Source organism: Bidens hawaiensis, unplaced genomic scaffold, assembly GCF_021521415.1.
Source record: "Bidens hawaiensis isolate Kalapana, Puna unplaced genomic scaffold, B.hawaiensis_p1.1 tig00419429_1, whole genome shotgun sequence".
Taxonomy (NCBI): domain Eukaryota; kingdom Viridiplantae; phylum Streptophyta; class Magnoliopsida; order Asterales; family Asteraceae; genus Bidens; species Bidens hawaiensis.
The window spans coordinates 3671-75112 of record NW_027504857.1 but is presented as its reverse complement, the minus strand read 5'-3'; the positions used below and the strand labels follow the sequence as shown (position 1 = coordinate 75112).

The 71442-nt window shown below is 36.3% G+C and overlaps 6 protein-coding genes, 1 long non-coding RNA gene, 1 other non-coding gene and 2 pseudogenes across 8 annotated transcripts; 5 read left to right on the top strand and 5 right to left on the bottom strand.

The window, feature by feature from the left end:
- Positions 1-16276: 16276 nt before the first annotated feature.
- LOC143608747 (putative indole-3-pyruvate monooxygenase YUCCA8) lies at positions 16277-17832 on the top strand. The gene is made up of 3 exons (XM_077083698.1): positions 16277-16985; positions 17100-17471; positions 17608-17832. Exons 1-3 carry the CDS (start codon positions 16323-16325, stop codon positions 17830-17832), a joined length of 1260 nt encoding a protein of 419 aa, XP_076939813.1. The 5' UTR covers positions 16277-16322.
- Positions 17833-32253: 14421 nt separating this feature from the next.
- Positions 32254-33651, top strand: LOC143608749 (putative indole-3-pyruvate monooxygenase YUCCA8). Its single transcript, XM_077083700.1, has 2 exons — positions 32254-32901; positions 32997-33651. The coding sequence occupies exons 1-2, from the start codon at positions 32257-32259 to the stop codon at positions 33591-33593; spliced, it is 1242 nt and encodes a 413-aa protein (XP_076939815.1). The 5' UTR covers positions 32254-32256; the 3' UTR covers positions 33594-33651.
- Positions 33652-34818: 1167 nt separating this feature from the next.
- On the top strand, positions 34819-36599 carry LOC143608751 (G-type lectin S-receptor-like serine/threonine-protein kinase RKS1 pseudogene; annotated as a pseudogene).
- Positions 36600-36640: 41 nt separating this feature from the next.
- On the top strand, positions 36641-39710 carry LOC143608755 (G-type lectin S-receptor-like serine/threonine-protein kinase RKS1). Its single transcript, XM_077083706.1, has 6 exons — positions 36641-36692; positions 36853-36969; positions 37807-37982; positions 38082-38136; positions 38724-38854; positions 39432-39710. The coding sequence occupies exons 1-6, from the start codon at positions 36641-36643 to the stop codon at positions 39708-39710; spliced, it is 810 nt and encodes a 269-aa protein (XP_076939821.1).
- Positions 39711-40442: 732 nt separating this feature from the next.
- On the bottom strand, positions 40443-41359 carry LOC143608748 (photosystem I reaction center subunit IV, chloroplastic-like). The gene is made up of 3 exons (XM_077083699.1): positions 40962-41359; positions 40721-40786; positions 40443-40636 (listed from the first exon to the last, which is right to left on the bottom strand). Exons 1-3 carry the CDS (start codon positions 41196-41198, stop codon positions 40535-40537), a joined length of 405 nt encoding a protein of 134 aa, XP_076939814.1. The 5' UTR covers positions 41199-41359; the 3' UTR covers positions 40443-40534.
- A 523-nt stretch (positions 41360-41882) lies between these two features.
- On the bottom strand, positions 41883-43229 carry LOC143608778 (uncharacterized; annotated as a pseudogene).
- A 4751-nt stretch (positions 43230-47980) lies between these two features.
- LOC143608754 (replication protein A 70 kDa DNA-binding subunit E-like) lies at positions 47981-54994 on the bottom strand. The gene is made up of 13 exons (XM_077083705.1): positions 54939-54994; positions 54568-54642; positions 52760-52925; positions 52392-52659; positions 50261-50360; positions 50056-50186; positions 49872-49958; positions 49666-49802; positions 49390-49598; positions 49194-49284; positions 48897-49073; positions 48373-48429; positions 47981-48226 (listed from the first exon to the last, which is right to left on the bottom strand). The coding sequence occupies exons 1-13, from the start codon at positions 54992-54994 to the stop codon at positions 47981-47983; spliced, it is 1800 nt and encodes a 599-aa protein (XP_076939820.1).
- Positions 54995-59121: 4127 nt separating this feature from the next.
- Positions 59122-59594, top strand: LOC143608777 (uncharacterized). Its single transcript, XR_013149322.1, has 3 exons — positions 59122-59234; positions 59326-59412; positions 59492-59594. It is a non-coding gene; the product is annotated as an uncharacterized LOC143608777 (long non-coding RNA).
- A 1724-nt stretch (positions 59595-61318) lies between these two features.
- On the bottom strand, positions 61319-61399 carry TRNAL-AAG (transfer RNA leucine (anticodon AAG)). The gene has a single exon. It is a non-coding gene; the product is annotated as a tRNA-Leu (tRNA).
- A 746-nt stretch (positions 61400-62145) lies between these two features.
- Positions 62146-64003, bottom strand: LOC143608750 (uncharacterized). Its single transcript, XM_077083701.1, has 7 exons — positions 63892-64003; positions 63766-63797; positions 63474-63623; positions 63321-63394; positions 63110-63228; positions 62944-63027; positions 62146-62533 (listed from the first exon to the last, which is right to left on the bottom strand). The coding sequence occupies exons 2-7, from the start codon at positions 63770-63772 to the stop codon at positions 62428-62430; spliced, it is 540 nt and encodes a 179-aa protein (XP_076939816.1). The 5' UTR covers positions 63773-63797; positions 63892-64003; the 3' UTR covers positions 62146-62427.
- Between the last annotated feature and the right edge of the window lie 7439 nt (positions 64004-71442).

The window sequence follows — 71442 nt, the reverse complement described above, 5'->3', positions numbered from 1 at the left end:
TTAAATTTAAAATTTCTAAAAATACTTAAATTCTAAAAAAACATATAATAGGTTTTAATTTACAATATTTTAATATAATTGAGGTTTTAATTTACAAACCTTTTAATATAATTGACTAACATAATTGACTAAATTAAAATTGCGGTAAAACAAAATAGGTTTTATTTACAAAGATTCTAAAATTCCAACTAAATTAAATTATTTTATATTAAATAAATAATTAACACAAATTTCAAACAAATATTAGGTAAATAAAAATGAATAAAATACAGAAAAATCAAGAATAAACATACCCGCGAACACATATTTGATGGAGAAGATAGACATTTCGAAAATGGAGAAGACGATGATCGTATCTGCATCAATTGGTCGGAATAACATATTAGGCTTGTTTATTTATTAAATAACAAATTCCGTCCTTTAACAAATTAGGCTTTTTTGTTAAATCAGTTTATAATTTCATAAATATAAAATGAATTTTCCATCAATCGTATAGTTAAAATATACGAAAATAATCTTATAAATAAATATTATAATAACATCATAAATAATTTCCTTGATTATCGTTTTTATAGCCAAAGTTTTAAATATAATTTGAATCTCAAATTATGAACCACAAGTCATATAATAAATTAGATTTGACTAACCATTATAGTCAAACTTCCAATTTTAACTGATTACCATAATTTACAGTCAAATAACAAATTATATTTAAAATTATTATACAAATTTTTGTAAAAAAATATAATTCCGGAATATTAAAGGTCAATATTATATATGTATATAATATATGAATTAATAAATTTTCACAAAATTTATTAAACAAGCTATAATTAAAAAAATCTGAAATCGTAGTTTCAGATTTTTGTCAAATGAATTAAAAATTGGCCGGAAATTGTCTTGTTCAGATTTAAGAAAGAAAACAATAAGAAATTGGCCGGAAAATTAATCAGAAATTTACCAGAAATTACATTATTCAAATTTAGGAAAGAAAACAATAAAAAATTGGACGATAAAATTGTAATAAATACGAATACTCATGACATATCCAACCTACAAAATCCCTCAATTTTTATATTTAGTTTTTAAAATAAAAGATTGACAAGACGATATTAAATAAAAGTTAATAATAAGTGAAGTGAGGGTGAAAGGCTAAAGCGACTTCGCTCGCACCGCGGTCAGTGAAGTTTGAAGGGTTTCAGCCCAATAATTCCAGTCCATGTGAACACACTGTCGGCATCCTAATCAGCAACCCCCTAAGTGCCACGTAGGAAATTCGTTACGGGGCCTACCTAGATATCATATGATATATCCATATGTCATTTTCTTTCATTCTAAATTTCTGTTAGCCCCCATCATTTATCTTTTTTCTTATTTATAACATGTTTTCATAATTATATATACCGATGGATATACATTAATATATACTAAATCGAACAAACATGAACAAGGCCTTACTCATGTATGTTTGTTAATAATATAATGTGTTCATAAACAGTTCACGAACACTTACCGAATGAGATTCAATGTTCGTGCTCGTTTGTTAAGGAAAAAAAATGTGTTCACGAACACAAATGAATACAATTAAAATCGGCCGTGCCTAGAGATTATGATGGATCTGTTCATCAATCAATATGAATAATGAGAATGAAATGGTAACAATGCAAAAATAATGTAAGAATGTGGTTTCCTATTTTATAGTGTACAAAAAAACTTTGATAAACCACATGTACAAACAAACATGAACGACGTTCATGAACACCTTACCGATCGTTCACAAACACAATTGAATGAATGCGAGCTCTGTTCATGTTCATTTGTTTAACTAATCAAACAAAATTTCTTGTTCATGTTCGTTTATTTATTAACCAAACGAACATAAATGAAATTCATGCATGAAGAAACACCAGTCGAACCCCGACAGATTACGAGTAACCTGAGGGTTAGATAGACGTTTCCCACGAGGGGTTAATTCCGGCAAGATGGTTCTTCCGATAACCTGCAAAATAGACACCGTGAGCTCGTCACTAAGAAAGGGGGGGTTCCTCCTTGTGACCACCCTCCGGCGTGAGAATCAGTCTATATTACTCTTTGAATATAAAAGTATATTATTAATACTAGAGCAGTTATCAGGTAAATTATACAAGATATTAGATGATGAAATGATAATACCATTTGATGTCTTTTATAGCCGAAGGTGGGTTTCCAAGGAGGTTTAGCCGGCCTACTACTCTGCCAACTGTGGCCTACACACGTGCTCTGCTGGTAATTGGTGGATAGGCAGCGGCTGACAGTGACCAGGCGTGCTGTTCACTTTTCCTTTTCCACCAACTACAGGCTAGGCACGTGGTATGGCAGGAGTTGGTGAGCAGGCGGCGGCTATTGGTCACAGTGCTGTGGCGTGTTGTCTGCCATGCTGCTGTCAGTGAGCTGTCGTATCGTTGGTCAGATCTTTTGTCCATACCTCGTCAGGTATCACACAAAAGATCCTCCATTATTATACGGACTGGCTCATTTAGGCGGGAGTTTTCCCCCTCCCGCCTTTATGCGGGAATGTTCCCGGCTTTGCTCATTCCTTCTTCAGGTGACTACTGAATTATTACGAGTCTGAGCCTTATGCGTGTAGCCATGCTGCGCGGGTGGCCAGTCCCTAATGGCGGGTATCCGCACCTGCGGGAACAGGGGATACTTGGAAACCATAGGGAGGCATTTCCTGCGGGACCAGCTTGCGTACCGCATGTGAGGTCGTCACAACTCTGAGCGTGGTGGGTCCTGCAGGTTTGGTAGGTCGCGGCGCAGACGTCCCTATGGTGAAGTCTGCGGGTTCAACTGCGCAGACGTCCGTTTAAGGAGTCTTGCGTGTTCAACTGCGCAGACGTCTCCTTTTAAGGAAGTCTTGCGGGTCCTAACCGCCTCTGCTGGGACCTACCTCTTCAAGTCCCCCCAGTCCAATGTTCTTCTCATGAATGTTTAATAAAGTGAGGTGAACTTTTGGACTTAAGCAAGGGGTTTTTGAAAAGGGTTTAGTTTTATGGGTTTTCCGCGGGAAGTCTTACCCACGGGTTTCCCAATGTCACGCAGAATTTCCCAATGTTCTGCTTGATCTCTGGGATGATGCGGATAGGTCTGTAACCTCCCCGCAAGTCAGGAGCGTTTAGAACCTTTTGTGTAGATTCTCCATGAGGTCTTGGTGGTTTTGAACATAGTGATCAATCATGTTATAACCACCAATTCCATCCTGAAGTTTCAAACAATCTAGTTCTTGACGTTCCCGCTATGCGGGGATGTTAATCCCGTTTCTGCAAGCATGGCCCAGAAGATCCTTCTTGGTTTCAATTCCCATGGAGTGCTCGGTATGCGAAGGGTTTTGCCTTGACGCTGTACCCGCACTTCGTCTTATTAGTTACTTTACTCCCAAGGTATCCCTGGCGTTAAATCCCTGCAGGGCTAGGTGCGTGAAGGGTTTTGCCTTAACACTGTACCCGCACCTGACTTATGGTTGCCGAGGTGTTCCTGGCGTTTAATCCCCTGCGGGCGCTAGGTATGTGAAGGGTTTTGCCTTAACACTGTACCCACGCCCGACTTACAATTGGGTGCCGAGGTATGACTTTTTACGGGTGTTAGGTATGTGGAGGGTTTTGCCTTAACACTGTACCTGTGCCCGTTTTGTAGTTGGGTGGAATGCCAAGATTTTCTCAGCTTCACTTCCCTGTGGGTGCTAGGTATGTGAAGGTTTTTGCCTTAACACTGTATCCGCACCCAGCTTTATAGTCGGGTTTTTCCAGTTTCCGTTCCCTGCGGGTGCTAGGTATGTGAAGGGTTTTGCCTTAACACTGTACCCGCACCCGGCTTCATAATTGGGTTTTTCCGGTTTCCGTTCCCTGCGGGTGCTAGGTATGTGAAGGGTTTTGCCTTAACACTGTACCCGCACCCGACTTCATAGTTGGGTATTCTTGGCTTCTGTTCCCTGCGGGTGCTAGGTATGTGAAGGGTTTTGCCTTAACACTGTACCCGCAGCCGTCTTACGGTCAACTGGATAACCAGGGTAAGGGTTTTTTCCCGCTTACTTTTCGAATCTTTTTGAATCTTTGAAATTTGAAAAGTTGGTGAAAGGATAAGAACAGTCATCGTGCGACGGTTTCTTCTGACTGTGTCAGGACGTGCTGGAAGTTATGGCGACGTGACATTATATGGTCATTCCAGACGCTTTTTACGGCGCGTGGGCGCGATTTTTCGGGCGCGTGGCCGCTAAATTAAATTCACTCGTCCTTTCAACAGCTGTTGCCAGCTTGCCTGGTGCCACATGTCACGGTTTCATTGCACCTTCAATTTCTCTCTCCTCCGCATTAAATTCATCGCATTAATTGCGATCCCTATATAAAGGGGGAGAGGGTCCTTTGTAATTCACATCTTCACTTCTTCTCTTCATCTCTAAGGCGATTTCTGGTGAATACTCTCTTATTTAATTGAGCATTCCTCCGAAATCGTTTCTTCTTCCTCTGCAATATGTCTTCTCATGATGCTGAAGCTGTAGCCGACGATAGGAGTACTGCTGGCGAGTGCCAGTGTGCTCTACCTATCGATCTGTACCAGTATGTTGTCAGGAAATTCATGCTTGAGTCTCTTGAGCCTGAGTTTCCTGAACCTCAGCAGACTGTGTACGATGCCCCCAGTGGCAAGATCGGGGTATATGCTGCATTCTTTGTTTATGGGAACCTTAGGTTCCCATTGACAAAGTTTGTGTACCGTGTCCTGGAGAGGCACGGTGTGCACCTGACCGAGGTGCATCCGATGGCGATTGCCAAGGTTCGGCACTTCGAGTGGGTGTGCCGAATTCTGGGCATTGAGCCCTATGTGGACCGCCTGATGACCTTCTATACTTGGAGGTGCATCCAGGGGTGGTACACCCTGACAACCCGGATCAAGGGTTTGAAGATTTGCGCGACCGAGCGCAGTCTCCGATCGTGGAAGCGGGAGTTCTTCTACATTTCTGCCCGCGCCATCCCCATTGCCATGAAGTTTAAAAATGGCCAAGCGATTCCGAGCCTTCACGCCACCAACTACCAGGAGGCGGAATGGTTTTCGAAGATATCTCGGGTCCAATCTCCGGTTTACCGGTTTCCGGAGTCCGGGATGGTGATGCTGGGGATGAGCCGGGTATGGAAGGAGGCGTCTCGGTTTCCCATCCTTCTCGAATACGGTTTGAACTCTATTCCTTATGGTATGTCTTGTCTTTCTTGCTGATATGAGTCTGTCTTCTAACTGTTTCTTTTCTTTCAGAGGGGAACGATTTGGAGTCGCTCCTGTACCCGCGGGAAGCTGACGGTCCCGTGCGGGTGGGTACTCGTGCTCTAGACGAGAACGAGTTGCCCATCCTGGATCAAACGGCGGATCGGTTTGTGGAGGTCTATCCGCTGGGCCACGAGATCCTAAGCCACCGGCGGCCAGGTAAGGCGATACTCTATCCTCAACCCCTCAATGCTGTACCCGCTGCTGGAATTCCTGACATCCTGTCTTCTTCTGAGAAATCCGCAGATGGTCCTCCGTTGGTGCGGAAGAAGAGGGCTGCCGGCGGGAAAGGGAAGGAGAAGGTGGCCTCCACAGCTGATCCGGTGCTTCTATCTGACACCGAGTCAGATAGTGAAGAGGTGGCGGGGAACCCCGGTGGTGAGAAGACCACTGCTCCGGAGGCTACAACTGTTACCTCCGGAGAACCAACGACGACGACGGTGACCGGCATCAAGAGACCGGCTCCATCGGGCTCGTCCCCGCCCGTCCGTACGTTCAGGCTCAAGAAAACCCGTAAGTACAAACATCCTTATCTTTGTAGATTTATCACTTTATAAATTTATTGAAACACTTATCTTCTTGTGTAGGCGTGGATGTTGACGCATTCCAGGGTGGAGCGCAGAGGAGTACCCCTCCGCCGATGACGGTAGGCTCGGTCAGCCTACCTGAGGCGACGACCCAGGCGCCTGCGCCTGCTTCCGCTGGATCAGTTGCTCACTCCCTTGAGCCGACTGTTCCAGCTGAGATGACGTCACCGCCGATGGTAAGTGCGATTTTTACAGCATCTTTCACCGAGCCGGCGGTTACGATTGCTGCGGATTTTGCGGCGGCGACCGCGGCGGCGACCACGGCGGCCGCTACTATGCCTCCGCCACCGGCAACGACGGCCGACCCATCAGGTACGCGCAGGGCTCCTCGCCAATCTTTGTCACCTTCCCATCTGCCCGACCTTTTGGATGGATTTCCCTTAGGTTCAGGCGATGGGTTCGGTGGCTATCAGCCTGTGATCGACCCTACAGGTGCGTAGGGTTCTTTTGGCCTTTATATTTTTCTTCATCTTTTCCTAACTGCTTTGTTTCTTTTGCAGTGTCGGATTCCAATGAAGTGTATGTTCCGCGATGGAACATCCGCCGAGGAACAACCCTTCGTACCCCAGTGGAGTGCGTGGAATGGGCTCGCCAAGCTGCTCCCCATGGTGCGTTGGGGGAAGCCATGGCTAGCTACCAGGAGGGTAGGCTAACCAATGAGCTTCGGGTTCTCCAGGCCCGGATGCAGCCGCGCGTCGAGCTGCTTTGTCGTGAAAACGACAAGTTGAAAGCAGCTCGCGCCAAGGAAGTATCTTAAGCGCGGGCTCTTCGGGAGGAGAACCAACAGTTGGCCGCAGCTGCTGCGGAGAAGGAGAAGGCCTTCAAGGCCCTCGAGGTTGAGGTTCAAGCGCGACTCGAGGCCCGCTCCAAGGCCGCCCAAGCTGTTAACGAACAGCTTCGGCTGGCTAAGGAGACTGCGAGGAACGCAACCGAGAGGGCCACCAAGGCTGAAGCCGTTGCTGAGCCTTTACGCGTGGAGAACAAGGAGCTCAAGGCCAAATTAGAGGCTCTCCAACGTGCTCATGATGCCTTGGCGATGGAAGATGCCAAGAAGCTCTAGGAGATCTTGGACCAGAGGGGCGTGCTTGACCATACCGAGCGGAAGCTTAAGGGCGTCGAAGAGGCTGCCGCAAAGGAAGTGCTACTTGCCAACCTTAACAAAAGCGAAGCCGAACGCGCCTGCACCCAAGCTCAAGCCGCCCTCCAAGAAGCTCTGGTTGCCAAGGAGTGGCTTCTTCGAGAAGCGTTGTCTCAGGTATGTTTAGCTTTACGTCTTCACGCTTTCCTTTGTTCATAGAAAAGGTGTTTGACACTTGTATTTTCTTTGTAGGTTGTGCATCGGGTCTTCTCAGAGACTACTTACGATGATGCCATGAGCGCAGCCCTCAACGCTTCTCATGAGTATGGGGAAAAGGCCGGCTTCCTGCTTGGTCTAGGGTTCGTTGAGAAAGGCGTCCCGCCTTCCAACTTCCCTTTGTTCGATGCGGACACCGAAGCTGCATATGACCAAGCGGTGAACCAATATGCCGCCTTCCCGCATCCGGTGGTGGAGAAGGTGAAGGAAGTCGATGCTGCTGATGATGGACTTGCTATCCTCAAGGCTTTCCTTGAACCGCCACGCTCCACTGATGGGGCGGGTCCAAGTGGAAGTGGTCTTGAAGCTTGATTCTGAAGATCCCTTCCCGCTGCTAGGATAGACTAGATTTTGTTTTGTATGCGGGTAGTTACCCAGCCATTCTTTGTAATATATCTTTGTGAAATACAAATCTTTTTGTGGATAAGACTGTTATTTCCTTTGGGTTCATTGCTTTATAAACCTTATATGACTTGCATACTTAGTTTAAATTAGCGATTTCCCAAGTGTTTATAATAAGTTAACCTTGAATGTGGTTGACAGTAGGTTGAAGTTTTGCTTCCCCCTTTGTGCGTGTGCGGATAGGACCGGCACTTGCACTTGGTAGGATGGCTAAACTTTACCTATGTCTGACCTGCGCGTAGGTTTTTCCTTATCCTTTCAGAATGACTTTTAACCGTTCGACGCGCGGTTGTTAATGAGTTAGTGTTCAGCTTCCGCTACCAGGATTCATGCGGGTATACCGGCACTTTCACATAGTGGGATGGCTGAACTCTTCCCCTTTAACTTGTCATTCCCTGGGTTTATGCGGGTTTTGCCGCCTTCCCCACGCAACGATTCTTCACTTGATGCGGTGAATACCGGCATTAGTGTTCGAATCGACCGTTCAACGCGTGGTTGTTAATAGGTTAGTGTTCAGCTTCCTCTACCAGGATTCATGCGGATATACCGGCACTTTCACATAGTGGGATGGCTGAACCTTTCCCCTTTAACTGACCTGCGTGAAGGTTCTCTCGTTTTTTGGGTTTATGCGGGTTTTGCCGCCTTCCCCACGCAATGACTCTTCTTGATGCGATGACTACCGGCATTAGTGTTCGAATCGACCGTTCAACGCGTGGTTGTTAATAGGTTAGTGTTCAGCTTCCTCTACCAGGATTCATGCGGATATACCGGCACTTTCACATAGTGGGATGGCTGAACCTTTCCCCTTTAACTGACCTGCGTGAAGGTTTGATGCTTTTGGGTTTGTGCGGGTTTTGCCGCCTTCCCTGCGCAACGATTCTTCACTTGATGCGGCGGATACCGGCATCTCCATGTGCAAAGTTCATAAAATATAAATGTAAAATCATCAGCTTCAATTTGAAGGAGAATCGTTTCCATTAGAAGTGGCTCTAGGCCTGTTCTTTACAAATTTGGAATTGATCTACATACAAACTGTGTAATTGAGCTCCCATTAGGCGTGGCTTGGATGGGAGCACCATCGAGCCGACATGTATCTTGTTCGGGATCTCGTTGTTTACGCAGTATGTAGTCTCCGTTGAAGCTGCGATTTTTATTCGTGCGTTTCCCCAGCTGGGGTTCACGCATCAGCCTGCTCGACGCTCACTTCGCCACAAGGTGCGCGAGTGTCCCATCCTTGACAAATGCTTTGTGACACCCGGTAAATTCCCAATCCCTTAAACCAAGTAATCAACCTAAATATTAGGTAATTATGTTATGTGCGCCCTGCGCGAGCGCGCCATGTTAGTCAGCGCGTGCATTTGTTATGTGCGCCCTGCGCGAGCGCACCATGTTAAGAACCAGCGTGAGCATATGTTATATGCGCCATGAGCGAATGTTTTGGGCTTTAAGTTTTCATGTAACTTAATTTTATGTTGTCTATGGGGTTGACCATCCCGCATGATGCTAAGGCGGGTGCATCCTAAATCGTTTATGCGCGTGCGGAAGGGAACTAACCTCCCCGCATGGCGGGAACATTGAGGGCTAGTTTGCCTGAAGCTCCAAGATGGAATTGACTTCAACATGACTGATCACTATGTTGAAATACCAAGACCACCTGGAGAATCTACAAATGAAACTCAATATCCCTAACTGCGAGAAGGTTACGCACCTACCCGCAGCAAAGAAATGTCCTTCACGCAGAAAGCTATGCGCACAAGGTGATGCGCACAGAACACTTAGTCTATTCTCCAGACATAAGGAGATTACTCCCGCCCAAAAGGAAACAGTAGCGTGTTTCAGAGATTTTCCACTTTTTACTGAACACTGACAAAAGTACCTGAAAAAGCACACTGTAACATGAAAAGTCAACTGTCAGCCACCCTATTCTCACCAACCCCAGACCTGCATGTCCTGTCCAAATCAAATCAAGATCTTTTATCCACTCCTCCACTTTTAAGTAAACAATAAACAATAATAATTTCCATACTTTATCATCATTACACCTAGATATGAAAAGATTACAATCCCCTAAAGCAAGGGATTGTGTTCCCTTGAGTTTGCCTATAAATATGTAACCTAAATTATCACTCAAAACACACTCCAAAGAACTGCAAACTTGCACTAAATCCTCTCCCAAGCATCCGTTATTTTCGATTCCGTTCCAGTTACTAGGTAAGCCGAGGTTATAAACTTGAGATCTACTTTACAAACCTTATATTCTCCTATTTCTTGATCTTAATATATATACTTCTTGTTATTTAATCGTATTCTAGACCTTCGATTCCGAGGCCAACACCAAGAAAACCCGAATCTCGATTAATCCCTTAACAAGAACCACAGGTGAGTCTCACAGCCCCTATTTTCACTGTTTTCACTATTTTTAAACTGTTTTCGGGGCGAGGGACACGTACTTAAATAATGTTTTATCATGGTATACTTACAAGCTATGCAAGCGATTATGTGTTTAAGTTATGTTTCATGATGAGCAATGCAAACGGTTATCTAAGGTTTTCGATGTATGTGCGCTAGAACTCGAGTAAGTGATCACTTTACCATTGGAACTCTAAGGGTAGGGACTGCTGGTTTGATCCACCCACTCGTAGGGGTCGCACCTCTTTGCATGGACGAGTGCCTAGTATGGTCATGGGGCAGTACTATGGGTTTGAGCCCGCTCGTAGGGGTCGCACCTCTTTGCATGGACGAGCGCCTTGTTTTCCGGCACAACGTCCGCGCGTAACCCGCGGGACGGAATTATTGATTAGCTCGTAGTGGCAGCGCCACTTTGCATGGACGAGCACATTTTCCTGAAACGTTCGCGCGTAACCCGCGGGACGGTATTACTTATTTTAGCTCGTAGTGGCAGCGCCACTTTGCATAGACGAGCACAGTTCCCAGAAATGTTCGCGCGTAACCCGCGGAACGATTTTATCAGAATATGTTGATAGGACTATGTTTTACCAAGCATGTGTTTTAATGATGCTATCAGAATTATGTTTCAGAATGATTTGTATCAAGATTATGATGCAAACACGATTTATCAAGTTACTAAAACTTGTGAACTCACTCAGTTTATACTGATTCAAATGTTTTTACGTGTCTTTCAGGAGATAACTAGGTAGCGCATGGAGTCACACTTAGAGCACCTCACGCTGAACATCTAAAACTAGCTTTTTGGAAGATTTTTAGTTCTATCCCTTCGATGCGCGTGGTTGTTCCCGCCGCGCAAGGGGATATGGCGTGGAAATCTTCAACAGTTTTTATACTTGGATGTTTTTATGTAATTTTTAATCAATGTAATGTATTTGTATTAAACTTTTCATGCGCAATGAAAATCTTTGAATGTTTGCAATGGCCCGTGCTTAATTATCAATCCCCACTCGTGCGCGCCCGGCTGTTTCCGCCGCTCAGGGCCGGGTGTGACATGCTTCGACCAAGTCCTTTACGTCTAAGCATTCTTCAGTGTTGTGGCCTTTGACTTTGTGAAAATCACAATACTTTCTCCGATCAGCGTTGTGGCGATGCCGGATAAACGGAGCCTTTGGCCACGGGAGCTCTTCCGTAGCGAATATCTCGGTCACACTCTTTGTGAGTGGCGTCCACCTGGAGTTCTTCTCCGGTTTCATGTTGTCTCTTCCGCCCAACCGATGTTGGAAACCGGACGGGGTGTCAAAGTTTACCCTTGACTGCCAAATGCCCAGCTTCCGCTTTTTGTTTAATCGGGCGGTAAGGACGTTGTTTTCCCTCGTCTTCTGGGTGTAGAGGTTCGTGCTCTGTGGAAGATCTCTACCCAGTTGCCTCTCGGTTTCCGCAAAGCGTTTAGCTGCGGTCATGATGGCATCCCATGTGGATGGCATGCCATCTTTGCCCGTCAGGGTGCGGATGAGTTCCGGGTCGTTTGCGCCCTGGATGAAAGCGGCGCGAACGAGATCTTCGCTAACGTTGCCCAGGCTTAGCTTCTTCGAGTTGAAGCGAGTGATGTAGTCAGGCAAAGATTCTTCGTCCTCTCGGACGCACTTGAGGATTGTCCACTGCTCCTCAGTGTACTTTCTTTGCTGACTAAAGTGTTGGCTGAACTTCTGTTGGAAGTCTGCCCAATCATAGATGTGGTGGACCGGCAGACGGTCGAACCACGCTCTAGCTGCCCCGACCAGCGTCATTTGGAACATATAACACCACGTGGGTTCCGTCCAGTTACTGACGGTCGCCCCCGCGATGAATCTGTTCAAGTGATCGTCAGGGTCAGAAATACCATCGTACGTGCCTATGTTAGACATTTGTTTGGCACTTCTTGGGGCGATTGCTTCCGCAATGTCCCTTGCGAATTTGGACGTTCCCGCCCTTGCCGCAGTTGGCGTAAATGTTTTGGAGAAGTCCCGTGGGCTGTTGCCCACGTTTATTGGACTGAATGCTTCTCCAAAACGCCTTCTCGGTTGGGAATCCGTTTCTTTACGCTTCCCTTTCGCCCTATGACGAGGGTTCGCGTCTTCCTCGGATTCCTCCGAATCATCATCGTACTCGAATTCTTCCACTTGTTGGATTGAACGTAAACGTTCATCCAACTCAGCTTGGAACTCTTTTTGACGTGCTTCGGCCCACGCTTTAACCTCATCGAGTGTTTGGCAGGGGAGCCTCGTCTGTTGATTTTCTAACTGGGTATCGGTGAATCCCAGTGTCTGATTATTTACTTCACTTGCCCCGGCTTGGGTAGCTGGGGTAGTGTTCGTAAAGTTTGTGTACTCGGTATTCCCCCTTGTAGCTGGGGTCATAATTACCGGAGTCTCTTGGTTACTCGGTTTTGGGACCGGAGTATCCTTAACCATCTTTCCAGAAATTTTGAAAAAACTGGAGAAAAATTAAAGTTCTAGCTTTATGCACGGATGGCGCCAATGAAGAAACACCAGTCGAACCCCGACAGATTACGAGTAACCTGAGGGTTAGATAGACGTTTCCCACGAGGGGTTAATTCCGGCAAGATGGTTCTTCCGATAACCTGCAAAACAGATACCGTGAGCTCGTCACTAAGAAAGGGGGGGGTTCCTCCTTGTGACCACCCTCCGGCGTGAGAATCAGTCTATATTACTCTTTGAATATAAAAGTATATTATTAATACTAGAGCAGTTATCAGGTAAATTATACAAGATATTAGATGATGAAATGATAATACCATTTGATGTCTTTTATAGCCGAAGGTGGGTTTCCAAGGAGGTTTAGCCGGCCTACTACTCTGCCAACTGTGGCCTACACACGTGCTCTGCTGGTAATTGGTGGATAGGCAGCGGCTGACAGTGACCAGGCGTGCTGTTAACTTTTCCTTTTCCACCAACTACAGGCTAGGCACGTGGTATGGCAGGAGTTGGTGAGCAGGCGGCGGCTATTGGTCACAGTGCTGTGGCGTGTTGTCTGCCATGCTGCTGTCAGTGAGCTGTCGTATCGTTGGTCAGATCTTTTGTCCATACCTCGTCAGGTATCACACAAAAGATCCTCCATTATTATACGGACTGGCTCATTTAGGCGGGAGTTTTCCCCCTCCCGCCTTTATGCGGGAATGTTCCCGGCTTTGCTCATTCCTTCTTCAGGTGACTACTGAATTATTACGAGTCTGAGCCTTATGCGTGTAGCCATGCTGCGCGGGTGGCCAGTCCCTAATGGCGGGTATCCGCACCTGCGGGAACAGGGGATACTTGGAAACCATAGGGAGGCATTTCCTGCGGGACCAGCTTGCGTACCGCATGTGAGGTCGTCACAACTCTGAGCGTGGTGGGTCCTGCAGGTTTGGTAGGTCGCGGCGCAGACGTCCCTATGGTGAAGTCTGCGGGTTCAACTGCGCAGACGTCCGTTTAAGGAGTCTTGCGTGTTCAACTGCGCAGACGTCTCCATTTAAGGAAGTCTTGCGGGTCCTAACCGCCTCGTTTATTTATTAACCAAACGAACATAAATGAAATTCATGCCGAACAGTTCACGAACTGTTTACTGAATGTTTGCTCATTTACAACCTTAACTATTCTCATCGATTACTCACACCTATCGATATATCGATATCAAGATGGGTCAACCCAAAAAAGTTTTTATCGGTGTCACAGTGTCTCGGTTTCTGAATGTCCAGGAATTTTCTTGCAAAGTTCATTTTCTTCATCAATATTCACTCGCAAGTTCATATTCTTCATCAATATTCACTCGCAAAGTTCATTTTCTTCATCAACACACTTGGCAACATTTTTTTTATTATATCAGTAGGTTTACTTTGTATTTTATTTTATACAATTAACAATATTTAAAAGTTTATTTGTGTATGCGTTTTTAATTTTTAAATTCATTTTGTGCTACTAATATTACATAAACTTTCAAATTGTAGTTATTAAAAGGTTTTACATAGTTACTTAAATATTGCGTTGCACCAAAACCTACTACTTCTCAAAACCATAGTCACCCCATTGGAAGTAATAAAACAATCAATTAATTAAAAATTCAGGGACTAAATTAAATCTAATCCCACTATGAGTCTATGATATATGATCTTATGATTGCACAGTATTTTAATATATACAAGATTCTAATTATTAGGCTGAGGGGTGAGGGGGCTTTAACGGGGGCGCGAGTGGGGGCTCCAGCCAATAATATTGTGACGTGTGGCAGAGAGAGAAACTGGATAAGATGGGTGTTGGAGCCCCCGCTGGAGCCCCTGGCCCTGGTGTGGAGGGGCTCCAGCGGATTTTTTTTTTTATTTTTTTATAAATATATTCAAAAAACGTATTATTAAAAAAACTCATAAATTATTAAAAAAACACACATTAAAAAAAAACACATTAATATCTAAAAATAAAAAAAAATTAAAGTACTAAAAAAACATTATTCTTATTCTTCGGCTTTGTCTTCTTCGATCAACTTCTTTCGGATACGTTCCTTTTGCTTTTCCATCAGCATTTGATCGACCGGATTTAGGTTACTGAAGTCTCTTGTAAGGAAGTCCAAATCTCTCATTCGACTTTTTTCCTTTTTGTCATTAGAGACCACCTCCATGGTTTTGTTGAATTTATTGAGGGATTCAACAAGATCGACGATGTTTACGGCTCCCCCCTCAGCCGGTTTTTTCCCCTTGGCGTCCCGTCCCAATGGCCGCCTCCTCGGCGGTGAAGACGTTTCCTCCCCCGCAATGTTTAGGTCGAATCCAACGCGGCAATCCGACCCGGCAGAAGTGCTATACGCTCCAGACGAACTAGTTTTAGTCCGTTTCGGCCCTACTTCCGCATCATGGTCCGGCGCCACCAGCTCAACCCACTTGGAACACCTTTTCAACCTCTCCCACAACTTTACATCGTCCCACGTCTTCACCGTCCCATACCTCCGCAAACACTCCTGCTTCCACTCTTCGACAGTGAAATTGTAAACCGCCAAATCATCACTGCCACTTGGTCTCATACGACCGGCGTTCCTGTTGAAAAGATTAGTAAACAAGCCGAAAAATTTTCTGATTTCGGACCACCGACCCGAAATCATATCGGCGTTTCGCTCTGTACTCCCAACGAGCGTATAGAACGTCTCCCTAACCTTTGTCCAAAAAACCTTGCTTTTTTGGTAGTCGGCTGCAAAATGAATAATTAAATTAGATTTCCAGTTAACTTTTTTATTTAACTTTTTTATTAAAAATCATTTTTAAAAACGTTAAAACAATTACCGCAACGCCGATCCTCAGAAATGACTATCCAAGCCCGACACAAGGCTTCCTTCTCATCCGATGACCACGGAGTGGTTTTCCGTTTCATCCTCGGAGTCGAAGCCGGTCCCGGCCCGTCCGTTGCAAGTTGTTTTTTCCGGTGGACGCGTCTTCTTGCTCCCGTAGCATCACCGTGTGATTCTTGTGTCTCCGGAACAACAAAGTTAGGAGACGGTTGTATGTTGGATGGTTGAAAGCCGGATGTTTCTTGCGACCCCGAAAAAAACATCGATTGGTCTGGTGACGACCATAAATCGTCGTAACTATAACCTGAATCTAGGTTTGGGTACCAATTTCCAGACATGTTTTTAAAAAAAAGTTTGGAAGATGGGTTGATTTTGGGTTTTTTTTTGAAGTTGTGGTAATTGTTTTATGTGATTTTGGGTGTGGTAATTGTTTTATGTGATCTTGGGTTTATATATAGGAAGAACACTTTTTTTTTATTAAATTAAAGAGCCCAACGGCTCATTTCTCATGTCCCAACGGCTCTTTCACATCTCCCAATGTCCCTTTACGCCTACAGGTCCCGCGAACCACCTTGCGCCTGCTTTGAATTCCGTGCTCGCGCCCCTCTCGTGCCCCTCTCGCGCCCCGGTGGTGTGGTGCTCGCGCCTGGGGGCGCAAGCGGAGGGGCTCTCGCGCCCCCGCTGAAGCCCCACACCCCTCAGCCTTATAATGATAAAACTCAATAAAATAAGAATTTTGCTTAATGATTGAGAGGGGCTTTTCAAAGACACATTAATTGACTCTACCATACCAAATACCAATCTTCCCACCCCCTCTATATATATATACATGTTACCTTAGACCTCATCTTTCATTCCAACAACAATCATCTCACCTTCAATTTGAAACATACAATAACTTACTTCCCTTTTCAACTCCAACACCCTAAAAAATACTTAAAAGCTTTGCCTTGCATTCCAAGAAATTACAAAGAATGTTTAGCTTTTCGGGTCAAACCGACTTTTCTGGCCGCCGATGTGTGTGGGTCAACGGCCCTGTTATAGTAGGGGCCGGACCCTCAGGGCTAGCTGTATCAGCTTGCCTCAAGGAACAATGCATTCCTTACGTAGTCATCGAACGAGCTGACTGCATTGCTTCTCTTTGGCAAAAACGCACCTATGACCGACTTAAACTTCACCTCCCGAAAAAATTCTGCCAACTTCCAAAACTACCCTTTCCCGAGGACTACCCCGAGTACCCAACAAAGAAACAATTCATCGCGTATCTCGAAAACTATGCACAAAAATTCGATATCAAGCCGCAATTCAATGAGTGTGTACGGTCAGCTAAATACGACGAAGCATGCCAGCTCTGGCGGGTCGTAACCGTCTCAACAAACGGGTTGGCCCAGACCGAAACAGAGTATATATGTCAAATGCTAGTGGTGGCCACCGGAGAAAATGCGGAAGGCGTAATCCCGGAAATAGATGGACTAGAAGAGTTCTCAGGTGAAGTCATCCATGCTAAAGATTACAAGTCCGGCGAGAAATATGCCGGAAAGAAGGTTTTGGTTGTCGGATGCGGTAATTCCGGCATGGAACTCTCACTGGACCTCTCTAACCACAATGCCAAGCCATCCATGGTAGTTCGAAGCTCGGTAAGCAATCTTTAATATAAACCCAGTAACAATATATACAAAAGATCAAATCTTTTATCAAGAAAACAAATACCCATTAAACAAAGACATCTAATTTATCTAATTTCATTACAGGTTCATGTCTTACCTCGAGAAATCATGGGAAAATCAACATTTGATCTAGCTATGATGCTAATGAAGTGGCTACCTCTGTGGCTAGTTGACAAGCTTCTGTTAATTCTAACATGGTTCATTCTCGGTGACATTCAAAAGTATGGGATAAAAAGACCATCTTTAGGTCCTTTACAGTTAAAAAACCACCATGGTAAAACCCCGGTACTCGACATCGGTGCACTTGAGAAAATACGATCAGGCGAGATCGCTGTTGTTCCCGGGATCAAAAGATTTAATAGTAACTCTGTGGAGCTTGTCAATGGTGAAACACTTGACATCGATTCGGTTGTTTTAGCTACCGGATATCGAAGCAATGTCCCTTATTGGTTACAGGTGAGCAAATATTTTATTCAAATGTAATTTTTAAATAACTTAGTTTTGCTATAAAAAAAAAATTAATGACGCAGCTTATTGCCCGTTTGTCCTTGTATTAAGTTTGACTAATTTAAGTTTGGCTTTTAATCAACAGGAGACTGAATTCTTTGCTAAAAATGGGTTTCCAAAAACACCATTTCCAAACGGGTGGAAGGGAAAGAAAGGATTATATGCATCCGGATTCACTAGAAGAGGGCTTGCCGGTGCATCCGTTGACGCGGTTAGAATTTCTCAAGATATTGGGAAAGTGTGGAAGGAAGAATTGAATCAAAAGAAGAAGAAAGTTCATACTCACAGAAGATGCATCTCAACCTTCTAATGCTGTTTTTGTGTTAACAAAGATGTTAGGATCTAATGTTGGTGTGTATAAAACTGAATGAATGTATAGAACAAGTTAGAGTAGAAGAGCAGCCCTCTACCCAAAAAGTAAAAAAGAAAAAGTAAAAAGTTTAGAAAAATGTTTGGGGATTTTGTATGCTTAGGTTGATGAGGCTAATTTTGTAACCTTTTTTTTAACATGAATGGATATATTGTTTACTTAAAATCTACTTCTAGTGTTGTTTTTTTCTTACTTTATTCTAAAATAATCTGAATCTATCTAGTTTACTTCTAATTCTACTTCACAGTTTACAGCAAGAATAAGATTTTTAGTTTTGTGTGGGTGTTTGTAGGGGTGCTTATTATTTAAATCAGACTTGATTAAGTTTGACTCGAATAAAATTCAATTTTCAAGTTATTCGAGTCGATTTCTTATTTGATTCGAATTTTTAAGTCAAATATAAATCCAAATATCTCATTTCGGTTTGATTTATATAACCGGAATAAGATTTGTATGCATACATTTTATTTTTGTAGAACATAAATTGGGCTTTGAGTCATGACTTAGTTATGTTACTTTGGACTTGGGGTGTTCAACGAATCGAATTTCGAGTATTCGAATATTTTCGAATCGAATTATTCGAATTTTGAGATTTTGAAGCTGGATTCGAATTCGATTCGAATGTGATATATTCGATTCGAATTCAGAAAAGCTAATTCGAAATTCGAAATTCGATTCGAGAATGATGTTCGAATTCGAATCCAGTTATAAAAATCTATTTCAGTCTCAAAACCACTACAAATTTGAGTTTTTTAACAACAAAAAGTTCAAACACATAAGATAAACAAATCATATAAAATTATCACATTCTAAATATTCAAAATGGTAATGTCCAATTACATTAATATATAAAAAAAAATAAAATGTATAATTTGAATTCGAATTTAAAATCATAAATTCGTATTCGATTCAAAATTCAATTTCTAAAATCAAATTCGAACCTTCAAATTTGAATGCGATTCGAATAGAATTTCGAGTTATTCGAGTCTGATTGGAATACTGAACACCCCTACTTTAGACTAAATGGAAATAGTAAGATGTTTACACTAATTTATTGCATATTTTAACGTTTTAAGTATTTATTTGAATGGATGTGAAGTTGACCCGAATTCGAGTACTCTTATTCGAATTGGTTTATTCGAAATTCAGATGAATTCAGTTTTAAAGTTTGAAAACCCTGAAATCGGTTTGGTTAATCTTCCGATTCAATATTATTGGTTATTTTCAAAAGTTCAAATTTATAAAAAAAAAACATTTCTTAACTATTATCTAATTATATACCATATAACATTTAGCTTAATAGCCAGTTGCGAATAAATATGTTACATTTAAAATGTTTATGTGGTTGTAGACGAAAACTATTGATGAATCGTAACGAAAAAGACTTCCTTATCGTTTGCATTGCAACAATCCAAACCGTCAGTATAACAAAACAAAGCGTTGGGTATAAGTTGTTTTGTGGACAGGGATCCACAAAGGCTTGGACATCTTGAATTAATTATTAAAAATTTAAATCACATAAACTGATTGAGGTTGAGAGGCTACTAAATTTCATAAAGTCAATTTATTGATTGAGGTTGAGAGGCTACTAAATTTCATAAAGTCAATAAATTGAATACAAGATTGAAATGTACAAGCTGTATTGCATAACATGCCTACATGGTACTGCATTTGGACAAAGAGCATGTTGCTACCCGTTAGTCCCATCATCTTTCCACATCAATACAGTTTGCAACTTCTTTGATGCTAACAACTAGATGTACAAATAATGTACTCTTTTCTGTTTATAGTAATAATAATATAATATTATTTAGAAAAAAACATTATTTGCAAAGGTAATTATTTTTCAGCCTCGATTTATCTGTTCATGTTAATTATCAGGGTATTGATGAGTCCTGTAAATATTTCACTAATATGCTCATGGTTAAGAAAACGTTATACTTTTCCATGCATTTGAGTGTCAAAGAATTTTAAAAAAAATGCATAATTTAAACTTTGCTATCGCCCCATTAATGGTGTACGAACGTAGGGATGTGTATTAATGAAGGGATCTGCAATAATGTGGTCTTTCATTGCATGGTCATTATCGAAACACAACTATATGATGAATGAGATCAAGTATTGGTTAGATGGTATAATAATCTTGAAAATAAAACCAGTGGTGTTATATTTAAGCTAAAGTTTTGGAAAAACATATTAGTTATATTAATGTATAAAGTTTATACATTGTTTGAATAATTAAAATTTAGGTCCGTTGTGCGATTGTAAAAAGAGTTTTTTATGGGTTTTAAAACTTAAGGTCGGCGTCGGACATGTAACATTAAAATTATCAATATAAAAGAAAATATGTTGAGATCAATAAAATAGATTAGAGATTTCAAGGGGCAATGATATTAAGGTGTGTTAGAAAAGGTGTCAGAATGAAGTCCATTGATGAGGGTTTAAGTACCATTGTGAATAAAATGGTATAAATTTAGGTGTAGATTAAGGTAGCATGAGATGTTTTAGAATAAAGATAGCTCAACTTCAATTTACACAGTTAAGCTGAAAATTTGAGCTCCCATCTTGCTAGGTAAGATTAAGAAGGTGAGCAGCGGTCGACTTGCGTGAAACTTTGTCTCAACATAAAGAAATTTAAGAATATATTGGGTTGGATTCTTCGGGTATTAAGGGTAGTTTCAGACACAGTTAAAAAATAAAAAAAAAACGATGGGCTGGACTAGGTATTGGGCTCAATGATTAGTCCATCCATAATGGGCCCCATGAGGTCAGCCCGTAATCCGCGTAGATGAATTAGCATTAAGCACGTAATGATGGGCCGAACAAAACAGGTATATATTTTTTATTAACATTAAATTGATTATTTTTTCCTAAAACTTCGATAAATGCACCATACAATTTACTTTCGTTTTTACAATAATATATCTTTTAATTTATTGAATTTCTTTAAATTGTAAGTTTAATAATTTAATAATTGTATTTTTTAATGATTCTAAGTCAGAAAATAAGTATGCTAGTTAAACAATTTAAATATAGAATACAAATAAAAGGTCAATAATATGTAATAATTAATGGGGATCACCTAAAGAGATGATTTTGTCTAAGTAGTCTAAATAAGAAATTGATCGTACTAAACCCATTAGCCCCCCCCCCCCCCCCCCCTTTTATTGTGAAGCTTTGTAATTTCAATCGACTGATCAGTTCGATTCACAAGCTTAACTGATCATGCGGTCTGATTCACAAAACTTCAATTAATTGATATTTTATTTACAATTTGCCACCGCCATTTTGATATTTTCTTCAATTCTACAATTCTATATGTATTTGGTCCAAAAGATATGTCTGTCTATATACACACACAAGCAAAACCCATTAAGGGAGTTAATAGACTGCCTACCCCGTCATCATAGCATTTTGTGACAATCTAAGGCTAGGAATGATTCTTTTAATATTAGGGGAAATCACTTAGTTTAGGGAGAAATGTGGTCCGTTCGAAAGGATAAATATGGGGCGCAACTTTTTAAAAGTTCTCAGAGAACGTAAATCAATAATGTGACAACCATGAGTGGTTGGCCTGGCTAGGGAGAGTTCTGTGTGGAATGGGCTAGCAAGCAACCCACCAAGGCAAATTGGAAACCCCTAGCATTCGATAGGGTATTTAGGTATGGTATACACGGATTTGTTATAAGACCATGTGGCGCCCAATCATAAAGCTCCACTACCAGGCGTTATGCGTCACGTGGCGCCCAATCAGAGTTATGGTTTTTTACAAAAACAGGCTGTAGTCATAAATCTTCACCCCAGACATTATGTGCCACGTGGCGCCCAGTCACTACATTTTTTTTTGTTTTTTAAATAATAATTAATAATAATAATAAATATTGTAGTGTTATGGGGTAGCTGTAAATGAAGAATAATAATAATAATAATAATATAGCACAGCAGGCCAGCAGTGAAATAATAAATCATCATCTTCTTCTCTCATTCATCGGATAAACCTCGCCGGAAAATATGTCGGGATTCCATGGCGATTATTTCAACATCAACAACACGGGACGGTCACTCTCATCCATCCCTCTGATCACCACCACCACCACCCCCACAAAACCCTTACCGGTCACCACTCACCGGAATCCGGCGACCTGAGACTTCATTTTTCAACACCACAAAACCCTTCATTCAAACAGTTTAACGGTAACATTCTTCAAAACTCGTGCCATTCAAGCGTTATTAACAAAACGCTTAAAAAAATAATCCCAAAACGGGGGGAGGGGGGGGGGGGCGGCGTTATACATCAAACCGCTGCGCAAAAGTTCGACTACGGATGATCTAAAGTTTTCTGCAATCACGAAACGGATGAGGTATTAGGTGATATCCGACCGGATTACCCGAAACATACATGTGTGTTACAAGAACATCAACTTATTTAGTGATCATTTTAGGCTAGAAATTATTTTTAATTCACTAGTCTCCATTTCTAAACACTTTTTTAGTTTTAATAACATTAAATTAGGGGTGTGTATGGTTTAGTTTGGTGCGGTTTTTGACTAAAACCGAATCAAAAACCAAACTTTCGGTTTTATGATTTTTTAAAACCATACGGTTTCGGTTTTTTTGGTTTTTTTTGTTTTTAGGTTCGGTTCGGTTCAGTTCGGTTGTGGATGCGTTTTGCTAATCAAGCCAAAACTTTTTGGGGAAAATACCCAAGATATCGAAAATGGGCATAATCTTTTTTAAACTGTTATAAATATATTAATATTATGGTTATCAATACCTAATATAGATTAGTTTTCTCCCCAAGTTTGCTTATTCTAGATATATATCTCATTGTACCTCTTTGTTATACTCACCTATTAATGAAATCTCTCTTTTTCTCCCTACATCTCATTGTCATATTGTTTTAGCTATTAGGCTTATTTCACAACACGTTATCAGCACGAGTCTCTCAAGTCATAATGCTAATCCCCAACCACCCCTCTGAACACTCGAAGACATTGGCCTTATGGGTTATATGCGAATCAGGTGAGCAAGTAAAATCTCTATTATTCATTAATCATTACGAACAAACTTTTATATGTTGGGTTGGGTTGAATTAAGGGACTAATCTTTTAAACTGTGAAACCACTTATCTTGGGCGTCGTTGTTAGCCCAGCTTCTTTTTTTGTTAAATCTCATAATTAATCCAAAAATTTTGTTGAGTTCAACACGTGTGAATAATTTCTTTCACGATATTTATTATATTGATTGCTATGTATGCTTTATACAGTTATCAATGATTATAATAATTATTTTAATATTATTCATGCTAAGTTATTTGGTGCTTTCGTGTGTATTATTTCTAGATTTAATATTGATTTTTATGATGTATTTTTTTACATAAGTTTTAATAATATGGTCATCCAAATTCCAAAGGATTATATTCGAAAATTCATGTAAACATCTCAAAATTCTTAAAAAAAATGATTTATACTATTCCGGTTTCACATATTTCACAAATCAATCTATTGTATTTTTATATTATATTTTTTTAATTAGTATTGATATTTATTTTGATATGTGAAGATATGTCATATAATACTATAAAAAAGTATTATTTGAAAGATAATTTAATATTTTATATGTACATAACGCAAATATGAATAAAGTAACATGGATTATTTTTTGAATCTAATATAAATTAATATCATCTAAATAGGTAAATTATATACGGGTATAATTTCCATATACGATACATCATGATTCTTACTGATATATATTTCATAATTAAATAAGCTTGTTAAATTATATAGTTATTTTGGTAGAGGTTTTGTGCTAATCAAAGTGATATGACTTAAAAGATTTAAACAAGAATTATAAACATTCGCTTGTTTTGGAAACTATATATGCTGACGAGATTTTATTATATTGATAATCATCGTTTAAATGTACAAAATTTATAAATCCTTTATTATGTTTTTTGGATTTGTCTATTGATATTTTTTTTATGTGACCCTCTGGTTGAGTAGCTGATTTTGTAATCCCTAAAAAATTAGTTTTTCCTTAATTATTTTTCGGGTATTTGGTAACAAACAATCAACTTCTTAAATAGTATTTTTAAGAGAATTTGAATTTATTCTATTAACTTTATAGACAAACAGGGTTTTGTAAATTAACTTATTGTGAGTAATATTTTATGTTTTCCACAATAACATAATTTATTATTATAGAAAAATTTTATTTCATCACATGTAAGATCCTAGTACATGTGAATGATTTGAGCATTTTTGAAATCATAAATTTTATTATAACTAGTTTTACATGATGATATATTAGATCCTGCATTGTATGTCATATACTTTGCATATACCCTGTATTTTATATTCCATTATTTATTTATTTATGTGGATCAACAACTAAACTGAAATTGGGGTTTATTATTACTCTAATGAAAGAGTATGCATATAGTTTTATGATACCCAAAATTATATTCTCCCAGAATCTCATAATTGAATGCTATAAAGTATTCATCTCATGAACTTTACATAACATGGTCATATAATTAGTTCATATGTGAAGACAAGATTGTTTATAAGAAAATTCAGATAAGACAATTCTTATTTGTCACACCTTAATTATGTTCCTAAAGTATATGATTTAAGGAAAATGAAGTGATTGAGATGACTTCACATTCATGAGTTTGAGAAAATAACAAAAACCAAGAAATTTTCTGGTTTTACTCCATTCCTAAAGTGAATGTGACTATGTATTGATCGCTTTGATCACATACATAATTGAGAAAATTATATTGATGGTCATGTTAATATTGAGACCGACCATCAGAATTAAGATTATTCATGTAAATAATGAGATCGACCACAATAAGTGGTAAAGGGATTGATCACAAATGAGAACAAACGTATGAATATATAAAAGTTATGTAACATGAAAATCTAAAAGGATTATACATTGTTCTCTCGTATGTTACTATTGTGTATTAAGAAAGCATAATACATATACGATCATAAACCTGCAGTTTATGGATCATGATTATATAATGACATGACCGGTTAGACCACACCGAGTCAATGATGTGAAATATATTGAAAAACCAAATGATTCTTCGTAATAACTGAACATGATAAGTTTGCTTTCAAGGGAAATTATTTATTTACCAACTGAAAGAGGGTGTGAATCCCTAAATTTTATGGAATTGAGAAAAGGATACGAATATCCTAACATGATACCATTTAGTGTTTTTAAAATCGATGCATCGTCTAAATGGTTATCAAGATCGCAACTTGATGTTTGCATGATCAATGACTTAGCTAATAAGATAGCAAGCGTATTATTCCATATTGGTATATTTACATTTGGTATAAAAATGAATTTGATTCCCAAGTTAATAATGATCATTAGAATAAGTGTTGAACTTCATAATAGATTATGTTCTTACATAAAGTGTTTTGTTAAAGACGATTACTCAACGCCTATAATTGGTTGCAAAGACAATTATCACGAGAGCAAAGGTTCATATTTGTATTTGAGTACATATGATTTACATGTCTTAAAAACTAATTCACATCTACCAACAAGTTATGATACTTTCTCCCCATTGTAATTGGATTTTGGTCAGTAACCAAGTATTTCTCATCTAATATTTCGTGTGTGTTATATACCAAAATTAATCCACCGCAAGGCACAAAGATGAGACCACAAAGGAAGTTGGGATTTTTTTGTCGATATTAAATGGTATCTATGATTATATACTTAGAGCTATTAATGAGATATTTGTTTATGGCTCATTAGTTTTCACTTTAGTGAATCAACATTCCCAACATTAGGGGATGATATAAAGCGGTTAGAAAATGAATTTAATCGGAATGAATTATCATTGATCCTCAAACTTATATGAACTAGAAGTTCAAAGGATAATTCATGTATGAAGATTAATGAATCAATTACCAGACGATTCACTAACCAATAAGGAGTGTTTAGCTAAGACACCCATACGAACTGCTAATGCTTCAATTAATAAATGTCTCAAAAGGACAAAAGCATATTGATAATAAGTCTAATGCACGCGTGTGGCATGGTAGACCGGTCGGTTCCAAAGGTAAAATTTCCTCAAAAATTGGAGCAAGTAATAAAGATGGTCAAGTCGAGGTGCAGTAAAAGGTCTCTTGAATGAGATTAGACATGATGGTTCTTAAATAATCTTAGGTACCTGAAAACAAAGAGCTCTTAATAAATTATTGTATCATGTCTATATAAAGATATATGGAATCGAAATAAAGCCGACGTCGTTATACTTTCATTTATATATAAAATTAGCGCTTGAAATGATGATGAGGATCAAGATTCTAAATCTGCCTATGAAAAATGATTGGCCAAAGTGGAAAAACGCAAACAGGGCAGAGTTGAATTCTCTAAAAAACGGAAAGTTTGTTGGACCAGCAGTCCGTACAACTAAAGTTGTGAAATGTGTTAGATACAAACGGGTCTTGTATATGAGTTATGAAAATTCATCAAGTGATATAAGGCAAAACTGATGGCACAAGGATTTTGCAAAGACCCATGATTAAATATGAGGAGACACATTCTCCAATGGTGGAAGCAATGATTTTCCGTTAACTAAACAGTCTGGTAATATAAAGAGAGAATTGATATGCGTCCAATAAATATTGTTATTTAGTTGATATTGAGAGTTTACAAGAAAATCTATGAAGGATTTGGATTATCAAATCATGTAAAGTAAGTTATCGAGAACAAAATGATTGTTGTGTATAGATTCATATATTCAATACTTTACGATTATTGAATATGTTGAACATAAATGGAACTCCTGAAGAGTTTTTTATGGTAACTGAATACGTGAAAAATTAATTGATTATGTGCATCAACAAGCATACACATAGAAGAGAATGTACGTGATGAGTATAATATCTCAATAAACAAATAAATCGTACAATATGGATTTTTGATATGTGATACAAAATGATGTGTTAATGAGCAATTTTATGCAACAAAAAATCCTGGAAAAGTGAATGCACATGCATAATTTGTCAAGTTGGAAAGAAGTTCATGATAGATTGGAAAATGCATAGAGTTATGCTTATTGCGTATGGACTAATATAGTCGGATTGAGCATGGTACAATCAATAATTATTTTGATAAGAAGGGAGATAAATTGGATGTCATTAGTCATACTTTTATCAAAATTTACTCTTAAAGGTTCTTATAATCACAGTTTACAGTGATGATGTACACATCATCGAGAGAAACTGCAGAACTTTTAGAAGGAGAATTTTTGAAATACCTTGACACGATGTGATTATTGCTCGACCTACGGTTTGAGTATATATGTAATTATATGTTTATCAATCTATCAAAGCACATATGAAAATGTTGAGACAATTTACCAAGACAAGATTCATTCTTTGAGTACGTTAAAGGATGTCCAAAAATGCACTCTATATCATTTCCTATCACAATATGAAATATTATGGGTTCAAAAGTAATACAATTAAATGCATATGCACATTATTATTTATTGCTAACTATACAGCATTTCTATATCTTTTATTTATATTTATCAGCATGTGTATAGCTATGAGACATCATAATGGGTTAAAATATATATTTCATGTTTGAAAGATATGTAGTTATAATTTACTAACTCATCAAAACAAGTTTGGCTAGTATTGTCGATGCAGAAAAACTCAACAGAGTTATCAATAAAGTGGTATATGTTTACGAGATGATGCAATAGAAGTTTTCACGTGTAGATCATAAAACGTTATTCAACCTAAGGATTCGCAAGTAAATGGCTGAAGATGCAAATGATTGACTACAAAAGTTTTGGACAACTTTCACAGAAGATCAATATTTATCATTTTAAAGGATATCTAAATCAGGGGGAGATGATACGCGTTGCACTCTTTTTCCCTTAGGTATGGTTTTGTCCCACTGGGTTTTCCAAGCAAGGTTTTTTAATGAGACAACATCTTTAAGCGTATTATGTTGATAACCAAGGGGGAGTGTTATAAATATATTAATATTATGGTTAGCAATACCTAATATAGATTAGCTTTCTCCCCAAGTTTTCTTATATATATATATATATATATATATATATATATATATATATATATATATATATCTCATTGTATCTCTTTGTTATACACACCTATTAATGAAATCTCTCCTTTTCTCCCTACATCTCATTGTCATATTGTTTTAGCTATTAGGCTTATTTCACAACATAAACTAATTATTAATAGAATATTGAATATTTGGACTTTAAATATTAAAAGCTAATAAAATATATCTAAAAATCAAAATTCAAAATCAAAACCTGGCTTGCCCCAATGGCCAGGAACATGATGGATGATCCGGATGTCCCGGGTTCGAGTCCTGATTCCGACCGGATTTTCCCAGAGCAAAAAAACCTGTCGTGCCTTCGTGCGGGGTGAGCCAACTGGGTTTTACCGAAAATGGCCAAGCCAAACTCGGATGTCAGCGTGGATCCCGATTATGTCAACATAGTCTGGCCCGAGTGGGGGTGGCGGGACTCCTCCTCCTGTTGGACCGAGGAGTGTGATATATCTTAACTGCGAAAGTCACCGTTCAAAAAAAAAAACCTAATACTATTAGTTATTAACCATATCTAGAAACCAAATATATTTGTTATTAATCATATGTTAAAACTAAACAAATAGTCATCGGTAGATTTTGCTTTAATGGTTACGAACTTACGGTTAAGATATTTTGGTTATATCAATATTTGGTTATTTCGGTTCGGTTGGTTTTTTCGGTTCTTAACAAAATACAAAACCAAACCAATATTTCGGTTTTTGCTAAAGTTCAAAGCCAAACCGTCGGTTTCTAATACGGTTTGATTTTCTCGGTTCGGTTGTTTTTGTTTTTTTCAGTTTCGATTCGGTTTTTTCGATTTTGTGCAGACCCATACATTCAACCATAAGAACATGTAATGATATATAACATAAGATTTGACTTTTCAAAGAAAGTGCATCTTAACACTCCGTTAATCAATTAATTAAGACCTTGACTATCTTTTTAAACTAAGTCTTCAAACGGAGATTATCAGCTACTATCCAATGTGTTTGCGCGTATTAATACTTTACGATTGTTTATCAAACCTTTTGTATGGCACATTGTCACACAGTCATAGTTCATTACAGATCATAAGTTAACATTATAACCTATTCATATTATAAAAATATGTAATAGAATACGCATGTAAAATATGGGGTAGGTATGTCCATATGTAGCATGGTTATTTTCATTATTTATATGGTGTACTTATACACTTTCTTGATTGGATTACTTTATAAAATAGTAATCAACTTTAAAATTTGTTTCAATCAGTTCACTGATAAAAACTTTTGTTCTAATCAGGTCATTGAACTTTCATTTTTATTCCAATCCTAGATATTTTACCTAGATAATAGGTAATCTAGGTTTTTTTTAAAAAAACCCTAAAAGAAATTTCAAAAAAATTAATAAAAAAACTATAATTCAAAAGAGAAAACAAAAACAAAAAAAGTAAAAAAAAAAACTAAAACGTTTCGTCCGTTGTCCTCGTTCAACAAACAAAAAAAACGACACGAAACCCGTTTTGACCTTTCCGCCCTGGACCCATTCCGACCCGGACCCGTTCTGACCCAAACCTGTTGACCATAACCCGAACCAAAACAACCCATTTTGGTCAAAACGTGTTGAAACAAGCTGTTAAGTGCTGATACGAACTGAAAAATCGCTTAAAAGAGCTGTTAGGTGCTGAAACGAACTGAAAACTCGCTTAAAGGAGCTGTTAGGTGTTGAAACGAACTGAAAAATCGCTTAAACGAGCTGTTAGGTGTTGAAACGAACTGAAAAATCGCTTAAACAAGCAGTTAGGTGCTGAAACGAACTGAAAAATCGCTTAAATGAGCTGTTAGGTCCTGGAACGAACTGAAAAATCACTTAAACGAGCTGTTAGGTGCTGAAACGAACTGAAAAATCGCTTAAACGAGCTGTTAGGTGTTGAAACGAACTGAAAGTCGCTTAAACGAGCTGTTAAGTGCTGAAACGAACTGAAAAATCGCTTAAACGTGCTGTTAGGTGCTTAAATGAACTGAAAAATCACTTAAACGAGCTGTTAAGTGCTGAAACGAACTGAAAATTGCTTAAACGAGCTTTTGCTATTAAAACGAGCTGTAACGAGTTGAAAACACGCTGATTCGTTGGTCCAGAAAAAAACTGACCCGAAACCCGTTTTGACTCATTCCGACCTTGACACGTTCTAACCCGAACCTGTTGACCCTAACGTTCCGACCCGAACCAAGGCAACCATTTTTTTAAGTGACTCGTTTCGACCCTAACCCGTTCCGACCCATGACCTATTTCGACCCAACCCAACCCAACCCAACCCAACCCATTTGCCACCAATATAACTAAAAAGATTGTAATTATTGCAATTTTCCAAAAAAGAATTTAATTTGAACATTTTTGCAATTTTTTTTCAATTTTGTAATTTATTGTAATTTTCGGAACATTTTTTTGCAAATTTTCAGAATTTTAAAATTATATTTCGCATTTTTATTAATTTCGCAACATTTAAAAGTTATTATGCAAAGTAAACATTGAAAAATTAAAAAAAAAACCTAGATTACCTGTTATCTAGGTAAAATATCTAGGATTGGAACAAAAATGAAAGTTCAATGACCTGATTGGAACAAAAGTTTTTATCAATGATTTAATTGAAACAACTTTAAAAGTTGATTACTATTTTATAGAGTAATCCCCTTTCTTAATACATCAAATAAAAGAAATGTACCATATATTTAAAACTTGCTAAACTAAACATGCGTGCAGTGTAGCCTGGTACTCCAGATCAAATAACACACACGGTTGTACTATCTTGCACGAACAGATTAAAAATCAAAACATATGTCACATCTTTATATTTAAAATGGACTACATTTAATGTTAACCCTTGTATAGAGATCATACAAAAGCATGTTAAAGGAGTGTCCGCACCCTTATAAAGACAATGCACTTGCTCAAGTATCACTTCTAGGACGATATAAGTCTGTGAACCTAACTCAAAATAAACTGATAAAGTATTTTGATTCGTCGTTTGAATATCAAAAGACGTAGAATGCGTGCGCTCACTTTGGATAAGACATTGATTTAGAACTGTACTATAGATTTTTTATAAATGGCGTTAACACGCCTTTTAACAGTGAAGCTCGATCATTGTGATTACTAGGCCAAGAGGTCCTCCTTTATACTATAAATTTTTTATTGATGTCCATTTTAGCTATTATACGTTTTCCATTGTTACTTCAACAATATAAGGCTGAGGGGTGTGGAGCGCGAGAAAGGGCGCGTGAGGCCATCCGCTCGCGCCCCGGGGCGCGAGCACCACACCACCGAGGCGCGAGAGGGGCGCGAGCGCGGATTTCCAGGCGGGCGCAAGAGGGGTAGCGGCTGGGAGAACGCGTGAAGTGGCCTGGGAATGCGTAAATAGAGCCGTTGGGCTCTTTGTTTATTAAAAAAAAAAAAATTTTTTCTCTATAAAACCAATATCACATACCACCCAAAACCAATATCACATACCAATATCACATACCACACCCAAAACCCAAAATCACCCCATCTTCCAAACCTTTTTTTAAAAACATGGCTGGAAATTGGTACCCAAACCTAGATTCAGATTACAGTTACGACGATTTATGGTCGGCACCGGACCAACCGATGTTTTATTAATGTGTGTTTTTTTAAATAATTTATGAGTTTTTTTAATAATAAGTTTTTTTAATACATTTATAAAAAAATAAAAAAAAAACCGCTCGCGCCCCCTCTCGCGCCCCTCCACACCAGGGCCCGGGGCGCGAGCACCACAACCAACACCCATCTTATCAAGTTTCTCTCTCTGCCACACGTCACAATATTATTGGCTGGAGCCCCCACTCGCGCCCCCTCTCGCGCCCCCCACACCCCTCAGCCTAATACTGCCTAGCACCAAAATCACCTGACAAGAAACTTCTCTGAAAACCATATACATTCCCATTGGAAGCAACTAAAAAGCGAAGGACGGAAGTAAATATGAAAGCAAAATATTTAATTAAAAGTTTAGATTCTAATTATGATTTAAATACAATAATATAATAAAAAAGGTCTTAACTTATGATTGAGAGCGCGGCTGCTTGCTTTACACAGATGCTAATATCAATCCTAGTTACCAATATATACATCTCATCTGATCCTCTTTCAATTCATTCCAACAAAACAAAAATCATCTGAGCTAGCTTCACATAAAAACTTACTCTCACTAATCCGATATATAATTATATACCCTAAACCAAGATATTTGAAAGAATGTTTAGCTTTTCAGGTCATAGCGATCGCCGATGTGTGTGGGTCAACGGCCCGATCATAGTAGGGGCCGGACCCTCAGGGCTTGCTTGCCTCAAGGAGCAACATGTTCCCTTTGTAGTTATCGAGCGAGCTGATTGCATCGCTTCCCTTTGGCAAAAACACACCTATGACCGACTTAAACTTCACCTTCCGAAAAAATTCTGTCAACTTCCCAAACTACCCTTTCCAGAGGACTACCCTGAGTACCCAACTAAGAAACAATTCATCGCGTATCTCGAAAACTATGCACAAAAGTTTGATATCAAGCCGCAATTCAATGAGTGTGTACAGTCAGCTAAATACGACGAAACCTGCCAGCTCTGGCGGGTCATTACCGTCTCGACAAATGGGTTGGCCCAGACCGAAACAGAGTATATATGTCAAATGCTAGTGGTGGCAACAGGAGAAAATGCGGAAGGTGTAATCCCGGAAATAGATGGACTGCAAGAGTTCTCAGGTGAAGTCATCCATGCTAAAGATTACAAGTCCGGCGAGAAATATGCCGGAAAGAAGGTGTTGGTTGTCGGATGCGGAAATTCTGGCATGGAAGTCTCTATGGACCTCTCTAACCACAATGCCAAGCCATCCATGGTGGTTCGAAGCTCGGTAAGTACTACTCGATTGATTAATACTAATTAAACATGCACGTTCGATTTTTAAAAAGAAAACTTAAAACTAATCAAACATCTAACTGTTTACAGGTTCATGTCTTGCCCCGAGAAATCATGGGAAGATCGACATTTGATCTACCCACGATGCTGATGAAATGGTTACCTCTGTGGCTAGTTGACAAGCTTCAGCTTATCCTAGCATGGTTCATTCTCGGAAGCACTAACACATACGGCATAAAAAGGCCATGTTTAGGTCCATTAGAGCTCAAAAACCACCACGGAAAAACACCGGTACTAGACGTCGGCGCCCTTGAGAAAATCCGATCAGGCGAGATCACAGTCGTCCCTGGGATCAAAAGATTTGGCCCCAACTCCGTGGAGCTCGTCAGTGGTGAAACACTCGACGTGGATTCGGTTGTTTTAGCTACTGGATATCGCAGCAATGTCCCTTACTGGCTTCATGAAACCGAATTCTTTGCTAAAAACAGGTTACCAAAGACCCCGTTTCCAAAAGAATGGAAGGGAAAGAAAGGATTATATGCGTCCGGATTCACCAGAAGGGGGCTTGCAGGTGTCTCGGCTGACGCGGTTAAGATCTCTCTAGATATTGGACAAGTATGGAAACAAGAATTAAATCACAAGAAAAACAAACTTCATATACTCAGAAGATGCATCTCAACCTTCTAATTATATCTAACAAAAACTAGGATACAAGAAAACTTATTGGAAAATTCTTTGTATTCTTTAATTAATTCATAATTACTCTTTGTATTTACAGCTCTAATGAGCATGCATGCATGATAACTTCTTTAATAATAAAAATGTTCATACGATCATATCTATGTTTATTTGAATTTCCACCACCACTTTGATCCTCTTCATATTTCATATGATGCAGCGGTAAAGCAATAACGAAGATCGAATCACGTTGATTCAAAGAATACCCGTGATGAACTTCCCAAAACTCCCAAATCCCACCCAAAGGTCAATGGGAAAATGAAGTGAAAAAATCTTTATTATCCAAATTCAAGTCTGATTGTTCACATTACATAGAATGAATATATAAAGAGTTTCTAATACGAAATGGGCCAAAAAAAGGCCATGGGCCAAACACAAACCCAAAAATAAAAATGCAAAAACTGCTGAAAAAACATAAAAAAACCCATAACTTTATTTAGATGGCGTTTTTGGGCTTCGGACAGGGGGGCAAACCGCCGTAGGAGTTTGCCACAATGTGCTCCTCGTCTCAAACTTCGATTTGACTGGTAATGGGCTTGAAATGGAGCTTCGTGGCAAAGTTATGCCCATTTTCGTGAGCCACCTATGAAAGCACGATCATAAGTCTCCAAATATAACATGACACGTTCGTCACTGCTTGGGCCTCCATCATCATATAATTCACCCCTACTGGTAATTCCATATAAGTAAAATGAAATAATCCCACTTAACACCGAGCAACTCCGGTAGCACCTTCAATCTCATGATCCGTCACACAGACCCCATATATATTGCTCTTTTCCAAGGTAACCTGACATCACAAAAAGACACCTAATATCCTACACATATTTCTCTGATTTGATTCCGACCAATCGCTAACAAATATGACGTTATCAACATAACTAAGATGGGTTTTATTTGGCCGGCCGTCTGGAAGTGTGACACCATTAACATATCCTGAGTTCTTCAGCCGCACCATAACCACATCTAACACTTCCATGCATAGAAGGTAACGAATAAAAATGGTGCAACAAACCCATTGATTTTATGACTTTGACAATTAAGAAATTAGCCTTTACTGTCATGTCCCAGATGTTGAAGAGAAGATGTTCGGATTGAGCTGTTAAGAGTAAATATTGTTGTGTTTTCGACTTTTCTCCTTGTATTTTCAATTCATTGTCAACTGAACCGAAATAGACCAAATCAATGATTGCTACTAACTAACTAACTACTACAGAATTAGTTGCTAGTCACAAAAGATAATCAAGCTAATTTAGCCAAGTAAACTGAGTATAATTTACAAAGTATATTTCTCTCGAAAGTAAGTTACAAAATAAATTAATTAAACCAACTTGCAAGTTAATGAAGTTATAACTATTGGTTCACCAGTTTATTTAAATCCATACCCGATGTATTACTTTCATATTCAAATCTTTAATCAAGCGCAGCCTAATTAACTAAACAAATGTCAAAATAACTGAAGATTAATATGAATTTTAACAGACGTAAAAATGTGAAACAGCTCCCAAAAAGAAAGAATTGAAAACATGTATGATCTGCAAAGAGGCATTCTAGCATCTATGCTAATATTCTTTCTGGTTTTCCGGTATTGCTCTTGTATCGATACCATCACACTCACCTGACCGATTAAAGATGGGGATATGTTGGTCTCTAATGGAGAAACTTTTGCTCTTGGGTTTTTTAGCCCTGCAAACTCCACCAACAGATACGTGGGTATCTGGTATAACAAGATTTCAGAGCAAACTGTTGTTTGGGTTGCGAATAGAGACAACCCTGTCGCCAACATCTCATCCGGTATCATGTTATCCATTGATGAAACCGGGAACCTCGTCCTGCACGAAAAAGATCAAATTAGCTTTGTGTTTTGGTCAACCAATGTTTCCAGAGTGGTGAATGCTGATGTTTCTTCTGCTCAGTTGTTGGATTCGGGGAATTTGGTGTTGTTTCAAGGCCAAAACAAAGCATGGCAAAGCTTTGATCACCCTTCAGATACGATTCTACCGGGTATGAAGGTTGGGTTTGATAAAAGAACAGGTTTGAACAGGGTTTTTACATCTTGGAAATCTAGTGGGAACCCCGGTGTCGGGGAGTATTCGCATAAAATGGAGCTTGTTGGGTCCCCTCAGCTGTTCTTGTATCAAGGTATGACAAAAGTTTGGCGGGCGGGTTCATGGACGGGTCGTGGATGGAGTGGTATACCTGAGATGGAAAGGAGATATCTCTATAATGCTACTTACATAAACAACAACGATGAGGCGGTGATCGTATTCCAGTTGTACAACTTGTCAATTATTTCTAGATGTGCTGTTACCGAGTCTGGAACCCTGGACAGGCTAACTTGGCAGGAGGCAGAAGGTAAGTGGCTTGGGTTCTGGTCGGCCCCTAAAGACGAGTGCGATGGCTATAATCATTGTGGTTCCTTTGGCCTTTGTGATCCATATAGATCTGTATTAGGCGCTTTTGTGTGTGATTGCTTTCCTGGATACGAGCCACGGTCACCACAGGGCTGGTACCTAAGGGATGGTTCCAAAGGATGTAAGATAAAGGCTGGAACACAGATGTGTAAGCCTGGAGACGGGTTCGTTGAGTTGGCTCATGTTAAGGTGCCTGACACATCTACGGCACGTGTGAACATGAGTTTGGGATTAAAAGCATGCCAAGGGTTGTGTTTGGGGGATTGCACGTGCATGGGTTATGCGAGTGCTGATATTAGAAAAGAGGCCGGCGATGGAGGCTGTATTACGTGGCATGGGGACATGATAGATACGAGGACGTTTCCAGACGGGGGCCAATCTTTTTATATTCGAGTTGATGCAGTTGAATTAGGTAATTAAGTCGCCATCAATTGTTTTCTCTAATCTTATATTTGATTTTTAATTGTCCGTCAATGACCAAAATTAAAGTATGACTTCCATTTTATTTACCATATATATATGCTATCATTGTCAAAAATCTAGACATGATATTTATAGGAAAAGACTAGCTAAACTTGTAAGATGGCCCATTTATCAGCCAAAGTTTCCATCTATATTTTTAAGGGCCATGCATGTACTAACCAACCTAATATGTAACTTTTCAAAAGTGAAGAATCAAAACCAAAATCACTGTAAACCACAGGACCATTTGAGTAATTAACTCTTATACGGAAGAATAGTAATCTCATAATTTCCATTGTCATGCATAATCTTTTTGTGATTGTGTATTTCAGCATCCAAGAGGAAAAATGGAAAGCATGAACACAGAGTTCTTGTCATCGTGACACCAACGATAGCAGCGGTTTTTATCTTGTGTGCCTTCATTTGTTGTTACATAAGAAAGGCAAAAGGTATGTCCGTCTAGGTTGATTTACTATGGACCGGAGTGTTCATCAGGAGACATATATATAACTTAATTCACATGGTGGTAGAATCATAAACTTCATTTAATTATATATGTCAATCATGTTTCAGTTTTCAGACGTCTAATAATCGTGTTAGCAAAAGTCCAGTGGCGTACAATTTGTGAAAAACTAATATACACAATGGTAATCGAATAAACAGTGTCGATATTCCAAAAGCACGTTTTTTTCGTATTTTAGTGGTTTTATACAAAAGGAATTACATCGAAACAAAAGACAAACAATATTTAATTAATTAATGTTAAAAGTTAAAACAGCTTGTTCAAAATTACATTTTTTTGTTAATTTTTCAAACTATATATATATATATTTGAAACAGTTAATCCGTTGTGAAAACTATATATATATATATATATATATAATTTTTTAAACTATATATTGAAGCCGAGCTACGTAATTGGTTGTGTAGGTTAATTGATTTTGAGCAAGGGTTTTATTTTAATATATATTTTTTAATTTATATGGGTAATTATTATACGTGTTGGTTAATAATTATTCAAAATCTTATTATTGACATTTACAGTTCATTTTAAAATTGAGTAAGTTGGGATCAAACTGTACTATACCGATCGAGAACTACATGAACCAAAGTATGTTGTTTGTTGGCCAGCTAGATTTTGTGGTTTGTGTTGTGTTTTGTTGGTTGGCCAGTTAACTAATCCACCGTCATGGTTTTGGGTTCGGACATATGCTTCATGAAGATAACTAAAACTCATAAATGCGTTAATAAACTAGTTTTCACAACGGATTAACTGTTTCATACAGCAAAACAAAATGAAGGCAATGTTGGCTTGAAATCCTTGGAAGGATCTTCCATAGAGAAGGATATTGGTAAAAATGTTGATTTAGATGTGTTTGATGTTACCACACTAACAGCAGCAACTGATAACTTTTCCCATTCAAACAAGCTTGGAGAAGGTGGATTTGGCTCCGTTTATAAGGTACATTCGATCTCACTTCTCAATTTCGGTAATGGTCACGGCCTTTGCGGTAAAATATAATTGTAGTTTATAACTAATAAATCAGAATTAATTACTCAGGGTAAGTTACAAAATGGGCTAGAAATTGCTGTCAAAAGATTATCGCAAAGTTCAGGTCAAGGGATGCAGGAATTCAAGAACGAACTGACATTGATAGCGAAACTTCAACACAAAAACCTAGTTCGGCTTTTGGGATATTGTTTCCATAAAGAAGAAAAGATGTTAGTTTATGAATACTTATCAAACAAAGGCTTGGATTCCTTCATCTTTGGTTTGTTCTCTAACTAAGTTTTCAAAATCGAACTGCTTAATTTTCAAAAGCTCTACAAAATAATAAAATATGTTAATCGGAATGGTGTGAAACCTAGATGAAGAAAAGGCATCTCTTTTAGATTGGAAGAAAAGGCTCCAAATCATTAAGGGAATTGTTTGTGGACTTCTATATCTCCATCATGATTCTAGGCTCAAGATCATCCATAGGGATCTAAAAGCAAGTAATGTTTTGCTAGATACAAATTTAAACCCTAAAATTTCTGATTTCGGAATGGCAAAAATATTTGGAGGGAATGAAGAGGAAGCTAAAACACGCAAAGTTGTTGGAACATAGTAAGTATAGTCCTTCACTCTGTAACATGGCAAGTTTTAATTTCGTTCATGTATCTGATGAGACATAATGTGATTGCACCCGATATATGTCTCCAGAGTATGCAATGCAAGGCCTCTTTTCAGTCAAATCTGATGTTTTTAGCTTCGGAATTCTAGTTCTGGAGATAATCAGTGGCAGAAGAAATAACAGCTACTCTCAGGAGAGCTCGGTTAATTTGATTGGTCACGTAAGTAACTACATTTGACACACACACATGCGCATGTGTAAGCATATTAAAATTTGAACTAATGTTAACCTAAAATGTAAGATATAATCAAAGCCGTTGATCAAACTGATTTAATGGTTAAGATGAGGCCACAACAGTTTTGCAATTCATTAAAAGCTAACTAGGGTTCGAAGCGTAAAAAAGAGATATTGTCCTTGTGTTAACTTGTTTTTCTATTATCTATTTCCATCAATACCAGTTTCATCAATAACATTTGTTGTTTTTCTCTTATATTTAGAGGTCTAGTGTTGAACTTTGTCTTTCTTTTATATTGTCTTATTCATATGATCTTTTGAGTCGGTGCCTTGCTGGAAGCATTCTCTCTATCCTTTGGGATAGAGGTATGGTTTGTATACATTTTGCCCTCCTCAAACCCTGCTTATAGCTTTGTTATGAGTGAGTTTACTGGGTATGATCGTTGCTGTTAAAGATGAATCAACATTGTATTTTCTAATTATTTCACGTACGTGAGATTAAAGAAACTGTCAAAATTTCCAATATGACAAGCTTTTTTTAAAGTAATCAGCATTCCTTTTAGGTTTGGGACTTGTGGAAACAAGCAAAAGCATTGACGGTAGCTACCTCGTCTTTAGGAGATTCATTCGATACGCGCGAAGTTATTCTATGCATCCATGTGGGCATACTCTGTGTTCAAGAATTGGCTAGTGACCGGCCTACAATGAGTGATGTAGCTCATAAAACGGTTCTTCCTTCCCCAAACCAACCGGCGTTCATCTTTAGACAAGCAAATTACGGAAGGGACTGTGAAGTTGGCTCGGTCTGTGATGAGGACATCACCATCCTTCACCCTCGGTAATTTCCTAATATATCGTAGTTAATCTCTTGAACCGAGCACCTTTATAGTCGAGTGGCGCCAAAACACTTGGATCATGTTACACATGCTATGCTTGAACATCATGAATAAAGTTATTGTCTGTAGTAGTTTTTACAACAGTTATATGTATGCAATCGCCAATAAAAAACAACATAACATAAACCAATGACAAGCAACATAGTTAATTATGCTTGAATGTCAAACATGCTCACGTTTTCATCAGCAACCGCATAAGAGGAGATGGGCTTTTTAAGTTTTTATCATCATTTTCATTGCACGTCTTCTCACATAGCATTAATGTAATCGTTTGATAATGTTATTGACATACACTCGGATGATGACAGTGTCAATGAGTCAGTTACCAGTGGTTCTCCAGCGTTGGTTGAACGAGTGACGCCGTCGACTTCGTTCCTTTGATCATAAATTTTGCACTTAAGTTTATGATATGTTTGAACCAAATAGTATCCATTTTAATTCAGCTTTGATTTTCTAGTCTTATTCCGATACAATTGACAAACAGACACTTGTTTGTATTTGTTTATGGGTCAGAAAAAACCACTATACTTTGGGCATCTGAACACAAAATATTGTATTCAGGCAAATTCTTCATATCAGATTGAGTCACTGAATTGTGAAACTAAAGAATTGCATAACATTAGTCTCACTTATATGTATGATGATTAGCAAAATTTAGGCACCAAAGAAACACACATATTGAATATAATACAAATTCATTGATAAAATATGTTGCAAAAGATTGAAATATGATGCATTCTACAATCACAACACGATCAAGAAACTCGGGTCTATACTTCTTGGATCTCATCCAATGCATAGTTGTTGGTTGACACGTTTGCATAATTCACTTTGTTAAACCTCACAACAACCGGGTACCGAGTCTTTGGGTCCTGCATATCATATCATATCAAATCACATACTCCATTAACACATTATTTGTACACACACGTGCACACATATATTATAAACTTTACCTGGTCTACGGTCACAACCGATCCCACTCCTTTGAACCAATAGGACTCCTTCCTTAAAATTCTCACCTAAGCATTTACATAAACTTAAAAGTATTCACAAAACAAGATTTTATATAATTATAATTACATTATATCTATATGAACATATTGTAGGACATTTGTCACGTTTTATTTAAATATAAAGATACACTCTCTTTGTATCATTGGGAAATCGTAGTACATAACTACATATAATACAAACCTTGGCTCCTCTCTTGGGTCCAATTGGTGGTGGCTTGGGCTTCTCTTCCTTAACCGGTTCAACGGTTGCAGCCGGTGGTGCGGGTTCTTCGGTCGCCTTTACAACGAGTCTTGAACCTCTAGTGTTTTGAATTGGTAACGTGACCATATTGGGCTTGAGTGAGGGGGTGTTAGAGGTGGTGACATTTGGTGTCACAACAAATCTTGTAGCAGCAGATGCCATGCTACAACTTGCCATTGCTTAATTTTGATATTGAAGGTGTGGAAATGATGAACAAAGTTGATAATTGGATGTCAAAGGGTTTTGATGTAACGAAGGTTATCTTTTTCTTGGAGAATATTGTTTTTTTGAGTGAATGGTGTTGGTTTCAATTGGGACAGCCAGTGGTGTGTTGCCACATGGGTGATAATATCCTTTGGTTGGATAATGTTGTCCCACGCCATTTGGGTTAGAAACTTGACCCAATCACTACCTATCTAAATCTCTATTGGATCATGTAATATTCCAATTTTGGATAATCCTGTTCCAGTTTTGGTCCTACTAATGGAGTCAGAAGTATTTACTGGAGTATTTAGTTAATTACTTTAAACCTGATTATTGATTGTAACTTAAAAGGTTTTGAGCTTTCACTTTTTTAGTTTTTGTTCGACTATTGATTAAATATTTAAAATATTCCCCAATAAAGATAATTATGGACCAAAAGCAATATTTATAAAGCAAATACTGGTTACTAATTAACAGTTTTCTTACACAACTCTATTTAATATATTTGTTTACTAGTTTGAGACCCGTGTATTACACGGGCAATTAATGAAAATTTAAATATTTAAACATTAAGCAAAATACAATCAAGAACACATTTGTCATATATTATTAATACAATTACAAATTATATTAATATTTCAAGAATTACAAAAAAAAACATTACACAAGTATTTTATAAATAAGAAAAAATTTCCTTGTACACAACATTTGTTGTTGTATTGGTCAGATTACCTTGTTTATCAAGAATCAGAATCTTTAGCCCACTCCTGCTTGTAACTTTTGACAACGCGACGTATAGTTGTCCATGTGAGAACACGGGTTCTTTTAAGTACAAACCTACCCTTGATAACGATTGACCTTGGCTTTTGTTTACGTCATCGCGAAACATACTGCAAGGGGAAATTGTCGTCTTTGAAACTTGTAGGCTATTTTGTTGTCTGATGGAGTCAGTGGCGATCTATGAATCAAAACTCTATGACCAATGTTAGTTCCAGAAATAATTTTGGCTTCAACTACACGAGTACCTAAAGATATAATCTGTAGTCGAGTTCCGTTACATAAGTCTTCTTTCTGGTTAAGATTTCTAAGGAGCATAACAGGAACACCAACTTTTAGCACCAGTTTGTGGTTTGGTAGTCCGGATATTCTTAGACCATTAAGCAGTTCTGGAGAGTATAAAGCTGTATCAACAGTGTCATTGATATATTCTTAACTGCATATGGTATCTGAACTTAAGTACTCGACTTCATCACCTGGAAAAAACTTGAGCAAACTATCATTAATCTCATCACCAATTTCGTTTGTTGGTGCAAGTATTGCTCTATCCTGAAAGTAATGTTGGTTCTCGTAATTCTGTAGAATATCAGGATATACAAAGTCAAAAAGTTTTGATATAGGATCAACTGAATCTTTTATAAGTAGATCATCAGGTATATCTATCGTTGCAACACCATCATTAGGACCGCCAATATTACCTTCACCTATATCTAAAATCCATTTAGCAAATAATCTGGTTTCCTCAACATCAGATGACGGCGTACCCATAGTTAACCTTAGGTTTTTTTGTTAATGTCAAGACATTGCATTCACTCCAAATGTAAGAAGAACATAGAGAGGCGTTTACGATGTCTTGTCTAGTGCCCTTTTGAACTACAGGTAGAATTTGTCGAAAGTCTCCTCCAAATACAACAACTTTTCCTCCAAATAGCAAATTAGAAGATAAAACATCTTTTAAAGACCTGTCAAGAGCTTGAAAGCCATGTTTGTGGTGCATTGGAGCTTCGTCCCAAATTATTAATTTGGTTTTTTCTAATAATTGCGACTCATCTGTACCTGGATCCATGTAGCAAGTAGAATCCTCATTAAGATTTATCGGAATATGAAACCTGGAATGTGCTGTGCGACCTCCGGTTAACAATAACGAGGCAATTCCACTTGAAGCAACAGTTAGGACGATTTCGCCTTTTGATCTTATGGCAGTTAATAAGGTCTTCCATAAATACGTTTTTCCTGTTCCACCATACCCATATACGAAGAACACACCCCCTTTATTCTGTTGAACAGCCATCATTATACGATCAAAAACATTTATTTACTCATTAGTAATTGAATTAAATAGAGTTTGGAACTCTAATTTTTGCAAGTTTTGATCGTATGTCAACTCTTCTTGAATCAAACTATTAGATGCAATAGATATATACTCGGCATCGGGGAAAGGCATGGTTTGATATTTTCTTAAGCTTGAGTTGTTGCGTAGCAAGATTTTTTCAATCTCAAATAAAGTGAGGTTTTTGATTTGATCTTCGGTTAGCGATAACTCTGTTAAAATAGAATAACGAATTAATTTCCAAATATTAATGACTATATATATAGATATAAAGATTGTAAAACTAACTACCAAAGTATTAATACCTGGTGACTTTAAAAGACGTCGTTGGTTGTAAAGAATGTCATCAGAAAGCCATTTCCAAGTATTTATCCAGACATGCTCTGGTCTAGAAAGGCTGTCAGTTGACAACATTGTAGCGAACAACGTGCGTACTCCGTGACCCAACGATGAATGGCTTGCCTCTTCAATTGCCTCAATGTATTCTTGATCATCTTCTAACAATCCAAGAGAGTAGCAGGCGTCTCTAAACGAAGGTTGAAGACGACCGTTAACGGTACGGATGTCTTCAAACGATTGTGGACCTTTAACTCTATTCAAAAGAATTCGTAAGAAGTACGCTTCCCCAGCTGCAGGAGACACGGCATGAATTCTTCCTATGGAAAACCCCGATTTTCTTCGTTCCCAACGACAGGGTTAAGCATGCCAAACAAATTCAGTAGGTACTTCAACGTAAGTCAATTTACGCGCGCTAGCATAATTTTCGTTGCACTTCATCCAACCAGTAAACATGGAAGAGGAGACGCTCTCAACTTTTTCCAAGACATTATCAAGATCATCATCCGCACCATAAACTACATGTTGTTGTCCAGGAAGATGGAAAGGTAGGCGGGTAACAGAAGGCATCCTGTAATGGACATCATAGCCGAAAATACGCCAAGTTGCCTCAGAAGCAGATAAATAACGACAATCATAAAATTGTTTGATCTCATCGACCTCTGGTTGTTCCACGTTTGCTTGTGTTTCGTTTTTTGAAAAAAAAAACAGTAGCTCGATCAGGTCCTTTGTTGATGTATTTAAACAAATACTTTATAGATGACGCCTAATTGCACCATTCAACATTAATGTGTGCTTGATATCGTTTTAATAGGTACTTGTTGTAGGGGACCACACTTCTGTTATCTAATTGAATGTCTCCTTTTTGAACAAATTGACCTGAATCGCGTCTTCTATACTGGGGATAACCTTGTGAATCGACAGATGTTGCATCGCGAAAATTCTTTGGGAAATTTTTTGAACATTTGTTGTCAAACATGCACGAGCAGGTCGGATTATGGGCACCACATGGACCGTGAATCATCAGTTCACTCACAAGGTAATGTAATTCAGGGTCCTCATTCTTATCAGGAATCTCCGCAGAAATAAAAGGGTCAACGTGTTCTACATCGGGAAGCTTATGATCGGCATGCATAAATAAACACATATGAGCATGAAGCAAACCACGCTTTTGAAATTCGATTGTATAAACAACTGCATGAAAATTTTTGTTTATAAGTAAAAATTTTAACGGGTTTCAATTATATGTTTTTATAAAAACCGTAATCTATCTTATATTAGAAAATACGATGAAAGAAACATATGTAAATGATTCATATCTGCTTGTACTTTGCCAAGGACCGCCTTATCCTTCAGGTCTTTTAACAGGGCATCAAGCTTGATTTTAAACAATCTCCACAAGATTTCGGGCCTATCCTCTGAGTTAAGAGTGGTGTCTTTAAGAAATCTTGTCATCTCGGGTCACTTTGGGTTGCACGTTATTGTTATAAAAAAATCAGGGTATCCAAACCATTTGCACAGTGTCATAGAATCCAGGTAGTTTTGAGTCATATATCGAGCACCTCCTGTAAACGACGAAGGTAATATGACGGTGCGTCCCACTTTTGAAACACTGGATGTTCCCTTGTCTCTTAGATTCATGAGGTTCTCGTACGTTTATGATCTTAGTTTTGTCTGTTGACTACGTATAAAAAAAAGCCTTTTCGCTTTCAATCATCGTATACGCGTCAACTAAAAACTGTTGTAACAACCTCCTTGAGTTTAAAAGAATTGAGAACTGATTGATCCTATCTTGAATCCTAAAGGCGAACCATTCCCTCATTGTAGTAAAAGGCCGTTTGCTGTCATCACCCTCGTTAACACCTCTATGATATATGTCAACTCGATAGCCATCTTCACCGTTAATAAATATGATTGGATATTGAAGAGGGACATATGAAGGATGTAGCTCACTTATAGGTATTATTTTTCCGCCCATGGTAGTTACAAGAATATCACGAGGCTGAAGGGAGTCAGAAATGTCTCCTACGATTAAAGCTGCAACCTCAGATGTTGTTGGTAGGTTGTAAGTTCTTCCATCCTTTTGTCGATTTGCAATAAGACGTAGTTTTAAATCAATATGAGGGTTCTCTTGCAAAGAATCTCTTACCATTCTATACGTCTTAACTAAAACATTTTGTGAATCTGACATTTCTTTCAATCGTTGAATAATCTGAAGATCCATTGCTTTTGCAGCCTCAGTTGACATATTCTTAGAGTCACTGAAAAACAACATGAAACACATAAATATGAATATATGCCCAAATTCTAAAAAATGTAATATCGCATGGATAAGAAAGTGACGTGGTACTAAAACAAAGAAATTTTGTTGTATACTTGTAAGTGTGATTACATACCCAAATATTTTTTGTCGGTTTGTTAGCTCGTTGTCGGTGTCATATATGTACAACTGTGAGAATTTGGCTTTGCATCTAGGTTCAGGTTGAAGGCTTCCAATCGAATGATAATTTTAACCACTCAACCTGAATACAGATGGACCTTTTCCTCGATTAATGGTAGTATCGATTTTACCTCGCATTGAAGTAAAAGAAAACATCGAGTTGTAACGTCTAATGTTTTTCAAAAAAATATTTGCTTGTTGCGTCAATGCCTCGAAATAGGTTTTCATATTCAGGGTTGGATGGTATATATAATAGGTAATTCGACCTTCCCGTAACGGCAACAAAGCGAGTAACTTCCTTTTGCGTTTTTGTTTTGTCCCCTCTTCGCTTCATCTTTCCAAAGTTTTGCATGACATATCACACATGCAACATTTTGATTACCATGATCCAAGTAATCTGATTATAATATTATAAAATTAATAAAATAATGTAATAAACAAACTATATAAGGAACAATGTAAGTAGTAGTTTTTTACCAACCTTTAGACACGTCGGAATAAATATCAACAGCAAATACTTGAGGCTGTTGATTTGACTCATCTGTCGTTTGAGAAGACTGACTTGTACTTGAAGACTGGATATTTGATGTGGTTGATATGTTTCTACCCCTTTTCATATCCATTAATGTTTTCCTCGATCTACGATTATCTTGTGAGACGGAAACATCAATCTGAAAACCTAGAGTTCAAATAAATAAGAAAGGAATACTTAGTTTTAGTGATTATAAGTGATGATTGAAATTGAGGAGAGTAATTATGTTACTCTTGTTTATATGTTTGACATATGCAGGAGACTGACGTAGAGTTGTTGGTTGAATGCCTGATGACGATGAGAGACCTTTTCGTTTCTTGTTGTCTAAATTTAGCTTTTGAACCTTTCAGGCATGTTGAGCATTGGAAATACCCAATATATTACCTATATGTTTTTATTTGCATGAAAAAAGTAAATGGTACATTGAAACTCAGCAGTGGGTATAATAAACTGTTACGTAAAAAAAAGTTACTAACCATTTGTAATGTCTTCAAAAGGTCTTCTTGCATTTATGACAGCTAAAGGCAAAAAAAATAGAAGTTTAGATTTATTATATTTAGAATTCCTAAATATTTGAATTTGTATGGAAAAAAGTAGATGTTAAATGGATAACCAATAGTGTGTATAATAAACGATAACGTAAATTACTAACCATTGGTAATGTCTTGAAAATGTGTTCTTGTGTTTTCGACGGCTAAAGGAAAAAAAATACAGTTTTAGTATAGCTCATATTTTTTGTATTAAGATTTAAGTTAGTGATATTGGCTTCGCGTTGTTTAAATATAGATCATAATTAACAAATAAGTTATTGAAAGTGATATATTTTTGTTATAATATAGAATTAATACCATTGGTAATGTCATAAAATGGTCTTCTTGAAGTTCCAACTACAAAAGACAAAACATAAACAAAAAAAAGTTATTTGCAATAGTAAGTCTTAAAAAAAATATGTTCCTATTTTATTTATGAATATTAGATAACAAAATTTTATGATATAAACTTTTGTTGGTTAATGTAAAGTCAAATAGGGTACTCCTAGTTAATATAAAATAAAGAATTCTTAGTAGGATAACATAATAATACTATTTATTGTTTACCAATTTTGTGATATAAACTTTTGTTGATTAATGTAAATACAAATAATTTTGTAAAGAAATAACAAAATCATAAACCATAACAATTAAAACATGAAATAATTAAATCATAAACCATTAGAATTTTATATTTAAAATAGTGCATGCATAAACCAAATAAACCCAACTGTCGATAAGTACTAAAAATTCAAAGCATTCAAAACAGACGATACGAATAAATTAAAAATGGTAAAATGAGGGTTTTCCTCATTTTTCCATTTTGGGAATCAAGAGCTTGGGCTTGCTATTTTGTTCACCACCAACAGTTGCCACCGAATGAGACTTGGTTGTAGACTGAGTCGGAGGATCATCCACATCATACACATCAATAAGATTCCTTTTCAAAGTTGGAGTTGAGCAGGTCGGGGAAGTCTTCTCATTGTTGGATGCGATGGTCTTTGCTGTGCTTTTTTCCACTGCTTTTAGATTGTCATCGGTCACCGAGATAACATCCTATTAAAGTAAATACAAAAAAGATCTATTAACAAATCTGTCAAATACTAAATATATATGGATGTTGTAAAAAATATTTACTTGTATATTAGTTAGATTGTTTTTGTATAATAGAGGAAAGTAACTTAAAATGAAAAGTGACATACCTTTACACTAAACGTGTCAACGGACGCATCAACAGCAGCGGAGTCGGATTCTTGATGCTATTGAATGAATTAAACAAACGAATTTAAGAAAAATTATATATTTGAATATCAATTGAATTGAAATTTACAAAAAAATCTATATGTTAAAGCGACGTTTGACCATGGAAAGTTTAAAATAACAATTGAAACATACTAAGATATTGATGAAAATAAAATACTAATAATTTTGTAAACTAAAGTTAAAAGCCACAATTGCAGGAGCTATTAAAAAAATGCATTTAATTTCCTAACCTAAAATAAATAATTACATTTGAATTTTCATTAGGTAAATATAGTAATGGACTTCATTTCCAATTTAATCCACTTCTAAATATTTGTAAAAGATTTTAAGATTCCCTAGGACATATTGAAGGAATGTTGATCAGATTATAGTAGAAATGTATAAAAATGGGGGAAAAAATGTATCAATAATTATTAACCATAACTCAAGACAAATTTTGTTGAACGAAACTGATGGTTAGTACCTGGTTAGAGTTAACTTTCTTTGGAAGTTCCGCCAATATAAAAGCATCTTCAGTTATCTTGGATATGTTAATTTGAGAGCCTTGATTAGTCAAGTTAAACTGATTAAGGGAAATCTTGAAAGCAAACAATTTAAGGTTCTTCAGTTCCTCAGGAAATAGGTCCGAATCACGAGGCCCCTACGTATAAATTAGTAATTAACTATTAATAACAATTTATATGTATAAAGTATGAACATAAAAATAATATTTAAATATTTTTAAAACATACATTTATGACTTTAAGCAGCAGTCATAAGCACTAATCTTAAGAAGTTTGTTAGCATGCCCCTCCCATAAACTCAAATCGACAACCCCAGTGGCATCTTGGACAGAAAGATTAATATGATACCTACATATATGGACAAATATTTATTTTATTAAAGATACAACAAAAAGTAGTTGTACCATAGATATATTATTAAAAGAGTAGAATTAAGGACAAAATATTAAAAACCTTGGTATAGCTTCAACAATAGCGCTGTTGCACTTTTGATTACAAATATACTTCCCACGAAACTGATCCAGAATAGGTGATCCCTCAATTTCACCTTCTTTGTTGACTTTATCTTTGACCAACTTTGTGCAAACCTTGCAACTCAAATAATACCATTGCATATATTTCGACATAGGAAGAATCTTTCCACATATAATAACCTGTTTAGGCTGAAAAAACATAGAAAGACAAATGTTAGTAATGAAGTATTAAAAATGTTTTGAACAAATCTATTACCTTATAAAATTCTTCCGAGTTCAATGATTTGACAGAACTCGGTTGAGCTAAGAAACTCCTCGCTAAACGGAACACGAATAGTTGGTGCAGAAAGACGGCTACTTGATGAAGGTTCAGAAGGCAATGAACCAAGAAACCTAAAATGTGACATAAATTTTATACTAATTAACAAAAAACAACGGGTAGTAAATATAAATGAAAACAACACCTGGTCTTGAATTCATTGATTTCAGTTATGTCTTCGTTGATGTACATCTTACTAACATTAAGCGAATTTGAAACAGCAGGACGCCCTTGAAATAAACAAAAATAATAAAGAAGTAAAAAAAATATTTTTTAAAAGGTATCAAAGTTTACCGTTATCAATAAGAAATAATCAACGTATCAAACCTTCACGTATCCTGAATAACCCAAATTGTAAGACCACAACTACTGGAGCTTGATCAGGATTTGACAAAATATAATTTGACATGTCAACCGCGTATGATCCCCATAGAGTTAAAGGTAATTCCTTGTTGTTTCTAAAAAAATGTGAGCAAGTTTTATCATATAAAAATTTAACATTTATTAAAAGTTGAAATAAAAATGAAGTTACCTTAAACCCTTTAATGTTAGATACATCATCTTGGTCTCAACACCATTAGATTTGACTTTGTCTTCAATTGGTTGATATTTAGCTACAACGCCAATCACATCTATATTGCAAAAATTAGATTAGAAATAAGAGATGACAGTTATAAATAACCGATCCATTACCTGGAAATCCAGTCGTAACCGAACCGAAATAACCGAGCCTGGTAAAGAACGATGGTTTGGTCTTGAGTTTTTTAAATAACTATTAAGTATTTGGTAATAAATCAACAACTGTTGTAGCCAAAAGGTTATAGTTCCAAATATGTAATAATCAATTAATCGTTAATTAAAAAGTAAATATAGACCCTAATACATTATATTGGGTAAAATTAAAAGATTGAAAATTTTCAAGCTCATATGGTAAAAATGAAAATATCGAAACCAAACAAAACCCATTTTTTCAAGCTCATATGGTAAAAATGAAAAGATCGAAACCAAACTAAACCCATTTTGAAAACCGTAAAAACCGAATGGCTTTAAAAACCCAAAAACCGAATTTGTAGTTTATTGGTTAGATTTGAACCTAAAACCGACCCAAACATAGTTGACCCAAACAGAATTGATTCCTAAATGTTTTAAAATGTAAGTATATTTTAAAAAAAGATTAAAGTTTGTTGCTTTTGTGTTCTTATCTTTGTCTTCCTATTTAGGGTGCTAAGTATACAAAATGTTGGGCATTTGAGTAGTTATACCTATTTTTATATTATTTTTTTAACTACGAAATTGGTATTCTTTAAATGATAATGATGATGATTTTGTTTACTGGTTTCGATTATTTTTAAAGTTTTCAGAAAAATAAAAGATTAAAGTTCCTTGCTTTTGTGTTGTTATTTTAATCTTCCCATTTAGGGTGCTAAATGCTAAAAAAAATAATAATAATAATAAATTATGCATTTGAGTATGTTTTCTTTCTTTATTAAACTACTATATTGTTATTCTGAAAATGACATGATGATGATGATCTGGTTTTGATTTTATTTTACAACAAACCGTGTCTAAAAATGTATTATGAAAAAATTACAAACAAAAAAAATATGTTTTTTTTTGTTTAACTTTTTAATTAAAAGTTAACATTATAAAAAGTTATACCTAAAAACGACCCAAACAGAATTGATATGTATTTGTATCTATGCATAAATATGTTGTTTAGCCTGCTCTGTTTATATATATAATTGCAGCTTCAGGTAGATAACGATTTGAAGCAGAATGTAAGGTTTTTATTTATATTATACAATGTTGTTCAGTTGTTGCACCATTTTATTTAAGGTTGTATTTTATGTATATTAATAATGTGATCAAATATGTAATATTTATCATAGTTATTAAAGGCGGATCGCCCCTGCGCATGTTTTTTTTTGTTTCTGGGCGAAGCGACGTGATGCCGCCCATGTTGAATCAGTCGACAAATCAGGAAGAAAATCGGCAGTTTATATTATTATTATTATTTTTTTATTTAGTTTGAATTTTGTGATAAATATTTAACAGCTTACCAAATATTTCAGGGTTAACAAAATTAAGAGATAAAGTTCAAGTAGCAGCAGCCGATCACAGGTTTTTTTAATTTTTTTTTCTTTTCTGTTTTACTTTTTTTTTAATTTATGTTATTATGCTGTTTTGTTAATATTCTGTTTTACTTCTTAATATTAAGTTTTTTTAACTTTTGTTTTAGATTAGATTATTAATATGCAGTTTTTTTTAAGATTATTAGATTATTAATATGCAGGTTTTTTTTATTTTTGTTTTAATTATTAGATTAGTAAATTCAGTTTTGTTTTAGATTATTATATTCTTATTATGCTCGCCTTTTGTACGCCTGTCGCATTTAATAACTATGATATTTATTTATCTAGCTTTTATTATATTTATGTACAATAACAATAAAAGTCTCAGCTTTATAGAAAACTACAATTGTGATACAAATATATGACATACATATAATCTTACACTACATTAAATATCGTATTAATATTAACAATTAATATGTATAACTAACTTTCCACAAACACACGTAGTTGGGTTAGATTAAAAATTACAAATTTCATTATTTTTAGATTAAATATCACAATACTAAAAAGGGTTTTGTTAATACTTACCAACAATGGTGTTCGGTTTAGTAACCATGTCAATAAGATCATCAATGCTTTGAAACTTGAATCCGTGTAAATCGCCACCAAAATCTTCACAACGTGTAACAGTTGACTTGAGGAAGAGATTGACCTTTTTGTCGTTGTCCACATACTTGTATTTAGTACCGTAGTCACCAACCGAAACATTCTTGATGATGTAACATGCCTTTTCAGCTAAATATCTCTCAAACTTGTATATAAATCTTTTTAGTATGCTCCCATGGACCATGTTTCCCTAGCATATAAAATGAATTAATATCAATTAGTAAAGGCAATATAAATGAAAATATCACAAAAACTAACACATATATATGTAAACACATAACATAACATACCTCTTCATCAATTAAGACCATGTCAATGGAGATTAGTTGCTCGGGTTTATCAAAAATATGATTTTCCCAAAGTCGGATGACACGCACACGGATGATTGAGTCTTCCATACAATCCTTTGATGAGGGAAGTTGATTCAGCATAATGATTTTCTTGTCACCGACCGATCTGTACTCCGATAATTGAAGGTAATCATATAAGCATATGAAATAATTGAAAGTAATAGTTAAGGAATGCAAAATGGGAGGAATATGAAAAAACACATACGAACCTGTTAATTGCCATGTTTGCCATATTGTTCTGGAGTTGATTTGGGTGTGTGTTAGATAGTAGATGTTGTGTGTTATATATAGGATTGAAAATATTTTGGAAATAATAAATAAGGAAAATTGGTTGTTAAATTTTTAATAATATTCCGCAAAAATTATGGAATATTTGAAGGAGTCATAAATTTGGAGATTAAGTTGACATGTTATTGATAGAAATTAATTTGAAAATTTAAAGATATTATTTTAAAAAACGAATTTATACCAATTTTTTCTCGTCGTTAACCGATTATGTGTTATTTAATTCAGGATGATGTGAATTCGAAATCTCGTCTTTAACCGATTCTTTCGTTAATTAATATAATTACACATCTTTAGTTTTGGTTAAAATGAGTTTATAATATGAAAAAAAAAAAGTATATTTTAATAAAACTGACCCAAACAGAGTTGACCCAAACAGAATTGATACCTAAAAGTTATAACAAATTATATGTTAATAAAAGATTAAAGTTTGTTGTTTTTGTGTTCTTATCTTAATCTTCCTATTTAGGGTGCTAAGTATAAAAAATGTTGGGCATTTGAGTATTTACACCTTTTTTTATATTATTTTTTAACTACTATATTGGTATTCTGAAAATGACATGATGATGATCTGGTATTGATTTTCTTTTACAACAAACCGTGTGTAAAAAGTTATTATGAAAAAATTACAAACAAAAAAAATATCTTTTTTTTGAAAAAAGTAAATAAGGAAAATTGGTTGTTAATTTTTGAATAATATTTCGCTAAAATTATGGAATATTTGAAGGAGTCAAAAATTTGAGGATTAAGTTGACATGTTATTGATAGAAATCAATTTGAAAATTTAAAGATATTATCTAAAATACAAATTTATACCATTTTTTCTCGTCTTTAACCGATTATGTGTTATTGAATTCATGATTATGTGAATTCGAAATCTCGTCTTTAACCGATTCTTTCGTTAATTAATATAATTACACATTTTTATTTTTGGTTAAAATTAGTTTATAATATGAAAAAAAAATCCCAATTTTATTAGAAATATTACAATATTATGAAATATAGTATTGATTATTTGAACTACGTAAATAAGGAAAATCGGTTGTTAGAATTTAAATAATACTCCCCTAAAATTAGGGGATATTTGAAGGATACTAAAATTAGTGGATTAAGTTGACCAGTTTAGTTATATAAATTAATTTAAAATTTTAAAGATACATTCCATATAAATTTCTAAGTTAACTAATATAATTACACATTTATTTTGACCCAAATTATTTGTAATATCTTTACTATAATTAAAGAATACCACTTGATGAAAATTTTAGAATTAAAATTTTAGCGACTTTAAATCATATCTTGTCATGAAAATTTTAAAGAAACATTCCATATAAAACTGTAAAAATATCTTTTTTTTTGTTTAACTTTATAATTAAAAGTTAACCATATAAAATTGTAATGTTTTAATATTATTCCGTATCAAAATTTCTAACTGCAAAAACAATATTAGGTGGTAGTTGTACCTGATTAGCACCTTCTTAAAGGCTTCAACTTCTTGTTCCAATGTCCATACCATGGTGCATAGACCTCTAGTAGAACTGAAAAACCAAGTTTAAAACAGTTAAATCAATATGCCAAATATTTATATGTGTAAGTGTTAAACCAAGTTTAAAACAGTTAAATCAATAGGCCAAATATTTATGTGTAAGTGTAAAACCAAGTATAAACTTACCATTATTTTCAGAATCCAAAACCATCTCTTTAAGGCTCTTTGTAACCACCACCTTAACTGGCTCGACATTAGTTTCGGGGACCTCCTATGATTTGATATGTGGACGTGTTATATCATTTCAATGCTAATAATACCAATTAATAAAAATCATTAAATATGTACCGTAAAGTCATATGCATATATTTCTCTTCATCTCTAATGCGGGCCAAATTTGCCATCAAAACTGGCCATACAAAATTCCTGCAACAAAGTAACCAGAATAAATTAGGCATTTGAGTATGTCTCCTTTCTTTATTAAACTCTTCTCCGGTATTCTGAAAATGACATGATGATGATCTGGTTTTGATTTTCTTTTACAACAAACCGCGTCTAAATAGTTATTATGAAAAAATTACAAACATAAAAAATATTTTTTTTTGTTTAAGTGAAAAAAAAGAACAGCGATCAATTTTTTCCTCTAGTTAAATAATACCAATCAATGCATTATTGTTCAAAAATGTAACCCTGATGTTATGCTATTGAAGAATAGAGTGAATGTTCAGATGCAAAAATGAACAACAAAAAAGTTAACAACATTCATAATCAAGCTCTTGAACTAATTATATGACGATATAGAGATCAAAGTTTACTTTTCATAATCAAGATGTTGAACTATTTTTTGCTTTTAAATGTCATACTATGCCAAAATTTGCCCTTTCCTATTTACCCAACTTAAAGCCATTATCCCTATCTTTAATTGATTTATAGAAAAGTGACGGTGGAGATAATTCATTCTAGGAAATTTAATGGTTAATCCCATTACAAATGTATCTCTGTCTTTAATCCCATTACCCTAACATTTCTTTAATCCCAAATCATGAATATAGGGGTAGAAAAAGAGACAGAGATACATACAACGCCGGTGGCACTGACGGTGGAGACAGAAAACTTCTGATCCGTTATGTAATCCCGCGTTAACAGATCTAAACACAAACACAAATTAATAATTAGGTAACAGATCTGGTTGAAACTGGTCCCAACCCTTGTTTTTGTAAAATTTTGTTTTTAAATTCGAGTGAAATTTCTTTCAAATATTGTGTTTGCATTGTGATGATTTTGTGGATGCCAAACATTCCTTGAATCTAACTATCTGAACTGACTGAATTATAAATGTTAATTATCTAATACTATATAGTCTAAGTTTAAAATTCATTGATTTAAAGAACAGTATCCAGTTGAATATAAACATAAAATGTATTATCTTGACATTATTATGACAACTACACACATTTACATTTCTGTTAAGCTTATTATACTATGATGTAAATGATGGACCGTTTTGAGAACTCCTTAACAGATCTAAACACAAACACAAATTAATAATTAGTTCAAACAAATTAATTAGGGCGAATTGAATATAATAGTGAATCGAATTGAATTGAAATACCTTTGGCTTTCTTGCCAATATCGGAGAAGAGTCCCGGTCCGGTATTCATATTTGGCTTTGAAGGAGAGTTTTCGATCGATGGATGGATGGAAACCGGAAAGAGGTTGTGGAGTGGCGGTGCGGCCAGTGGTTGTAGGAGCGGCCGTGGAAGGGCAATAATATGGATAGGGGGAGAGTTTTGTGATTTAGGGTTTGGAAAGAAAGAAAAGGTACAGAGATCCGAATAATATTAAACTGGGTGGGTATTGACCCATATCATTCATATTTTTAAAAATGAGTTAAAAAGTCTAAGAATTGATGAGAGGTTGATAAGTGACGTTTATGGGTATGTTGGCAAATCTGTTGGGTTTAGTACTAGTTTCTTTTGTGAGTTAAAACTTAAAAGCATGTTTGAGATTTAGTTTGTAAAATGTTTATTGGTTTATTGATGTTTTTAAAAGCCAATAAATTAAAATGTGTTTGGCAATCACAAAAACTTTTTTTGTTTTAGCTTTTTAAAAGAGTTAAAAAAGACAATAAACATTTTTCAAACTCAATCCCAAACATGCTTTAAGTCAAGTGAGTCAACCATGAGAAGAAATATGTTTTATGGTGTTTTAACTTTTAAGGGTCAAAAGAAGAAAATTTATAACTGTCATCTATCTTTTTTTATTTAGTAATCATTTTTTTATCAGTATAGATTTATTTTGAATACTTTTATTTCAAGTTATCATAGAGGATTAGGTGGATAAATCTTTCTCTTTTATTTGTTTTTGTTTTAGGCTTTCATGATGTGATAATTATTGAAAAGAGAGTGACAACAATCCTTTTTATCCAAATTTGACATAGTTATGGGTTATTTTCCTTTCACAATGATTCCGGCATTATTTGGTATAAGAAGCTTCTTAGGGTCGAGAGAATGAATCACACGATGAACACCATAGTAAATCAAAATCACACATTTGCTTTAAATTTTCATAAATTACCCATTTTGTACACATTGTTTATTCATTTGTTACCCTTAGTAGACGTCCGTTAAATATTTCTATCAAGTTCATGCAAAATTATCTTATCAGCCTTATGTTTATATAAACTAAAAAGAAAAAGAAAAACAATCCAACCCCACCCGCACTCGATCTCTCTTCCAGTGCGAGTGGATGAGCAAAGAAGCATGGGTTCGTCTTGAATGGAGAAAGCTCGGCCATCGGGTCATTTAGGGTTATTAGATTTATACAAAAAAGTATAAAGCGTGTGAGAACTAAAACCTTGAGTGATCAAGTACATGAAAGAGATATTCGCAAGGTAGAGACTGGAGACGTAGAATGACGACTTTAATTTAGTTGTTGGTATTAGTTAAGAAGTTTTTTGTGTTTGGAGATGGAGCAAGAATAAAATACAATCGATTCCAAATAATCAAAAAAAATATTTTCATCTATGAGAAACTTAAAATCATCTCATCAAGAGACATAGTAAATTACACTAATGGTCACCATGGTAACTCAAAATTTCACATTTCCTTCATTTTTTTTAGATATTGCCTACCTTTTACTTGTTTCATTTATTTTCTTTTAACTTGTCACATCGGTGATATTTTGTTATTTAAACGGATGTCTTGTTAAAAAGGTGAAAGGGTAAAGTTACCATCACTAAACCGTTTCCAATTTGGCGCCAAAAATTGAATCTGCAACTCACATATCAAAAACTAGGGTTTCTGAATCCCAAATTTCAAATCAACGATGCGTCAGAACGCCAAGAAACCCAAACCAAACCCTAACAACAATCCACGACGCAATGTTCGGAGCACTTCAATCAGAGCTATCATTGGAGACCGTCGTTTCGATCAATTTCGCCGTGTAAATACCGATGGAGTTGAAGGTAACTTGAGTGTTATTTGTAATTCTGAATACGTATAGTGCTGGAATTGATTAGCTGAAGCTGTTGTCTGGTCATTATAGGTACAAAGAAGGTTAAAAGAATGGAAGTTGGTGATAGTGAAGTTCATGATATCCCTAATTTGGGACAAAATGGTTCTTCTAATCGATCGGAAACCGGCGGTGATCCGAGAGGTGAGTCGGCATATTTTACATTGCATGCATTTCATTAGCGGTATTGTTGGTAGCATCCATTAGCGGTATTATTGGTAGCATATTTTACACTACGTTTAAATATTTCAAACAAAAACACGTAAATTTACAATACTGAGCCAAAAGGGGGCGGGCGGGGCCACCTTCGGGCCACCAATATACTCATAACATCAATTCAATGTTGAAGTTACATAAAACACTAGGTTAGAAACCTATGTATTACACAGGTTAAATAGTTGTTTTAGTTATTTTAAATAGCGTATCATAGACCTCGGGCGTTTTATAAAAAGTTAAAGAATATGACTTATGGTGTAATTATAGTATTTACAAAATTAAAGAAAATTATTATTTAATAGGAGAGAGGTGGAAAATCAAAATCTAGACTTCACTAGAAGTCGACATGTGGGATCCAATATTTAATAGGAGAGAGAGACATCAAAACCGACTTTTAGGTGGCATAAAAGGATGTCACGTGTCATCCATAATTTTTATTTTTTAGATATAGAAGATTTGGAATAGATGTTTGCAATGAAACTTAGCTTCTTGTATCCTTCCACTTGTTGGTGATGTTGTAAGGACTTTATGACTCCAGGTGGCTGTGGAGATTTGGCTGCAAAAACTTCTGAATATGCGTTTTTTAAGAGAGTTAAAGAGAATGCTTGTAGTGATGTACATGAACATCCAAATTCTCATGACAACAAATTATTAAGCAAAGTTCAACACAACCATAATTTCACAAGAGAAGGTTCTCCATTAATATCTGATATATTTGATGCTACATAAGTTGTCTATACTCTATAGGTGAGTATTTAGTACTTTCTGACAGTTACAAGTTATACTTTGCAGAGATGCCTAATGTGCAAAAAGAGAGCATTACGTATGCTAGATCTTCATCGCCCAATGAGAAAGAACAAAATGAGGCCCATTATTCCTTTCTTTCACCCCCGTGTCGTGGATCAAAGAATTCTGGTGAGAATATGTGATCAGTCATGCCTTGTCAATTAATTAAGGATTACTCTTAATAGTTCTTAAGGCAAGTTTAAGTTATGATGTGATGCAGCGGTTGATGGCGCAAATGTTCAAAATGTTAGGCCTGGTTTATATAACTGCTTATCTCCATCAGTGGGCGGCAAAATAAAAACCTCTGGTAAACATTTGTTGATTAATATATTGTATTGATGCGGTCTGTTTTTAGTAATTCTTCAGTTAACATAGCTTTTTAGCAGGGAATAAAGGAGTATTTTCTGCAAAGAGGGAGAGGTTACGCTACTTGGCAGCAGATAAATCTTTATATAATGTCAGTGAGCTCTCTTCAGAAGGGTTAGTTAATTCAACAATCTTAATTGTTCCACATCCTGACATTTATTAGTTAAACATCTTTGATTAGTTATTATATATCAGGTTTGATTTGGTATCTGCTCTCATCAATAGGATACTCCCAGTGGCCCAGGATAATAATGTATGATTTGAATTCATATAATATTCTATTTGATATGAATATGTTGGTTTGTTTGCTAAAAAGCTGGCATTTTGCAGACTCGCATAGATCCTGATCAAAATGAATATGATTCTAAATACAAGCTGCATCCTTTTTCTGATTTAGAATCAGCTGCACAAATCAAGAGTCATGAAGCTTACAAAAGAAACTTAATGGAGTCTAAAAAATTATCATATATGGATGATGGTTTTTGCAGAGCAACAAAGCAGCGCAAAGGAAAGAATCTTCTAGAATGGAATTCTACAGATTCGTTTTCATGTGATGATGGTTTTCGCAGACCAACAAAGCAACTCAAAGAAAAAAATCTTCTAGAATGGAATCCTACGGAATCTTTTTCATGTGGGCCTTCCTCAAATTATATATCATATTTGGATGATGGTTTTTGCAGACCAACAGAGCAACTCAAAGAAATTAATCATATAGTTAGGAATCCTACGCAATCTTTTACATGCGGGCCTTCCCCAAGTCATAGAATTCGGTATAACTGCTTCCAAACAGAAGGTTACAATAGAGAAATCATCAAGTCTCACCATAGATCATGCTTGGATATCCTGGAATGGAATCCTACTAGCTTAGAATCTAGTAGTCAATATAATCACAAGCGTGCAGCTAGCGGTTTCAGAGTTCAGAACTTTGGCATGGAGGATATTGTATCTTTTGGTGAGCCTCTTCGTGTACATGATCCTAGAAACTTCCAAGAGCTTGATGAATCCTGTCTTTATGCCGAGCCTAAACTCTTGGAACAGCCACAAAGACTCTTGTTGGGATGGGATCACAATAGTGAAAAAGATGAGTCTTTTTTAACATCATCTCCTTATATCACTAGACACATAAGAAAAGAACATTTGCTGACATCGTCAATCTCACCGTACACTCCAAAGCATCTTATGGCTGTGGAGGAAGATTGCAGCATCAAATTCCCATTTCAAGATTGTAATACGTGGTGCTTGAACGAGTCTTTAAACAAGGAAGAAAACCGTGGTTCAGAATCTTTTATGTTTCTGATTCAGTCACCTGCCAGTAAGCCCCTAAGCTTTCTGGACACAGGTTTGCATTCGCTTTCTGATGATGAAAATGAAGAGAACTTTGTGTACGGTTCAGATCCGTTTTTAAATAGTGGTGTGAATGATTATGGTTCATCTAGCTACATGGAGTCATTTTTTGATAAACGTTTTGACCGCACTGACTACCCTTTGCTGCTTCATGATTCAAGCAGGGATGATGAGTTTTAATGACATGTAATCATGTATAGTGCTGCTACTGGATCATTCCAAATTGTTTAAAATATTTTCGGGTTAGTGACATGACATAATTGTAATAGATGTTTAGAGCAGCTGCCTTTACAGTAATATAGTGTTGTTAATATTGTTTTTTGTTAAATGGTATCTATTTTAGCGGTGTGCGAAAACTGCAGGCCATCAAAACCGATTTAACGGAACCAGGAGCAGATGGGTACAGACTATAATCAGCCCATTTCTGTATTTTCAAAATAACTTCAGTTTTTTATGTAAAAGAAAAAAGGTTTGAAAACAGATCAAAATAAAACAAAATTAGATGTTGAGAGTGGGATTTGAACCCACGCCCTTTCGGACCAGAACCTTAATCTGGCGCCTTAGACCAACTCGGCCATCTCAACTTTGATACATTTCTGACTTAGCTTTCGTATATCTAATTGTGTTTCTTTATTAAATCAGTTTAAGTGAAAAAATTACTAGATAATAATTAACAATAAGAGTAACATGGTTTTAATAGCCTTCTTGTTTATTAACAAAACGATGTACAGTATCTATTTTAGCGTAATCTTGTCAACCTAATCTAATGTGCTATAAATATACTCATCTTGACTATCCAATCTGTTTTCAGGACTTGAAATGAGATAAAGGTAAAAATATATCATCAATAGCAAAGAATAGAATAAATATACCTTATAAATAATATTAACTGTAATATCTCAGTCATATATAGCACACTCCTCACTAGTCAGAAACATATTAACCTATTAGTGGTTTTTTGACTAGATTATTTTATTTAGACATGTCTTGATCTTATTAAAATGCAATGAGTTGTCCTTTTACTCACACCGATTTTAATTGAATGCAAAAGGTGAGTTCTAGTTCACAAGGTACACGTTCGAAAGCACAAGTACTAGTGTACCACATAAACAAACCTTGTCACGTACAAATCAATTACCATTGTGATAAAGTTTGCATACTTAATACTTAAAACCCAGAGGCAAAAGGTGAGTTCTAGTTCACAAGGTACACGTTCGAAAGCACAAGTACTAGTGTACTACATAAACAAACCTTGTCGCGTACAAATCAATTACCATTGTGATAAAGTTTGCATACTTAATACTTAAAACCCAGAGGCAGTATACATAAACAAACATAAGGTCATTGGCAATCAAAGGTGGCCATACAAACTTAGTTCAATAAGTAGAACACATTATGATTATATCATATTCTATGCATCCTATAATCGAATATATAATAACTCAAGAAAAAAGGAGTTAACCGCTGCAAAACAGAGCACCGGGGACCCCCAAAAAACCCGGCATATGTTTCAGGCAAAACACATAAACCAGATCCCGAAAGCTGCATCCGTATTGTGTTATTTTCACTGCAATCCGGGACCTATTTTCATTCAATGTTTTTTTTCCTACTTTCACCAAAAGAACCATCTTCTTGTGGTTGGAGCTTTAACACTTGCTGTGACATTATCTTCTTTTTTCCTATTTTCTAGTCCTTGCTTTAATGCTTCCATCCTTTTCCTGCGTAATGTTCAATACAATTACGGTATCTCAAAAGTCATACGCAAAATGCTCAAAAACAAATTGATAAAAAAAAAATACCAATTTATTTTATAGAAACACCATCATCAAAACTATTCTATTCAGCAAAAACTTACATTATTAAAGCATTTGTCCTTTAACAAGCATCAAACATAACAACAATCTTATCTAATAATCACAAAAAAACATACGACTGGTCGCGTTTGACTGACCAGAGCATGCATTATTGATAAAACACAGTACTACCCCTAATGCCCAACCATCCTAGAACCAACTGGCCCCTCATCTAAGTCATCTTTAAGATCCAAGGGAACACAACAGTCTTAATAAAATCAAAATTTTCAAATACATCAAAAGATAATATAAGCAAACTTTAGAAAAGATATTACTTGGTATCAGTAAGACGTCCGTGCAAACTCCATCTTTGGCGAAATCCTTCTGCACCTTCAATCCCACTTGCAAGAATCAATCGCCTGCAATGCAGATTATTTAAAAAATACATTATAATAAACAAAATAAGATTAATAATTATGAATTGGTACACAATTAGCATACCTTTCTAAAGTTGTGGTTTCAGTCTCAAGTTGAGAAGCTCGTTCTTTTGCTAAATCTAAAGGCATTGACAAACCTAACTTATACTCGCTATCTTGAAGACGCTGTCTTAACTCCTTATCCTGTAACATTTAATATCATCATTATTATTTCGCAATCCAAACGCACAAACGACGAGAAAATAGGAATCATTAAACATTAAAAAGAACAATACTCGTCTCTCCGCACACTCCCGGTACAACACAATCTCTTCTTGACAAAACGGCTCTATGTCATTAACTTGCAGGCCTGCAACAAGTTTCCAAACAAGCAGTCAACAAACCAAGTCCAAAACAATTAATAAACAAAACGCGGTAACACAACTTACACAGAAACAGGTTTCTTAAGATCCCATCACATAAATTAACACCTTCAAGAACATGAGAGGCAATTTCGGGTGGAATTATAGGCGATGGCGGCCCGAGCATTAAATCGTCTCCCATCAGAACCGTTTCCTCCATCATTGGTTGCGAATCGACTGGACATTCAACAAACAAATCCCACACCAATCAAACTTACAGTAAATGAATAAATTGTCCCAATTGATTCAACATAACACAACATATTAATATTTTTTTATTAAATTGATCCTATAGGTAATAGAAAATGAAGGAACGTACCATCCATGATTGCTTCTTTTGATTAATGTTGCCTGCAAATACAAAATATATTATATGTAAATGAACATTTTAAATTTGCAAAACCCTAAACCCTAAAATACTCAATAACTGAAGGCTGTGATTTACCGGTGTTAAATTGATCGGAGGAGCTGACGTGTCTGACGGCGACGGGAGGTTTTCCGGTTACTTTGCCTCGATTAATCGCTTCTCTCACACTTCCTAGTCGCCACTGCTGTTTTGTGATTTGTGAAAATAAAAATGCGTTAAGATTTTATTTATTTTTTTAAAGAAAGAAATTTATTTATTTTATTAAAATACCTTCTTTTTAATAATAAGTCACTCGTGACCCGGTCGGTATCGACGTTTAAAAGCTTGAACTAAGTAGAGGTTAAGCAAAGTTGTTTGTGAACTACTCGGGTTGAAGTAGACTTAACTTTTTTGAGATCTCGTAAGTCAAAATGAGCGGAGTGTTGCTCATTTACACCCGTAATCATAAGTCTCATGGCGAAGTTTCTCAACCCCCTGTTTTTTTGCGCAGTAGTGTAAATTTACCCGTTTTCGTCCGAATTTTTTTATACGTTGTTTAAATTTAGCCGTTTTCGATCGAAAATTTGAGTCCGGCCCCCCTCATTTGTGAATTTTTAATACATTGTGAGTCCCCCGGTATCTTAATCCAAGCTTTGCAACTAGATAAGTCATAACAAGTTTAACAAGATTTGTGAATGAAAACGTACTTATTATTTATGCAATAATTATACATTTTATTTAAAATATATTGTTGTATATAAATGTGATAAAAAAAACTGATAATATATGGCATGTTATAATGCATAAGCTATAACTACAAATATTAGTATTTTAAATGAATGATTAATAAAAAATAAATGAGTCGAACTTGAACCTGAAATTTTTGACGAACGTAGCTTGATTTTTGGATGCACATTTTGAGAAAAGTTTAAGCTTGATATGTGTGATGTTAAACAAATTAAACACAAAATTATGTTAGCTCTAGCTCGAATTTCGATCACCCAAGGCCCCAAAGCCTTCAAAACTCTCTCATTGTCACTGTTTTAAACATTTGTTGTTGGTGATAAAAAGTCCATCTAAGATGCTTTGTTTATTCCTTAATCATCATTTAATGCTTGTATTAACTAACTAATGATTGACGTGGACGAAGTACCTAGTTAAGCGAGACCAACGGGAACACTATCGTGCCACCCTCGATGCTATGGAAATGAAACTCATTGGGTCTACTCACCGATCGCATACATACACAGAGCAAATTCTTTTTTTTTATAACGGTTAACAAACAGACAATTGTCTGGTTACTCCATATGGGATGACCCAATAGCAAATGGTTACCGCCAACTGGCCCAACCCAGTCGTACGAAATCCTTAAATGCCTCCAAGTTATCTCCTGTTTTGGGAAAATCCACCCGCCCGAATGCTCATTGATGGTAAAAGCCTAACACCTTCAGGATCGGATCGAACCAGAGATCACAAAGATCACAGTCTTCTTTTGACTTGAAACATTTATTATTATTTATAACTAAGAAGATTCCCGGCGCGTTGCGCCGGGTTGATGTTATTGACAATCATACTCGTATAACTTATCAAATCGTGTAGTGCGCCTGCGAGTTGAGTTGAATTCGATCGGTGTCGGGTTACGAAACCAGTAATAACCCCCCTCCCCCCAAAAAAAACTTCGTCAAGAATTGACGAACAAAAAAAACTCGCGATGAAATAAACCTTATTTTGCGACTGTGAGCTGACACGAATCATTTACATAAAAAAGCGTGGAGAAAACCAAATTTTACGCGCATTGTGGTCGTGACCTGACGCGAATTTGTCCAGAATCAATGGACAAAAAAAAACTCGCGAGGGAAAATATCTTAGGCTACGACCGCGAGCTGACACAAATTTGGCCAAAATCACTTGATGGTATCAGCGGCAAAAGAACCCATATTTTACGGCTGCGAACCGATGCGAATTTAAAAACAAAAATCAAACTAAAAACAAATAAAAAAGGCGACCAACCACGTGAGGCCACGTGGACCAATCACGTGGTTACGTTGCCAAAAATCTATTTTATTATATATAATTTATATAATAACAACTATAAGTATGTGGCTGCTTTAGGCATCGTAAGTTTTAAGTCGTTTGTTATACTCTCTTCTAGCATTTATAATTGTACACTACGCATGATTTTTTGTATCGTGTTTTGTTTATCTATTGGTGGGCACGTGTGATATAACCAATCGGTTTTCGATTAATTGATTAGTTTATTCAGTTAATATTTTTAGTTTGGTGAATAACCAAAATCAGATATGGGTAAAAATTTTACTTAGAAATATACATGAAATGAATATACTAATACATGAAAATGGTGATAAACACATGAAATGGTTGTATAAAACATGAAAGATTTGTTTGGGTTAACTTTGATTAACTAAGGGTACAAAAATTAACCAGTAATTGTTTTTTCGGTTAACAGTTTGACTTTTACTCACCCCTACTTTATGGTCTTAATTTCAAAACGTGACGATTTTCTCGTTGTGGGTTTCCTTTTCGATAATGTTTTTAGGCAAGTAAGAATTAGAGTGTCAAAATCAATATAAACGGTTGATATACCGTATTAAAAAAACTCACTCAGTATTAAAAAGATATTTCCAAACTCTATTAAGAAAATGCTAACTGTAATTTCTTATAACATAACTAAATAACATAACTAAATGAAAATTTACAATAACCAACCTTTTCCTCAAAATGCACAAATTCCCTAGTAGACTTTTATCGAACTAATTTTATTTTATTTTATTTTTTCATTTTTTTTTATGAAACAAGCTTGTCAACTTCAAATAGTTGAACAAATTGGAACAAAAGATCTTGTTAGGTTGGCTAGGGCCCCTCCCAGGATTTTTGGCTTCCTCATAAATCTTTAAATATTATTCAACATCAATTTAAAGATAACTAAACAAAAACAACATAAAATTTATTCCAAAACCTTTAAATATACATCATAAATATTAGAGTTTCTATAAGGTTGGTCAACAACTGCAGAAGATTAAATTTGGGCCAGAATCTATGAAAAAATAAATAAGTTAGTAATCATATTTCCTTCATAATCCTAATTTGATCATTTTGTTTCTTGATGGCCGCTAACGTGACACGTGACTTGATATGATGTTTATGCGTTCTTTTTTCAATTTTGGCAAAAAGAAATCAGGAATAATGTTGCTATAGAAATTACTTAAATATTGTTAAAATAATTAATTCTGGAACCATAAATTGCGTAACGTTTCGTAATATGTAGTTGTATTTGGTGTTACAATACTGGTAACCATACTAACCATAAGTTGCCCGTCAAAAGGAAACTTTACTACCAAAATGAATGTATTGTTCAAGGGTGGTTGTGTCCAGGGGAGGCTTAGAGGGTGTGCGAGCCGCACCATCGGCTGGGGCACATAAGTTTTGGGGGCACAAACATTTTTATACATATTACATATATATGTTTTTTTGGTGTTAAAAATAAGGTTATTTGCAATAGTCTATGAGATAATTACATGCTTATAATAATTTCTGCTTATAATAAATCAGTCGATAAAAGTTTTATCCATGTACATTAGCAAACAAAAAATTTTTGTTAAGGCCTACGGACCTTTTTATTTTGGCTCGGCCGAGGTATTTAAATTCTCAGAGACGACCCTGGTCGTGTCTGTGTGTATGTTTTAGCTGCCACGTCTTAGGACCGTGAAGTTCTACTGACTTGTTGAATACTAGTGTGTTAAAAGTTTATAAAAAAAAATCTTATGAATATGCTAGTGTCATTCACTAACTTTAGTTGACATATTTTAAAAAATATATTTAGGTAACAAGGAATTAAAGGTATGTTATGTAAGGGTAGGATGCCAAAAGATTAGGATAGTCCCACCGCATGGTGTATCAAATTGCTCAGATAAATTTTAAAAATTCTTAGTATAATCTTTTGTAAACAACATAAAAGTATTTAAAATCCCTAAATCAATGTTAATTATATATTTACAACTTTGAAGCTTATTTCTTTTAAAAATAATAATAATATTTTTGTTATGTCGTAAGTCAAAATAAATAAAAAATAAAAATGGTACCAACTGTTAGTCATACTTTTAGGCCCTTGAGGCCGGGTATGATATGAGCGGCGATTTGATACGACGAGCAAATAAATCAAAAGATAACATGCATTTGGTCTGAACTAGCAACGAAAATAGCGAAGGAATCAAGTCGAACATCGATCGTAGATTGAAACATGAAGGTTAATTTATCTGTTATTTTTAAATGTTCTTTAAGTTTGAAACTTGAAATTATATGTGCTTATGTGATTGTGGGCTTGATTAAATAGAAATTAGATGTATATATGTGATTAGTGATTGTATACTCAGTTTAAGTTATAATCAGATGTGTTTATGTGAGTCAATGTTAGTTTTTTTAGTTTTTTCTAATTTCAATTTTAGACGACTTTTATTTTTATTGCTTGTGTTTTTTCCAATAATATCTATATTGTGGTATTGTCTTTTATCATGTGACTTGAAGTGACATGAAATTTTTGATGCTAAGTTGTTATAAATCCGAGCACCGTAAAACATCAAAAAAATTTCTGGCTCCGTCACTGCTGATAAGTAGATATCGGAAGAGCATTTGCCTTGGTAAATAGATTGCCCAACATCAAGTTTCTTAACAAAAGAGGAGTTAAACAAGGCAACCTGCTATCACCTTTCATGTTCATAATCGCAATGGATGGGTTAAGTGAAATCATGCACTTGGCTAGGGATAATGGTATGTTTGAAGGTGTTTCTCTTTACCTAAAAATGAGCCCATCTTACATTACATCATGTAAGTCGATAACGTGATGTTTGTCTTTAAATGTTTTTATTCTAATATTATCAACGTGAAGAGGATATATACTTTGATGCTTCTATAATGCCTTTGGTGTTATAGTTAACTACCATAAAAGTAAAATTATTGGTGTTGAAACTAACGAGACAGAGGCTTTAATCTGGCTAACCTTATGAGTTGGTGAAACGATGATCCTTTCGTTCAACTTTAAAAAAGACTATTTATGTTATTAATACCTTTATATTAGTTTAAGTAAATGACACACATTAGTGACATTACCCCTCCCCCCCCCCCCCCAAAAAAAGAAAAATAAAAAAAGTAATAATAATTAATTAGTGTTATTAATTTACATAAATAGTCCTTACGTGTAAAATGACTTATATATTCACTGAATTAACATAAAAAGCTAATAGAGTTTGTGTGTGAAAAGATTTATTTATGTGTTGAAAGGATTGAATAGGTCAAATTGCATATACTAAAATAGGGATGTGTGTTTTCGGTACCGAGACTTATATTAATCGGTATCAAGTTTTGAGTTTTTGATACTGGTATTTCTTGAATTTTGCATAAAATACCGGTACCCAGTACCGGCGTCGAACCGAACATTTCAATACCAGTATCAAATATTTTAACTTTTCGAGATTGATACCGATCAGTACCGATACCATCCCGAGCTCATCTCTAAGCCAAAATAGTAATTTAGTTTATGTTTTTTCTTCATTACTTCTTGAGTTCTTGTTAAAGTTACTTTGAAAAAAAAATTAAGCTTTTTTCTTTAATTATCTTTTGTAGCATAACCGTTTTATATATTACATGTTACTCGGGTAGTCATGTTGCAATACGTAAACATCATATACTTAAGGCTGAGGGGTGTGGGGGGCTTTAATGGGGCTCCAACTAATAATATTATGACGGGTGGCAGAGAGAGAAACTAGATAAGGGGGGTGTTGGAGCCCCCGTTGGAGCCCCTGGCCCTGGTGTGGAGGGGCTCCAGCAGGGGCTCAGCGAATTTTTTTTTTATTTTTTTATAAATATATTCAAACAACGTATTATTAAAAAAACTCATAAATTATTAAAAACAACACACATTAATAAAAAAACACATTAATATCTAAAAATAAAATAAAAATTAAAGTACTAAAAAAAACATTCTTCTTATTCTTCGGCTTGGTCTTCTTCGATCAACCCCCTTTCGGATACGTTCCTTTTGCTTTTCCATTAGCATTTGATCGACCGGATTTAGGTTACTGAAGTCTCTAGTAAGAAAGTTCAAATCTCTCATTCGACTTTTTTCCTTTTTGTCATAAGAGACCACCTCCATGGTTTTGTTGAATTTATTGAGGGATTCAACAAGATTGGCGATGTTTACGGCTTCCCCCTCAGCCGGTTTTTTTCCCCTTGGCGTCCCTTCCCAATGGCCGCCTCCTCGGCGGTGAAGACGTTTCCTCCTCCGCAATGTTTAGGTCGAATCCAACGCGGCAATCCGACCCGGTTGAAGTGCTATAACGCTCCAGACGAACTAGTTTTAGTCCGTTTCGGCCCTACTTCCGCATCAAAGTCCGGCGCCACCAGCTCAACCCACTTGGAACATCCTTTTCAACCTCTTCCACAACTTTAAATCGTCCCACGTCTTCACCATCCCATACCTCCGCAAACACTCCTGCTTCCACTCTTCGACCGTGAAATTGTAAACCGCCAAATCATCACTGCCACTTGGTCTCATACGACCGCTGTTCCTGTTGAAAAGATTAGTAAACAAGCCGACAAATTTTCTGATTTCGGACCACCGACCCGAAATCATATCGGCGTTCCTCTCTGTACTCCCAACGAGCATATAGAACGTCTCCCTAATCTTTGTCCAAAAAATCTTGCTCTTTTGGTAGTCGGCTGCAAAATGAATAAATAAATTAGATTTCCATTTAACTTTTTTATTTAACTTTTTTATTAAAAATCATTTTTAAAAACGTTAAAACAATTACCGCAACGCCGATCCTCAGAAATGACTATCCAAGCCCGACACAAGGCTTCCTTCTCATCCGATGACCACGGAGTGGCTTTCCGTTTCGTCCTCGGAGTCGAAGCCGGTCCCGACCCGTCCGTTGCAACTTGTTTTTTCTGGTGGACGCGTCTTTTTGGTCTCGTAGCTTCACCGTGTGATTCTTGTGTCTTCGGAACAACAAAGTTAGGAGACGGTTGTGTGTTGGATGGTTGAAAGCCGAATGATTCTTGCGGCTTCCGAATTAAAACATCGGTTGGTGCGGTGACGACCATAAATCGTCGTCAAGATAATCTGAATCAAGGTTTGGGAACCAATTTCCAGCCATTTTTTTAAAAAAAAGTTGAGAAGATGAATTGATTTTGGATGAAGGTTTGAAGTTTTGGTATAAAAATGGGTGAAATAGAGTATAATTATATAGGAAAATATATATTTTTTTTAATATTTAAGAGCCTAACGGCTCTTTTCTAAACCCAATGCAAGATTCTCTCTCTCTTCAACCGGTAACCAGCTCACGCCTCTCTTTTTTTTTCCGTTAGCGCCCCCGTTAGCGCCCCGGTGGTGTGGTGTTAACGTCTGGGGCGCGAGCGGAGGGGCTCTAGCTCCCCCGTTGAAGCCCACACCCCTCAGCCTAAATAAATATAGAAATATTCATAAAAAAATAAAAAGAGGGTGCCAAAATGGAGGCAGTTCATGGGCGGTGGGTCCCACAGATTGAAAAATTGACGAGGGGAAGGTGTAGAAGGTCAACGTCAGTGTTTCAATGGTGGTGATGAGTTCACACATTTCAATTCTTTTTTGTGTCTCAG

Bases quoted from the DNA above. Each gene is read 5' to 3' on its own strand.
- LOC143608747 (XM_077083698.1), top strand. From the start codon at position 16,323: ATGTTTAGCTTTTCGGGTCAAACCGACTTTTCTGGCCGCCGATGTGTG. The intron at 16,986-17,099 runs GTAAGCAATCTT...ATTTCATTACAG, and splicing joins CCATGGTAGTTCGAAGCTCG to GTTCATGTCTTACCTCGAGA. The intron at 17,472-17,607 runs GTGAGCAAATAT...TTTAATCAACAG, and splicing joins ATGTCCCTTATTGGTTACAG to GAGACTGAATTCTTTGCTAA.
- LOC143608749 (XM_077083700.1), top strand. From the start codon at position 32,257: ATGTTTAGCTTTTCAGGTCATAGCGATCGCCGATGTGTGTGGGTCAAC. The intron at 32,902-32,996 runs GTAAGTACTACT...AACTGTTTACAG, and splicing joins CCATGGTGGTTCGAAGCTCG to GTTCATGTCTTGCCCCGAGA.
- LOC143608755 (XM_077083706.1), top strand. From the start codon at position 36,641: ATGGCCCATTTATCAGCCAAAGTTTCCATCTATATTTTTAAGGGCCAT. The intron at 36,970-37,806 runs GTATGTCCGTCT...TGTTTCATACAG, and splicing joins TTACATAAGAAAGGCAAAAG to CAAAACAAAATGAAGGCAAT. The intron at 37,983-38,081 runs GTACATTCGATC...TTAATTACTCAG, and splicing joins GATTTGGCTCCGTTTATAAG to GGTAAGTTACAAAATGGGCT.
- LOC143608748 (XM_077083699.1), bottom strand. From the start codon at position 41,198: ATGGCAAGTTGTAGCATGGCATCTGCTGCTACAAGATTTGTTGTGACA. The intron at 40,787-40,961 runs GTTTGTATTATA...GTAAATGCTTAG, and splicing joins GACCCAAGAGAGGAGCCAAG to GTGAGAATTTTAAGGAAGGA. The intron at 40,637-40,720 runs GTAAAGTTTATA...TATGATATGCAG, and splicing joins CGGTTGTGACCGTAGACCAG to GACCCAAAGACTCGGTACCC.
- LOC143608754 (XM_077083705.1), bottom strand. From the start codon at position 54,994: ATGGCAAATTTGGCCCGCATTAGAGATGAAGAGAAATATATGCATATG. The intron at 50,361-52,391 runs GTAAGTATTAAC...TTTGCAATATAG, and splicing joins TAAACCGAACACCATTGTTG to ATGTGATTGGCGTTGTAGCT. The intron at 49,074-49,193 runs GCTTATGACTGC...ATTTATACGTAG, and splicing joins ACAAACTTCTTAAGATTAGT to GGGCCTCGTGATTCGGACCT.
- LOC143608750 (XM_077083701.1), bottom strand. The intron at 63,028-63,109 runs GTATGCTAATTG...TCTGCATTGCAG, and splicing joins GAAACCACAACTTTAGAAAG to GCGATTGATTCTTGCAAGTG. The intron at 62,534-62,943 runs GTAATATCTTTT...AACATTACGCAG, and splicing joins GGACGTCTTACTGATACCAA to GAAAAGGATGGAAGCATTAA.